The sequence below is a fragment of the Vombatus ursinus genome, unplaced genomic scaffold, assembly GCF_900497805.2.
Source record: "Vombatus ursinus unplaced genomic scaffold, bare-nosed wombat genome assembly UNPS02014598.1, whole genome shotgun sequence".
NCBI classification, from domain to species: Eukaryota; Metazoa; Chordata; class Mammalia; order Diprotodontia; family Vombatidae; genus Vombatus; species Vombatus ursinus.
The window spans coordinates 52,912-124,907 of record NW_020954376.1 but is presented as its reverse complement, the minus strand read 5'-3'; the positions used below and the strand labels follow the sequence as shown (position 1 = coordinate 124,907).

The window sequence follows — 71,996 nt, the reverse complement described above, 5'->3', positions numbered from 1 at the left end:
TGGCACAATGGCTAGAGCGCTAGGCCTGGAGTCAGGAAGACTCATCTTCCTGAGTTCAAATCTGGCCTCAGACACTTCCTAGCTGTGTGTTCCTGGGCAAGTAACTTGTCTTTGTTTACCTTAGTTTGCTATCTGTAAAATGAGCAAACCACTCCCATATGTTTGCCAAGAAAACTCCAAATGAGTTCATGAAGAGTTGGACATGACTGAAACAACTAAATAACAACATGTCACTTAACCTCTGTTTGTCTCAGTTTCATCACCTGTGAAGTGGTGATAATAATAGTACCCACCTCCCAGGGTTGTTGTGAGTTCAAATGAGAAAATATTTGTAATATACTTAGCACAGTGCCTAGCGCATAGTAGGTGCTACATAAATGCTAGTTGTAATGATGATGATCTGAATACAAGAACAGGGCTCTTTCATTTTTCTCTTCCCAGTTATGGTACTGAATACAGTGATTTATGCATAATAGACATTTTACAAATATTTATTACTAAATATAAATTGAAATTTGAATTAAATTTGAACTGGAAGTGTTGAAGCTTTCTGAGAATGCTATGGAAATTGAAAAGGATTTTGCTACTCTATTGGGAAGAGAAGGAAGATCAAAGAGTGTGCAAGCCTCATTCCTTGAATAACTGGGATGATAATAATGAAAGATGGGTTGAAGGGCTTCAACTCTCATTTTGTGTCTTTCTTCTCTGCCATAGAGAATCATCTTTAGACGTGAAAAGATAGAACAAATGGGGTAAGCATATCATTGAAACCCAAGGTAACTGAGGAGATTATAAGAGTGTTCCTAACTGTTCTCAATGGGTTAAAATCAGTGGATTTGGACAAACCAGGATTAACAGAGATCTTAGGGAGGAAGGAGGTTTCTCATACCTATATTCCAATGACCTTTAATCCATTTAATAGAAAATGTCTAGAATACATTATTCAAAGGATAGTTTGTTAACAGTTCAAAATGGAAGTAATGATCCCAAGAAGTCAATGTGGGTCTGTCAAAATAGTGATATAATCTGATAAGAATATTAGAAATGCCAAAATCCAGAAATGGCAGTATTCTGTACAACACTTTTATCAATGTTTTGTAAAAAGTTGTAGATGGCATTCTTATAAAATTTCAAGATAATATGATCCTGGATGAGATTTGGGATCCAATATAATATAAATAGGCTATGACAGGAGGTAAAATTAAATCAGATGAAATTTAATGGAGGACAATGCACACCTGTGAAATGGGGGTTTGTGGGTATCACATATTGGGATACTGAGGGTATGACACTGTCCCTCTTTCCTACAGTACTACTGCTGAGCTAAAATGGAATATTGCTATTTCCAGGCTCTCTATAGGTAGTTGGTCTCTATTCCCTAGGGGCCCAGACAGCTATAGAACTAGATAAGAAAATGGCAGCCTCCAGATTGGTTTTATGATGCCACAAGCTATGAAAGGCCTCAGTCACATTCCAGGGCTATTTAGTAGATTGGCCAGTTGCCTTCTATTTCTTTTTATTTGGCATCTGAATGTTTGAGGCTGGGCTGAGCCTTATAGCCAGAAAGGAGGAGCCCAGTCACAGTAATAATGGCAGACCTCAGAACTGAGCCTGGTAGACACAGAAAACCCAGGATTGTTTCTATTTCTTATGAACCCCTCTCTGTCTCCTACACATGGATCTAGTTCCTTGCCAGCCATCCCCATAATCCAAAAACCAATGTGAGTGTACTTCATCCCTCACTAACTCTAAAGACATATATAATCTTGACCTCAGAAGAGATTACCACATGCTTCTCCCTGGCCCAAGAGAAATACTTTCCTTCTGGTCTGCCTCAATTAATTATTTGAGCCACCTGAGGGTCAAAGGTGATATCAAATATAGTGATAATAAAATGGGGTTTCCCGTCAGCACTCCCTGGCATATCTGCCCTCTAGACTGTCCCTAACGGTTGTCAATCTGTATCACCTTAGTTTTTGTCCTTCATTGTCTTTAAAGCCTCTCCCAAATCTGGATCTGTTACCTCTTCCCTATAGATTTCAGGAAGCTCACTTTTTTTCTGAAAGATTTTTCTAATTAACTTCACTTGGTTTAAGTCACTTGAGAAACAACCAATGCTCTGTTTAGAAGGTTCAGATTTTATTTTTGTCTATTTGTGTGTCTGTGTCTTCTCTCTTTATCTGAGGTCCTCCCTCTGACCAACACTGGACGTAGGCTCTATCTCCCTTCTTAGAACCCATTCTTGGTTTCTCAGTCCCCCTTCCCTCCTTCCCTTGGACTTACCTGCCTGGAGCTCACTCAAAGCAAACACACCCAGCATGAGCAGCCATATGTGACTGGGTCTCTCCTCCTCCTTCTTTTATTTTCCATTTCTATTTTTTAAGACAGTGTCTTTGTCTCTGCAGGAGTTAAAAGAAGCAGTGCCTAGGCATGAAATGAGGCCCCTATATATACAATGTTTCCCTATTCCTCATCCACACTCTGATGGGTATTGGTGCTTCCAAGACATTGCCCTCCTGTCAATGAAAACCAGGACATTTGTCACCAGGCAGAACCTAACTCAGTCTGGTGGGTATAAGAGTTGAAGGGAAATAGAGCCTGTGGTTAGGGCAGGAAACCTTAGAGTCTGATCCCCAACACATGTTCCACAGAATGGGGACTGGCACTGTTGTAAACATCAATTGAATTCAAATGAAGATGACCAAATGTACTTTAGGGCATTCTGCAATCCAATGAGGCAAACACCTTCCCAATCCCTAGGGAATCCTTGGTTTAATGAATGAATGAAAATAATTTATTAAGGGCTTACTATGTGCAAAACACCATTCTATGCATTATAGAAACAAAGACAAAATAATAACATTCTCTTGGGGTAGAGAACACACAGGAGCTGTCATCTGGAAGTCACATAGAAAGATCCCATGGATGCAGTGGTAAGGCAGATGGTAATGCCTCTTCTTAGTATTATTTTCATCGATAAAATCATAACCAATAATGATGTCAAAATGTCAGAAAATGCCAAAGGCTTGGGTGGTTAGAGCTTACCTTTCTGGGTATTCTGTGTCTGTGACTGCTGAGGAGCAGGGGAAAGGGTAGAACCTACAGAGCTGGTTGACTGGTCACCTCTCCACAATAGGAGATGGTTGTGAGGACCATGCTATTATCAGAGTTGGTGGTCTGAGGAACATATTCTCAGGGTTCTTGGGCTTACCTAGCCATCAATGGAAGAGCTGCTATTCCTCCCTTCAAGAGGTCATGGAAACCCATGACCAACCACTAATGCCAACAAGGGGCTGTGGCTTATTGATGCCAGTCTTCTAAGTACTAATGCTATAAGCCAGGCCCTGAGTCATTAGGGAGGAAGTTGGCAAATTAGTTTTGTTTATGAAGCCAGATGTTGCCTGGCTACATTCAATTCAGTTCAGTCCAGTTCAATAAACTTTAAACATTTATTATGCACAGGGCACAATAGGCACATAATGTAGACCGAAAAATAACTGAAGGAAGCTTTCTTGTTAGTGGTCACTGTCTCTACAATATCAGTCCCTTAACTGGATTGTTTTCTAGGGCTGGGCATTTAATCTTAAAGGTAATGTCCACATGCTGATATTGAACTGTCTGATGGCCAGGCTTTCTTTAGAGCGGTATTATGTTTCATCCCAGTGTGTGAAACTATGTGAATGCTTGGGCCTTAGGTTGCTGATCCTAGAGAGATTCATCCCATATTCATCCATGAGTTTGGCTTCCACTTCCATGCCAGCGATCACCTTAACTATGTATTCACCTCAACATCTCCCTTCAGTGGAGCTCCTGTACTTCTAACTGTCTAATGAGTATTTCTACCTGTAAACCCCAAGTGACTGAAGCTGGATTTGAATTCAGGTCCTCCTGACTCCAGGGCCAGTGCTCTATCCATTTTGCCACCTAGCTGCCCCTTCTGAATGCATTCTTAATCAATCAATGGGTATTTATTAAATGCTTACTATATGTCATGAACTTTGCTAATGCTCTAAATACAAAAAAAAAGCAAAAATATTCTCTGTTCTCAAAGAGATTACATTGTAATGAGGGAGTCAACACTCACAGGTATATGGAAAATAATAATTAGGATTTATATAGTACTTTGTGGTTTACAAAGTGTTTTACAAATATCTCATTTGATCTTCACAATAAACCTGTGATGTAGGCTATTTTTATCCTCATTTTTCTGATGAGGAAACTGAGGAAAAAAGGTTAAGTGACTTGACCAGGGTCACGAAGCTGCTGAAGTGAGATTTTAACTCAGGCCTTCTTTATCCACTGTCACATCTACTTGCCATCAAAGTAGAAAAGTGATAATCTTAAAGGGGTATACACTCACATTTAGTGTTTTTTTTTTTTGATGCTGTTGCTTTTTAAAAAAAATATATGTATAGTCCCTGAGTATATTGTTTTCCTGGATTTGCATGCTTCATTTGACATCAGTTCATAGAGGCCTCTCAGACTTAAGAGGAACAAATATGTTGATTTTCATAGAAAGCAAAGATGAGCTCTTCAAACTATACACAAATGATGCTTCAATTCTCAGCAAAATTCTGCAGAGTGCAGAGATTCTCAAAAGTCTTAGTTCTATTAAGGCTTAAAACTAACCCAAGACTTTTGTGACACCTTGTATTATTAAAGTGTAACATCTCAAGGCACATCCACCTCACATGGTGGATTCCTCAGCAAAGCTACCTAAAGTTAAAGACATTCTGTGGAACCATTTCCACTAAAAGCCATAGTTTGTGAACCCCCACCAATGTGATTATATTTATTGATCAGCCAGAGGACACATGCAATTCAAAACAAAGGCATTTAAAGGAAGTACAGAAAAGTAGGGAGAAAATGTGTTCCCCATAAAGTTGGGGCACATTTTGACACACACATATGCATAAATAATCAACAATGGAGAGACCACACATGTATAAGGACACACAAAGAGAATATGCATATAAGTGCATACATAAGGAACATGAGTGGTCAAGCACAATCATGAAGAAATGACTCACCCCTCTAATGCTACAAAATCATTCATGTCTTCTAGGGATATCATTATGTTGCTTTCCTGAGGCTACAGTGTGTGCCAGGGACACTAAGTGCTGGGGATACCAATTTAATTTCTTCATCTGAAAAGTGCCTGTTCATATCCTTTGACCATTTATCAATTAGAGAATGACTTGTATTCTCATAAATTTGACTCAGTTCTCTATATATTTTAGACATGTGGCCTTTATCAGAGACATTAGTTGTAAAACTTCTTCCTCGATTTTCTGCTTCCTTCCTAATCTTGGTTGCATTGACTTTGTGCAAAAACTTTTCAATTTAATGAAGTCAAAATTATCTATTTTGCATTTCATAATGTAGTCTGTCTCTTGTTTGTTCATAAATCCTTGTTTTCCATAAATCTGACAGGTAAACTATTCCTTGCTCTCCCAATTTGCTTATAGTATCAGCCTTTATATCTAAATTGTGTACTCATTTTGACTTTATTTTGGTATATGGTGTAAGATGTTGGTCTATGCCCAGTTTCTGCCATACTATTTTCCAGTTTTCCCAGAAGTTTTTTGTCAAATAGTGAGTTCCTATCCCAGAAGCTGGGGTCTTTGGGTTTATCAAACAGTAGATTACTGCTTTTTATGATTAGCTGAACATACTCTATGAAGGGCATCCTGCAAGAAGGCTAGAGATCAGACAAGTGCTGCAAGTGACTGAAATGGAATGGTTTTAATTTTCTTCTCAATATAGCAACAGGAAATTGGAATAATTTTCTTCCAAGGGAAGCTGGAGATCAGGCAAGAGATGCTTGGGGCACAATGAAATGCTTGTTTTATTCCATAAATTAAAAGAAAATTAAAAAAGAAAATGCAATAGCAGAAGAATCTATACAAGGATAGAAGAACTAACATCACTTGATTGGAAGCAAGTATTTGAGGGGAGAGCCACCATTATTCTGATGAGGAGAAGGTCATTTGCAGGACCTTGGTATGAGTTAAAGGAACTGTTGCTGAGCATGAACTCAATAAAGGATTAGATCATTAAGTATTTACCATTCTAAACATTCAATATGACCTCTCTGCTAGCTCTACTCCCTTTTCACTAGTGCTGGAAATCAAAGTAACTGACCTGGCCCTCCATCATTACAGGAATCTAGAGTAAGAGAGAGAGAAGTTTATGTGACTTAACTAGAGTTGTTCAAGGGAATACACAAGGAAGGCCATGAGGAAAGGACTCCAGGGCCAGAATGTATATCACCAATGTGCAGCTTAAAAGACTGGGAAGGGATTCAGCCAGGGAACCTTGGGAAAAATGATGTTTAAGTCATGGAAGGAGAAGGAAGTCTATGATGGTCTTTCAAGAGGCGTCTTCCAGGACTTGGTGCAGATCATGGCTAAGGAAGATTCTGAAGATCACCTGGCAAGGTAAGATTCCAGCCACTGAGGTCTTTTCTTGAGCTGAATTGTCAAGCATTCAAACTCCACTGCAGAGAGCGCAATTCCTATACACTGGTCATGTTGTCCAAATGTATGCTTGCCTGAAATACTATTTTGTAGAGAACTCACACAAAGCAAGTGCTCATATGGTGGTCAGAAGAAGCAATACAAGGACACTGTCAAGCTCTCTCTGAAGAACTTTGGAATTGATTGTGAGATATGGAAGACATTGGCACAGGATTGCCTGGCAGTGACCAAAGCAGAATTTAGGTAACTCTAAAGAAATGTGAGATGTGCTAATTTAGAGACATCTCCCTCCCAAATGGGCATATGGACTATTTGTGCCCTACCTGTGATAGAGCCTTTTGAGTTTATATTGGCCTGATCAGCCATAGCTGGACACACTGTACTTTGACCCCAACATAGTAATGCCATTTTGGTCCTCTTCAAGAAAGGACAATGACCAACCAGTCTTCAAGCAAAGGCTGCATGACCACTTGTCAGGGTTATTGAAGAGCATCTGGAAAGATGTGATTGGGAATTCCCATCTGGATGGCAGCTCTAGTATACATCTGAATTTTTCTCTATAATATTTTTACATCAGCAACCTGGGAACACATCTTTCTTCATAGACTGTGTATTGTCATCAGCTCAACTGCTGTTATAGTTAAAACTTTGCCTGTTTCTCTCCTCTGTACAATCTGACATGATTTTGCAGTGGTATGAAATTAAATGCAGCAAATATCTGAATGTTCACTACTGAGGGATTAGAAAAGTGAACCAGGCATAATCTCAACTGTCAAGAGGCTCACAGTTTAATAGGGAATTAATACTAATAATAATGATAATGGTAATAAATACATTTTAGAAGAAGGAAAAAAAAACTCCTAGTAGATTACTATAGTCATTGGCTGCTGTGTCTTGTGCACCTAACCTATTCCACTGATCCACCACTCTATTTCTTAGCCAGTATCAAATAGTTTTGATGATTGCTGCTTTATAATAAAATTTAAAATCTGGCATGGCTAGGCCACCTTCCCTAGAATTTCTTTTCATTAATTCCCTTGATATTCAGCACCTTTTGTTCTTCCAGATAAATTTTGTTATTATTTTTTCTAGCTCTGTAAAATAATTTACAAATACTATTTACAAGAAAAAGAAAGAATCCCCAGCAAGAGATCACACACCCTTGGCTCAAAGACCTTTGGTAATGGGGAACTCACTACTTTATGAAGCAGGTCATTATACTTTAGGTCAGCTTTGATTATTATGACATCTTTCTTATATAGAGACAACTCTAACTCCAATATTAGCATTAATTCTACCTCCAACTGACCTATCCCTTTAAGAGATGGGAAATTCATAGCATCACCATTAACTGTGGGATATATAGAAGTCCAATGGGAGGACACCTGCCCAATGCCAGGATTATAAACAGCCAGTGTATTAAACTGGAAAATCAATATTGTCCTCACAAGTGAATGAGAAGGTGGACCCTTACAACTCTGCCAGCAGAATGAAAAATTTCCAAGAAAGTGTGGTAAAGTATAAGGGATGACTCTTGGTCTAATGAGGTCCTGGCTTATCATTGTACAGAGATTTCTGGGAGTTTCTCCAAAATTTATCACAGTACTTATTATATGGTAAATGCATATTAAAATGTCCACATTCATTTCTTTGTGCCTCTAGCATCTAGCATATTGTCTTATAATTATTATATGCTTAACATAGGCTTGTTGAATTCAATAGCATATTTTGTATTCCCAGATGATTCAGGGGACATCAACTCAGGAGTAAGAACATTTAAATTTGATATAAAATTGATGTAAATGACAAGGAAGGGAATTAACAAATAGAAACAACCTCTTCCCCAATCAAAAATGGGTTCCCTTTCCTATGCCTTCTTAAATGGCTGATAGAATGGGAAAAATTGGGAAAAACTTACAAAGTGTGGGTAATCATCCCTTTACAATGTGGACAGATTTGGGGAAGAAACTGTCCACCTATGTCCAGTCCCCTCTCAGCACATTGCCTGTGTGTTATGTCTGCATCTCTTCTCCCCATTAGATTAGTCATCACCTAGAATCATCATGGGCTAAGTTACCCACACAAGACTAGTTGTTCATTAAGAGCAATGACTAAATCTGCTCCATCACAACTAGAGTTCCATAACCTAAGTTCTTTCTCCCTTTTCTTCAGCTAGGCCCACCTGCCTCACTCTCTCTCAGAACAAATATCCTTAGAATGAGTTGCCACAATAAGAATGACCCTCTCTTTTGCTTTCTCCTCCAACTCACCATTCTCTTCTGCTGGACATTGTTTGGATTCCTCATCTCCCACTTTTGTAGCCACTAGTGCCTAAGTCTTGTTCCTCTAACAGTGCCTGACATGGAAATGAGGCTCCTTTGTGCTCTAAGAACCCAGTTCTTTATTCCCCTCCAAGTGGCATTGGGTCTAATGTCCCTCCTGTCATCACAAACTGGGACATCTGGTGTTAGGAAGAACCTACCACATGTTGACAGGCATAAGAGTAGAAGTGAAATACAGCTTGTGGTAAGGAGAGGAAACCATAGAAAATAATAACCACCACATGTTTGGAGTTGATGGAGAGCAAGGATTGGCATAATGCCATGAACATAGGCAATTTTTGCAAATGTTGGATGAACTGAGTTGGTTTATTTTTTGTTGTTGTTCAGTCATTATTTTTAGTCATATCCAACTGTACATGACCCCATTTGAGGTTTTCTTGGCAGAGATTCTGGAGTGATTTGCCATTTCTTTCTCCAGCTTATTTTACATGTGAGGAAACTGGGGCAAACATAGTTATGTGACTCACCAAGATTCACATGGCTAGCTAGTGTCTAATGCTAGATTTGAACTCATGAAGAAGTCTTCCTGACTCCAGGCCCAGCACTCTATCTACTGTGCCATTTAGCTGCCCCATAGTTGATTTAAGGAAGTATTAATTCTGACTGGGTAGGTCCATTCTCAGGTCACTCTCAGTTTGGTGGGAGAGTGAAAACCTGAGTTTTCAGTGAGTCTATATTCTGATGAGGGATCTTTTGGCACAATGTTGGAATCATCATTCTGTGACTTACTCTTCCTCAAAAATGACAATCTCCCTACTATTTTCATTTACTACTCCATGCCTGCCAATATTCTCCTTCACCTCTGACTTCAGATTTCTTTGAATTTCCTCAAGATTGAAAACTCAGATTTCCCCTTCTACAGAAAGCTTTTCTCAGCCTCCACACCACCTCAACCCCTATTTCTGGGTGATTACCTGACATTTATGTTTTATGTCTTTTGTACATGATAATTATTTGCAAGTTGTATCTCTCAGTGAAATGTGAGCTCCTTGAGGAAGAGACAGTTTCTGGCTTCTTCTGTGTCCCCAGGATTTAGCATAGCTCATGACACCCAGGAAGCTCTTAATAAATGGCAGTTATAATGAAATAAGGTGAAAGGTCTGTTGCTATGATAAGAGAGTGAAATGCTTAATGGGGGAGTATGATCCCTTCCCTAAGGGAGTCAATAGGGTAAGGCATCCAATACAGAAAAATGATAGAGGAAGTCTTAGACTTCCTCCAGAAAGGGAAACATTGAGTGAATGACATACTTAGACTCCACAAAAGTGCTTGGCAAATTGGGCCATTGTGGGTAATATAGAATAATGTCAACTAAATTATAGGACAGTTGGATGCAATTAGAATTAGTTGAATGACTAGACTCAAAGAATACTCATTAATCCCTTTTATCTCCTTTAGATGTAGACAGTGTAGCTAATGGAAAGAGATGAAAGAACAATTGTGAGAGAAACACTGAAAAAGCAGCTCCAAAGAGAAAAACAATTTGCTGTTGGTAAAAATAGTGAAGCATTCTATTTCCCAGTATCTAATTTGCACAAGATCAGGATTGATGTAGTAAATGTTTAACAACCAACTCTGAAAATTTCCAACTCAATTGTAAGTTCAATTTGCATTATCAATAATTTTTCCATCATTTAAAAAGTCTAGAGTAATAATCAAACAATAAATAAAGCCCTGATTTTTAGTGTTTGCAGATTTTCTAAGAATAATGCTCACACTGCAATTATACCAATTAGCTCTTGTAAGCTCATATGCACTGGCTCCCCTGCACCTTTGCATAAAACTGACATGAAGACTTTGAAAGGAATAGGCAGAAAACTCTGATTCCCAGAATTGTTTGTGACTATGGGACGAATGTATATTTCAAATGACAATGTAGCTGGCAGGATTGTGGCTTTTTGGTTTATTATCATGAGAAAATGGTGAGTCACCTCATTGAAGAGATCCTACTTTTGGCCTGATTTTTGCACACACATCTGTAGCTTGGAAAAGCAAACTGGGGCAAGATAGACTGCATGCCCACTTGGGAGAGAACTGCTTGCTAGAGTTGCCTGGAGGAAAACTGGTTTTTGCATATGCTGCCACCTACTGTCTGAGTGGTAGAAACTCTTCAGAGTCCTGCTAATTGAGCAGATCTAATGAGCTCCGGATTCCAGTTTAGACATTTTTGCTTTTCCTGAAATAAGGTAATAGAACCTCAGTGAGCCAGCAGGGCAGCAGCTGGAGTAGAGTAACTAGGAGAGAATTGGCCCTACCCAGAAAGAAAATGGAGAGGCTCAGAAAAGAAGCTCAATAAATGTAGCTAGCAGAGAACCCGCCCTGCTCATCAATGAATTGTTCAGACTCTTCCTGAAGCATACAAAGGACATCAAGGCCTATAGAACAGAGTTGTGAGTTGATCTAGGCATATATGTTTCCTATATACATGCCTTTCCACTGTATGTACCAGAATACCATGAAGGCAGCTGAAGCAAGCATTTAGACACTGAAGATGCCAAGGTCATCTAATGCATCCTGGGCTGTCTCCAGTCATCTTTACTTTTGCCTAGCCGTTGAATTAGATGACTCTGGAAGAGAAAGTGAGGCTGATGATTTTGAGCAACTCTGCCTCACTAAAATCCAATTCATGCTGAAGACAAGATATCACTTGTCATGATGTCACTGGTCTTTAAAAAAAAGAATGAATAACGACAATCTCCTTTTTACCAATGAGAAAACTGAATCTGAGAGAATTTATGTAACTTGCCCAGGGTCACACAACTAGTAAGTGTCTTCCGAAACTGGATTTAAACTCAGGTCTTCCTGCCTTTGTGTCTATCATTGCATGACCTAGCTTCCTTAGATGTATTTCCCAGGAGCCAGACAAGACTCCTTTCCCTACCTGGAAAGGAGATAGTAGTTGTAAACAGGGCATCTAGATGGCACAATTGATAGAGTGTTGAACCAGGAAGACATGGCTTATAATCCAGACTCTGAGAATTATTAGCTGTGTCACCCCAGGCAAGTCACTTAACATGTATTTCCCTCTATTTCCTCATCTGTAAAATGAGGATAATAATAGCACTTATCTCCTAATGTTGTTGTGAGAGCAACTGAGATAATAATTGTAAAGCCCTTAGTCTAGTGCCTGGCACATAGTAAGTGCTATATAAATATTAGCTATCAATATTACTTTTATTATCACTGCAAGACCCAGGCTTCTGGTCACTGTAGATCCACATTGCTATCAACAAAATTTCTCAGGTTTCCAGAAAACATTTATCAGAAGTTCTCATGTCATTCTTGTGCACAAAGGGGAGAAGTGTGGGTGAGATGATTATAAATGTAGGGGAATTTGGAACTGGTTAAATAACTAGATCCAAGATTTCAGTGTGAATTTGAAAGGACTTGTCCAGTGAAGTGGCCTGGGAAGCTGTGCTTGGGCCTGGGCTCTTTAACATTTTTAGTATCGATTTGGAAGAAGGCATGCTGGTAGAATTTGTAGATGATGCAAAGCTTGGAGGGATAACTAACTCTTTGAATGACTGAGTCAGCAAACACAAATCAATCAATGAATAAGCATTCTTTAAGTACCACCTGTGTGTCCCATAATGTGAGTTCCTCGAGAGCAGAGTCAGGGTTTTTGCCTTTCATAGTATCCCTTGTGTTTAGCACAATGCCTGACACATAGTAAGACCTTGAAAAATGCTTGTGGACTGTTTGCCTATTAAACTTTGGGAATACAGAGACAAATATAACGTAATCATGTCCTCAGATAGATTAAAGACATTTTAAGTATTCCATCTTCAGTTCATTCCATTCATCCAGTAGTATTCCATCACTATCATATACCACAACTTGTTCAGCCATTCCCTAATTGACAGGCATCCCTGTGATTTCTACTTCTTTGACACCACAGAGAGAGCTACCATAAATATTGTGGAACATAGATTCTTTTCCGTTTTTCCCTAATCATCTTCAGAAATAGATCAAGTAGTGTCATTGCTGGGTCAAAGGGTATAGACAGTTTAATATCTCTTTGGGCATAATTCTAGATTGCTCTCCAAAATGGTTGGATCATTTTACAATTCTACAAACAGCAAATTAATGCCCCAATTTTTCCACATCCCCTCCAACATTTCTCACTTTCCCCTTCTCTCATTTTAGCCAATTTGGTAGATGTAAAATGATATCTCACTGTTGTTTTAATCTGCTTTTCTGTAATCAATAGTGATGTAGAGCATTTTATTTATATATATTAATTTTTTAAAATTTCTTTTAATTTATGCAATGAAGTAAGCATTTCCATAACATATTACAATAAAAAAGATGATTGCACATGAAATTGCAAATCTACTATGCACAACTTATATACTTTTCAAATATCAACAAAATTATCATGTAAATTTCTTTTTTTCTTCTTTCTCCACACAAATATACACATATATATATACATACACATAGGTATATATGTCTGTATGCATATATGTATGATTATTCTATATATACTTCTATGCATCAGATCCCTCTCTGGATGCAGATAGCATCCTTTCCCACATGTCCCTTTATAGTTAATTTGGGTATTTATAATAGTTAAAAATAACTTATTTGTTCAAAGTTTTTAAAACAATATTCCTGTTATTGTATACAATGTTTTCTTGGTTCTGCTCATTTCACTCTTCACTACCTTGTGCAAGTCTTTCCATGTTTTTTCTAAAATCATCGAGCTCATCCTTTCTTATAAGAGGATAGTACTCCATCACAATCATATTTCATAACTTGTTCAGCCATTCCTCAAATGACAGGTATCCTTGCAATTTCCAGTTCTCTGCCACCACAAAAGAAAACTGCTATAAACATTTTCCCCTAATCATCTTCAGAAATAGACCAAGTAGTAGTATTGCTAGATCAAAAAGAATAATTCCCAGATTGCTTTCCAAGATGGTTAGATCAATTCACAATTCCACCAACAATAAATTAGTGCCCCAATTTTTTAACATACCCTCCAAAATTTGTCACTTTCCCCTTCTATCATTTTAGCCAATCTTGTAAGTGTAAAATGATATCACAAAGTTTCTAAATTTGCATTTCTCTAATCAATAATGATTTAGAGCATTGTCCATATAAGCATAAATTGTTTTGATTTCTTTGTTGGAAAATTGCCTGTTCATATCCTTTGACCATTTATCAACTGGGCAATGACTCATATTCTTATAGTTTTGACAAAGTTCTTTATATATTTGAGATATAAGATCTGCCCATTTATCAATTGGGCAATGACTCATATTCTTATAGTTCTGACAAAGTTCTTTATATATTTGAGATATAAGATCTTTGTTCAAGTATGGGAAGGTCTGTCAGGTCAAAGAGGAATTAAACTTGCTTCCCCTTCACTTCAGTGATCACAATTAAGAGAAGGTGACAGGGTGGTGGTTAAGAAGACCTTCCTAATTATTATCAGAGCTGCTCTAAATTTGAGTGGGCTCCCTGGGGAGGCAGTAGCTTTTTCTTCCAGAGGTCTTCACAAAGTGACTGAAAGAGCCATTGCCAAGGATGTTGATTATTTCTGCTCCCAGAATCACAGAATCTCAATTTTGAACCCCAGGGGCCATCAAGTTCAACTCTTACTTGAAAGGAAATCTTCACTACAACATGGCCAACAAGTGTCTGGTATCATCCAGGGGAAACCTTTCAGTTCTTTTTCAAGGACTCTTTAGATATTTAGATCTTTTCAGTGGGTCCCTGGGGAGAAGTTTTCAGGTTCAATTCTGAGATTCCAAAAAGTCTAGGAAGGCACTCAGTGGAATGAGAGAGAAAGAATATGAAAACTGAAGATTACGCTTCTAAAAATAGTATTTTATTCCCCCCCACCCCCGCCAATTACATGTCAGGACAATTTTTAGCATTCTTTTTTTTTTCAACCAAAGACAAGGTTTACTAGAACATCCATCATATTGGGCAGACTCTTAAGGAGTCTGAATGTTAGTGAGCTATTGGCTAGATTTTAAGAATCATATATATCTACATACATATCTATATATCTATATCTATATCTAGAGAGAGAGAGAGAGAGAGAGAGAGAGAGAGAGAGAGAGAGAGGGATCTAGGAGTGGCCAAGTAGTCTCTGAGGTAATAGAACTCCAGGGAATTGGACCACAAGGCCAAGGGAGGATGGAGCCTAGTTAGGATTAAGGGTGGGAAGTGGCCTGGGGCCATAGGGAGGTAAGACAATGGAGGCTAGGTTAAGGGTAACAGAGAATTGGGAGGTTGGGTGCAGGCAACAACAAAAGGTCAATTAATGGGATTATAGCTTCAGGCAAACACCAGAGATTTGGCCATGTGGGAAAGTCCAAGGTTTTTCTTTTTGGGGTCTAGATCCCATCCCCACCATTCCGCCTTCAAACAAATGGGAACTGAATTCTTTCAGGGTAAGGGGCAAAGGTCTTGGCTTCTGAAACTGCTTCCTGCTGGCAAGGGGTATAGAGCTGTTCCTGCCTCAAGGGGGTCCCAAAGAGGAGGTTGACTGGAACTGAGCACAGGCTGCATTCAGGGAATGATGGAGGAACATTGGCTGGTACTCGCTGTTCCCTATCAACTGTAGGTGAATGGCCTGTAGTCTGGAAGACACAAATCTGACAGAAAAGACTACAGGGCCCAAATGACAGGATAAAGTATCCTTAGATCTGTTTGGATTCAGATAACTCAGTTTTCCAACCATGCAGTATTAAATCCACTTCCTAACCAAACTCAGGAATAGCCAGGTGGGTAACATTCCTTTTCAAAGGAACATAATGAGGAAACTGAGCCAGGAGGATCCCATCTTAAACTGAGGCTAAAATTGTCCTCTCAGCTTTTCCTGATGCTGACTTCCCACCAGTATCACATTCTCTGATTAGCTTATGACATTTTTCTCAGATGGCGGATTATTGATTATCAATGGATTATGATCCATCAGACAATTCAAAATAAAATCCTATGAGCTTTTACCTCAAACAGCAAGTTTCACTAATCACAGATTAGGAAAAATCTTTTCCAGGATTTATATCTCAAACTTAAATTTGTCCTGGTGTAAAAAGCCAATCATTAGAGATTTCTATACACTTGCAAATTCTCAGCAAGCCATACATAATCCAAATAAGCTTTTTTGGCTAGTTTACACATTAAAACAATAAACCAACAATAGCCAAATTATTTTAGCGGTAACCAAATTATGAAAAGTTACTTGATATAACTGATACAAAAAGTTCATCAATTTGAAACTTGAAACAAACTCATTATCAATCAGGTGACTTCAGTTTTGTTAAATGCATTTCCAAATTACTTTACACAGAGAATCAATGTCTCATCATTAACAGTTAAAACTACAAATTTAAAAGAGCATGCTTACCCACGTTTGGAGGCCAGCTTCATTACCTGAGCAGGATGTACTGAACCTGGATGATGCTTCCAGGCAAAGGTTGCCCTAGGGCCCAAGGCCATTGCCAGGGAGCCCCATGCTGTAGCTGCTGACCCTCCCACCTCCTTCCTTTCCCAGGTGTGGGGGGGGGGTGTAAAATCAAAAGTGAGGGGTAAAGGGTGAAACTCTCTTCTACTATGAGAGGGGTTAACAGATACCCTCTCGACTCAAGGGAAAGGAGTGGGAGAAAGAGTGACCAGGGTTGTAAGGAGGAGTTTCAAAACTCCTTAGTGATCAATCACAAAACCTCCAGAATCTGCCAAGATACTTTTAGCTGTTCTAACTTTTCCCTGTAACCTCCATGAAGGAAGATTCAGAGGTCTAGAGGGAAGGGAGTAGGTAAACCTCAGGGAACCAAAAAAGCAACTGCAGTTTTCCCTAATTCCCTAGCCCCAAGAGAATTGACAGAATTGGGCATACACTTCTGGTTAGGGCATCCGTCCTTGTCATCTACGCTATGGAAAGTGTACCCAGGTCCATGGTCTTGAACTGACCCAGTGAAACAAAAGCCTGAGAGCATCAGGCTGAGTGTGAGACAGCCTCATAACTGTCTGCCTGAAAAGCACCTCCAAGCCTTGGTGCTTGGAGAGTGACCCCAACTGCAGAGTAAGAAAGGAGTGGGGGTTGGGGGAGGCTTACATACCTTTCAGTCTTGGCTGGAGAAGAACTTGGGGTTAGGCAGTTTCCCCTATGGGCCACCAAAATGTTGAGTTTCAGGGGTGCTGGGACCCCAAAATCACAACATGTGGATCCTGCCCGAAAGAATTTGACCCAAGCCTTCTTTCAGCCAAAGACAAGGTTTATTAGAACATCCATCATATTGGGCAGACTTTTAAGGAGTCTGAATGTTAGTGAGCTATTGGCTAGATTTTATGAATCTGAGCCCATGACTAGATTATAAGTATCTGAGCCTTAGCATTCATTTTCACAAGATTTTGAGTTCCAAATTTTTCTCCCCTCACCCTTCTCTCTTCCTGAAATGGTAGGCAATTTGATAAAGGTTATAAATGTGTTACCACATAGAACATACTTCTATATTAGTCACAGTTGTGAAAGAAGAAACAAATCAAAAGGAAAATAACCTTGAAAGAAAATAAAGTAAGTGAAAAAAGTATGCTTTGATCTGCATTCAGAGTCTTTCAGTTGCTTATCTGGACATAAATAAGCATTTTCCTTTGTGAGTCCTTCATACTTGTCTTGGATTATTGTGTTGCTAAGAAAAGCTAAGATCTTAATAGATGATCATCTCACAATGTTGTTGATAGTGTGTACAATATCTTCTTGGATCTGTTTCTTTCGCTTTGCATAGGTTCATACAAATCTTTCCACGTTTTTCTGAAATCTGTCTGTTCATCATTTCTTATTGCACAATTGTATTTCACTGCATTCATATACCACAGCTTGTTCAACCATTTCCCAACTGATAAGAATCCCCTCAATTTCCAATATTTTGCCACTGTGCAAAGGTCTTCTATAAATATTTTTTCACATGTAGGTCATTTCCCCTTTTATATGATCTCTTTGGGATACAGACCTAGCAGTGGTATTGATGGATCAAAGGATATACACAGTTTGCTTGCCCTATGGGCATAGTTCCAAATTGCCCTCCAGAATGGTTGGATCAGTTCACATCTCCACCAACAATGCATTAGTGCCCAATTTTCCCTCATCCTCTCTAGCATTTATTATGTTCCTTTTATTGTCATAGACATGAATTGTTTTAATTTGTTTCTCTATCAAAAGTGATTTAGAGCACTTCTTCATGTGCCTATAGATAACTTTGATTTCTTCATCTGAAAACAGTTTGTTCATGTCCTCTGATCATTTCAATATTACATTTTGCAGCAAGTGGGGTGCCTAAATGTTCGAACATTCAAATGTGAACATTCACTTCCAATAGAAGCATATTTTATTGTCTTAGTTTTAAATTGAAGAAAAAGAAAAGGAAAGCACTCAGTGTGCTAGGATGAAGGAATAACAAACTTTAATCCAAATGGCCCCCATTCATGACAAGACAACACTTTCTTGCTGCTGACAAGAGTTGACAACAGGTCCCCAGTTCTGAAGGTATTCTTCATGGATCAGTTTCCAGACATCCAGGTCTCCCTGCCCTACCTACACAAACCATCCCTAACCAAAATTCCTGAATTTCCAAATTCCCAGGGACAGGATGAGAGAGTGGAAGAAATAAGAGCTTCCCTTTTCTCATTGGCTTCCTCTGCCTTTAAGAATATATGATTTTTTGGAGAGGATTCCGGGAAGATAACAGAGTAGGTCAGAAAATTCCAAGCTCTCAAGATTTTTCCCCACAAAAGAGATGAAAGAGTGCCACTGGCCAAATATTGAGGAGTAAAAATAAATAAGAGTAGGGGCAAAACAGGGGTCCCCCTTGGACAATAGGAGAAGATCTGAAGAAAAGTCCCAAAATAATATTTGGTCCCTGTGAAGAGTAAACACCTCCAAGCTAGGTTCTAGGTCTGCTTAAACAACAAGTGGCAAGCCCTGGGGTTAGCTGGGTTAGGAGGCTGCCTTGATCCCAGCTGCAGGAACTTTTACCCCTGGGACAGTGAGGGGAGTTGGGCATCTGAGCCAGGGAAGATTGAGGGAGCCTCTACTGACAAGGCACTCCAGACCCAGCTGTGCTGTAGAGACATGGCCAGGGGCAAGAAGGAACCAGCACACTCCACCAGTGAGTACTGAAGCAGTGGGGCAGAGATGCTACTGGCTTTGGGTACTTACAGGAGGCTGAAGGTCTTGGTTCCAGTTCCAGGCCAAAGTGGAGAACTGAAGGAGAATCTGAGGCTAGAGGCACCATCCCTCATATCCCAGGACTAGAGGTGGCTATAAAAACTAAGTTATTACAAACAAAAAAAAATGCACGGGCAAAGGAGAAAGAATCCAACCATAGAGAGTTACTATGGGAATAAAGAAGACCAGGGTTCATCTTCAGAGGAAGACACTGAAGCAAAGAAACCCTCTTCTACCCCAAAGAGTAATGTCAAATGATCACCTGATTAAAAAGAGTTCATGGAAGAACTTTAAAAAGACTTTTAAAATCAAATGAGAGAGATTGAGGAAAAACTTAAAAAAAAATAAGAACAATCTAAGAAAAACACAAAGATCATGAAAAGAAAGTCAACCAGTTAGAAAAGGAGATCTAGAATCTTAAGAAAGAAAATAATTCCTTAGAAGTCAGAACTGGGCAAAGAGAAGACACTGAAGTTATAAGAAATCAAGGAATAATAAAAAAAAATTATAATAGAAGAGAATGTGAAACATCTCATAAGAAAAACAACTGATCTGGAGAACAGATCAAGGAAAGAAAACATAAGAATAATTTGACTACCTGAAAGCTATGATCAAAAAAAGAATCTTGGTACAATAATACAAAAAATAATTAAAGAAAATTATCCTGAAGCATTAGAATAAGAGGGAAAAGTAGAAATAGAAAAAAATCCACTGATCACCACCTGAAAAAGATGCTATGAGGAAAACTCATAGGAATATCATATTCAAATTCCAAAACCCTCAGCTCAAGGATAAAATATTATGAGCAACAAGAAAAAAATTAAATATGACAGTGCCACAATTAGAATCACACAAGACTTAGCAGTGGTGACACTAAACGACCATAAGTCTTGGAACATTATATATTGAAGAGCAAAAAACTGAGGTTACAGCCAAAAATATCATACCCTGCAAACCTAAGCATAATTTTGAATGAAAAAAAAGTGGATATTTAATGAACTGTCAGACTTTCAGAACTTTGTTTAAAAAAACCTGAACTTAATAGAAGTTATGACATATAAGAGCTAAGAGAAATATAAGGTATTTACCAAAGACTAATTACAAGGAACTCAATAAGGACAAACTGTTTACCTTTTATGTATGTAAAATGTAAAACATGTCTAAGATTGTTATTAGTAATTGGGTAATTCATAAGAAAGATTGGGGTAGACCCAAGTCTGATATGAATTTAAAAAGTAAAATTGTTTAGGAACAGCTAAAAAGAGTAATTGTTTCATGCCAATGAGGTGCGAGAGGAAGGACCAATACAAAGGAATTAGATGGGGGAGGAGGGCTGTTAGTTCTGGAAACATACTTTCATCAGGAATGGGTTCAAGAGGGAACAATACATATATATCTGGAAGAGTATAAAAGTCTTCTATATTCAGAAAGAAATGAAATGCTAAGGGGATAGAAAGAGGGGAGAGGAAAAAGGAGGGATCTCTAGAGGAAAGGGTGAGGGAATAGGTTAAGGGGAGGATATAGAAGGATGTTTAGATTAATGGGAATGGAAGGACAAAGGAGTAATATTTAGAGGGAAGGGTGAGAGAACAGGTTAAGGGGTATAGAAGGGAGTTTAGATTTATAGGAATGGGAGGCTAAGGGTGGGATCCTTGGAGCAGTGTTAGGTTAAGTAATAGGAGGGCAAGGTAGAGAATAGAAGTAAAGTAGAAGAGTTAGGAGGGGTAGGAAATGAGACATATGCACATACATAAAAACAATTATCAGAAGTAGAATTTGTTAGGGAAAGTATGTGTCTATATGTGCATATATGTATGTATGTGTACAGATGTGTATGTGTATCTATATATCTATATCTATATATAAATATATCCATGCTTAATTGAAGCCTTCTGGGGGGAGAAAGAAGGGGGGGAAGAACAATGTAAGAAAGTGCACAGCAGAGAACAAAAGAAAACTAAAAAAGAAGCAAAGATGGGCAGCTCTCAACATAACAAATAGTATTTATTATATATGTTTTTGAAATGGAAATTTATTGCATATATTTTGAATCTTCTTTTAAGTTCTGCGTACATAGTATGCTTTTTTTCTTGTTTTGTATTTAAGTTTATAATATGTTCCTTTTTCTTTTCTTATTGTGCATTTAAGTTTCAGTAATAAAAAAAAGAATATAAGACTTTCTCAGATTTGTTTTGGATGTTCTATCTGTGTGTGAGGTCATACCTTCCCCTTCCATTTGTCTTTCTTTTACATTGTAATTTCCAATACATTCCCTTACACGTCTCACCAGCAGAAATCTTATCACTTCAAAACTCCTACCAACATCTGAAGAAGGAAAGTGCTCAGATCTCTAAAAAAAAAAAAAAAAGTAAATGATAAGAGACCACCAATTCTTCCTCCCTCCAGCATTATGGATACCCTAACTCAATTCAGTTCTTTTCAGTGAAATTCAATTCAACAACAATTTATTGACTACTAGTTTCCAGATGTTGTTGTTGTTCAGTCATTTTTCAGTCATATTTGACCCTTTGTAACCCCATTTGGGTTTTTCTTGGCAGAGATAGTAGAATGGTTGGTCATTTCTTTCTCCACATCATTTTACGGATGAGGAACTGAGGCAAACAGGGTTAAGTGACTTTACCAGGGTCACACAGCTAGTAAGTAGCTGAGCAGATTTGAACTCAGAAAGCTGAGTATTCCTGACTCCAGGCCCGGAACTCTATCCACTGTGCCACCTAGCTGCCCTGACAGATATAAGACATATAAAAATGAAAAATAAACACATACACACACACACACACACACACACACACACTCACACTCTATTCCTCAAGGAGATTACATTCTATTGAGAACTTGAGATATGAAAATGGAAGGGAAAGAGCACTAAGCTGGCCTTGGGAGACCCTATCCCTACCACTGCCATTTATCACCTCTATGACCTCCAGTGGGCCTGTCAATAGAAGCAATTGGTTGGGCTTCTTTATTGAATAGGGCTGCTGGAGTCAGGAAGAATCATCTTCCTGAGTTCAGATCTGGCTTCAGATGATCGCTAGCTGTGTGACCCTGTTTGTTTCAGTTACCTCATCTGTAAAAGGATCTGGAGAAAGAAATGGCAAGCCACTCCAGTATTTCTGTCAAGAAAATCTCCAATGAGGTCAGGAAGCATCAGACATGACTGAAAGATGACTGACCAATAACATCGATCAAGAGGCCATGCAGTGCTGGACTCAGGAGACCTGGGTTTCACTCTCAAATCTCTTCTTTTGAACTTCAGCAAGCCTTTATTTTGTGCTCAACCATATGTTTGGATGCTGGGGATACCAGAGAATGCATAGTCTTTAGCCTTACACAGCTTAGAATATTTGGAGGAGAGGGGTCCCAAGACATATCAAACAATGAAAGAACAGTCAAAGGAATTTAGTTATAAAGCTAAGCTGAATATAGCAGGTACAATGATTTATGGAAGACAACCATTCTTACAGCTTGGGATAGAGAAAAGAAAAGCAACATCAAGAAATGTTAGGAATATTGAATTTGGATCAATAGAGATCTTAACCTCCTAAGGATGCTAGATAATCCTGGGCAAGTAGAGTAATCCATCTCCCTTGGGTCTCAGATTCTTTTTCTGTAGAATGAAGCTAATGAGCCAAATAGCACACACACCCACAGTCTGGTAGGAATATCAAGTGAGCTAAAAATAGGGTTAGAGTCTGGTCCTAGAATTTCATTGTTCTAGGGAACTTCCCTCATTTGACAGATAAGGAAATTGAGTACCAAAGGAAAGAGGTGGTCACTTTAATTTCACACAGCTAACAACCAGCAACATAGGAAAGGGCATCACTGTTTGAATTAGAGAACCTGGGTTCAAATTCTGTTTTTTCGTATGACCTTGGACAAGTCATCTCAACTCCCTGTGCATCAATCTCTTCATCTGTAAACTGAGGAGGTTGATGTAGATGCTTCTGAATTCCCTTCCATCCCTAGATTGACAGTGTTATGGTCCTATAATTGTTAGTACATCTCCCAGTAAAGGGCTCTTTTGACTAAACCATACTGGGCATCTTATTAATAGAAAGTGCTGAGGGATTGTTAGGGGAGGTAGAGATCTGCCTGGAGTTGTGGGAAGGGCAGGCTAAAGAGACCAGAAGAACTGCTCTGGAGTCCTGTCTATGCCCTGTTACTAGTGATGCAACCTTAAGAATGTCTCATCACTACACTGAGCCTCAGTTTCCTCATTTGCCAATAAAGCTTGCATTATCAACATTAAAGAGGGCACCTCATAAACTGCAAGGCTTCCTATAAATATGGAGTGTTATTATCATAATGAGAATGTTCATATGGAACATCTTTGTGAGTTTAAGGAAAACTATGGGCGGGAACAACCTAGTCTAGGAGGATGTGGCTGGTTTGTGACTTGCACCATTGGCAGGAACATCACACCCTTGACATCATGAATGCATTCGATTGACAAACCACAGAAAAAGTGGCTTTGAGCAGAGACTTGATAGGAATAGGAACAGGGACTGGGATTGCTACTGTGATTACATTATAGGAATCTCTGGGAATGAACATTCTCTCTATCAATAAATCTCAGCATCTTCTCTGCAGTTTATGAAATTAGAGGGTTGCTTGGGGTACTGGGGGGAAGTGACTTGCCCGAAGTCACACAGCCAGATGTGTCAGAGGTGGGCTTTGATCTAAGGTCATCTTAGCCTTGAACCCAGCTTTCTTCCCACATCACTATGCTGTCTCTCTAAATATAATCATAAATCAGGGGCAGCTAGGTGGCACAGTGGATAGAGCACTGGCCCTGAAGTCAGGAGGACCTGAGTTCAAATCCGGCCTCAGACTAAACACTTGACACTTACTAGCTGTATGACCCTGGGCAAGTCACTTAACCCCAATTGCCTAAAAATTAATAAATATAATCAAAAATCACATTTAAGAAATGTGGTAAGGTTTACAGAGCATCTTCCTCATTAGGACCATGTGAGATAGGTAGAGCCATATTGTTTCCAAAATTTTATAGATGAGGAAACTGAGGCTTAGAGAGTTTAAATGAGTTGTTCAGAGTCATCAGAATAATAAGTATCAGATCTAGGATTAAAACTCATGGACCCTGACTTTAAGCTGAGCTCTTTTTTCCACTGCATCAACAACCAACTTGTATATAATGTTTTAAGGTTTGCAAAGAGCTTCATAAATATTATTGTATTTGATCCTCACATCAGGCCTAGGAGGTAGGTGCTATGATTATTCCCATTTCACAGATAAAGAAGTTAAAGTAGACAGAGATGAAGTGACTTGCCCAGGGTCACACACTTAGGAAGTTTCTGAGGCAAGACTTCCTGAATCCAGGCCCTGTGATCTATCCACTACACAAATTTCATACATTAAAATAATAGGCATTGAGGCAGGAAATGCCACCCAAGCAGGGCAAACAGCAGGAGTTGGTTCTGAGTTGAAAACACAGATAGCCTGAGTATCCAGATGAATACCTAAAAACGTATTTATTTTAACTTGTTCTGTAGACATGTAATAATCTGTACCCTGAGAAAAGCTGATAGCAGATTTCATGCCCATGTTCCACTTTCTATTGGAAGACCTGTCTTAATCCTGATTACAGATTAAGAGAGAGATCAGGGTACTAGAATTTACATATATGCCCAAAGACCCTCTTCAGTGCTCTCCTCCACTGATGGCTTCCTCATTGTGCAAATACCAACTCCCTTTACAGGGAGTTCACCATCCATTGTGGCTTGCTTATGAGTGACCTGAAAGAGAAATAGAGGTAAATGTAGAAGGCCCACAAGCCGGGAAGTACTTGAATCTCTAACTCATTCAGCATCCTATCTCCAGGCAGCAGCAGATCTTATAACAGACTGGGTGCTTCCCAAAGACAGTTGTGTACCTTCCTGATTAGAAAAGAAGGATTGTGTCTCCTATCAGACCTGAGGATGTGCCAGGATGGAAACTTATCCTTTGGTATACACTAGAGTTATCTGTCACTTCTGGACAATGAGTTAGGAAGATCTAGGGTAGGAAGGTTTGAAACTCATGTCTCCCCTGAATCCATGTCTAGCATTTTTTCCACTATACCCTGCTGATTGTAATAAAATCAAACCTAGCAGGAATAAGTATAAAGTCCTGTTCTTGAATTAAACCAGATATTCACTGCACAAATACAAGACTGAAGGAGTATTTGTTCTGGAAAAGAACTGAGGCTTTTAGCAGAACACACAATCAGTGTGAATAAGATTGCAGTCTCAAATGTCTCTCTCACATAGATTATAGGCAGATTTGACAGTTTGAAGTGCCAGTTGAAAAATGCCTTACTATGAAGCAATTCCTCCTGTAAAATCTGGAAGAGGTTGCATGTTTTTTATCTAGTATCTGAGGATCTATGAGAACTCCATGGAGAAGATACAGAGGAAGAAGGTGAAGTAAAACTTTCTCCTCATTAGTACTGTCCTAAGTATTATATTGCAAAGAGTTACTCTGTTATGTTACTACGTTACTATGAAGAGTCTGTAAGGAGTTGGCAAGAAGAGTATATTTTGTAACAATTGTTTCCAGTGATCATTGAAGAGGCAAATAAAAAAGAGTAATCTAACTCATTTCCTGGGTGACTGAATTTGACTCTTACCTTAAAAAGGCATAAAAACACTTTTTTTGGTTGGGGGCGGGGGGAACTGAAGTAAACTGAATTATATGGGGTCATATTCTTCAAAGAAGTGAAGAAAGTTATCTAGCATTATAATGAGATTTGGTGACTCTGGCCAAGAACATTCCTTTAACCAAAATATAGTAAATTATTTTCTTTGCTTACAATGCTAATAAATTATATATGAGTAGCTATTATACTGAAAAGTAATTTTTTAGTTACTCAACTATTAATATTTAAAGAACTAGAGTACAGACTTAAGTTAATAAATTTTAATGAGAATTGGTTGCAAGTTTACTAACTAATAAGAAATGATTTTTTGTTAGCCCTGAGTTATTACGTAGCTCAGGATAAAAAAAATTAAATATATAGTAAAAAAAGGCAGGTGACAGGTTGATGATGCATGACGTTCAAGCAAGTGTGATGAGTCCCTATGAAAGAGCTTATGTTGTTTTTAGGCTTCATTAAGAGAATAGCACAGTGTCCAGGAATGGGGAAATGATAGACCCTCTGTATTCTTCCTGGTCAACCCACATAAGGAGTGTCATGTTCTGTTCTCAATGCTACATTTCATGAATGACTACTCTAATGGTAAAAAAAAAAAAAAATAGAAACCAGGATATTATAAGGGATGGTTAAGATATTGGGAATTTTTATCTTGGAGAAGAAAAGACACAGGAGGTGTGTAATAGTAATTTTGTTTTTCAGTTGTTTAGTCATGTCTGACTCTTCATGACCCCATGGACCACAACATGCCAAGCCTTTCTATCCTCTACTATCTCCCAAAGTCTGTCCAAGCTCATGTTGTTGCTTCCATGACATGATCTATCCATCTCATCCTCTGTTGTTCCCTTCTTTTTTTGCCCTCATTCTTTCCCAACGTCAGGGTGTTTTCCAATAAGTCCTGTCTTCTCAGTATCTGACCTTCCAATGAACAGTCTGAATTTTAGGTGTTGACTGCTTTGACATGCTTGTTGTCCAAGGGACTCTCAACAGTTTTCTCCAGTACCACAATTTGAAAGGATCGATTCTGTGGCATTCAGTTTCACTTATAGCCCAACTCTCACAGACATAAATTGCTATTGGAAAAACCATAGCTTTGCTATATGGGCCCTTGTTGGCAAGGTGATGCCTCTGCTCGGTAAAGGTAATACAAGTATTTAAATAACTACCATGTGAAAGAGGTATTCACCTTGACATTCTTATACCTAGTAAAGAGAACTAGGAGAAATTTGCTGAGGTTGCTCTGAGATAGATTTAGGCTTGATGTCAGGAGAGCTTTCACAAAAATCTAAAAGTCAAACAGACTGTCCTAGAAAGAGGCAAATGTGCTGTCGTTGGAGGTCGGTAAGCTGAATCTAGATGACCATTTTTCAAGAAAGTTGGACCAGTTGTACTAGAGGTTCATTCTGAGGTCTCTTCCATCTCCAATCCTCTGACACTATCATTCTGTTTACAAAGAGCTTTTCTCCTCAGAACTCTGTGAGGTACAGGGATAGTGTAACATCCTCACTCCTTGTGACATCTGCTCCCTATCCCTTTCTCCCCTCATCTTGTACTTAGGCAATTAGTTTCCCCCCACCCCCCTTTTCTTACATATTTTCCGTGTTTTCTTCTTCTTCCATGTGATGAAGGCTCCAGCACAGCTCAGCACCAGAATGATAACTGTTAGGAGAACCAGGGCCATGACCCATGGCCTCCTCACAGTGGGCTTCTCAGGGACTGTAGGGTATGAAAGGCAACAAGTAAACAAGAAGCATTTTTTGAGACGACAGGCAACTGGAGAGCATGTCCAATGAAAATACTGCTCTGTGGAACATTACTCAGAGAGGAAAGGGGGGGGGGTGATAAGCATGATGACATCCCATTTCATGACCTAGCTTCTGAGGAATGAGCCCACATAGTTGGGGAAGAACACTCACCAGGATATACAGTTGGAGCCTGCAGCTTACTGTGCTCTACCACACAGGTGCAACCTGTCTCTGAATCACCAGGAGGAAGTTCCAGTGTGATTTGGAGGTGGAAGGTGGAATCAGCATTGGGCAAAGTGCCACTGGAGCTCTCTTGCCCCCACACACCCAGCTGCCCACCCTTGTCCCAATGCAGCTGGATAGAGTGAGGATAGAAGCCTGTGGCTGTGCAGTTCAAGGTGACTCTACCATCTGGAGCATCATGGCGGGACACAGTCACCTCAGGGGCCACTGAAGAGAAAGATTAAGAGAAAAGGTATTATCTCCAAAGCTCAATGACCTTCTATTCTTCCAATTTCACTTCTGTATCCTTTCTCTCTTTTCCTTTCCTTCTACATTACTCTGTCCTCAATCTTTCTCTAGCAATTATTGACTTTGTCAAATAATAGTTATTACTGTTTTGGTTGCTGCAAAAGCCATCTTATCCCTAGGACCAGTTTCTCACATTTCTGTCTCCCTCACTCCAATGCCTCTTCTCTGACACATTAATAACACTTGCTTGCTACTATTTGCATCACTGTGAATGGAAATGTTCTTGCGCTCATGTATCACATGTGTTCGTTCCTTCTGAGACTAGGACTTTCTAAGAACATTAAAATTTATGAACCCACCGTCTCTATCAGTGTGACAAGATTTAAATCAATGTTCCTAAGGCATCCATTTGGGTTGGACAAATTCAAGTCTGCTACTATGAAACCTGCCTTTAGAGCATGTGAAGGACAATGTTGATTTGTTAGCATTGGCACCAGGTGGCTCACAGTAGGCCCACTTCCCTTACCTTCCTGCCAATGTCTCCTTCCTTTTTTTATTTCCTGAATGTTTGCTGACCTTCATTCATTGTTTCCCACAAGCAGGGGGAGGAGAACCCAGAGCCTTAATATAATTTGATACATAGGCCTACTCTCTTCTCCCCATATGTTACGGGATGATTTCTTGTAGTTCCCACCTAAAATATAACTATTCACAGTATTTACTTAGATGACCAGGGAGTAACAAATTGCAATTCTTCTGGTAAAATGGGGAATCACTGGGCTTTACCAATTTTCCTTCTACTAAGCACTATAGCCTATGGAGCCCGTCAAAGCACACTATGAACTCTTGGGCCTTGTTGTCTGCCCTAATGCAGAACATTCTTATATATTGTATAATCCCCAGCATGGGTTCCTTTATAGCAAGGACTGTTTTGTTCTTTTATTTGTAACCCCACTGCTTAGCACAGTCTTTGGTATATAATAACCACTTGATAAACAATTTTTCTTTCCTTCCTTAATTAATGCACTTATTCATTCATTTTCCCCTTAAACTCAAGGAACTCCTAAGCCTCTTGGAGACTAGGATAGTATTTTGTACTTCTTTATACAGGTGCACCTCATTTTAGTGCACTTCACTTTATGGAGCTTTGTGGTTATTGAGGTTTGGTTTGGTTTTGTTTTGTTTTTTTTACAAATTGAAGGTTTGTGGCAACCCTGCATGAAGCAAATTGATCGATACCATTTTTCTAACAGCATGCACTCACATCATGTCACATCTTGGTAATTCTCACAATTTCAGACTTTTTCATTATGATTAAATATTATTTAATATTAAACATTATTTAATATTAAATAATTTTAATAAAAAGATGTAATTATCTTTTATGGTGACCTGTGCTCAGTGATCTTTGATGTTACTATTGTAATTACTTTGGGACCCCACAAACTGTGCTGGTATAAGATGGTTCACTTAATCAATAAATATTGAATGTGTTCTGACTGCTCTACCAACTGGCTGTTCCCTGGTCTCTCTCCTTGTCCTCAAGCCTCACTATTCCCTTAGTTACAATATTGTAATTAGGCCAGCTACTAACTCTACAATGGCCTCTAAGTGTTCAATTAAAAAGAAGAGTCAGGGGCCAGCTAGGTGGCACAGTGGATAGAGCACCGGCCCTGAAGTCAGGAGGACCTGAGTTCAAATCTGACCTCAGACCAAACACTTGACACTTACTAGCTGTGTGACCTTGGGCAAGTCACTTAACCCCGATTGCCTAAAAATTAAAAAAAAAAAAGAAGAGTCAATGTGGCAAAACTCATTGATGTCTTCTTTAAGAAATTGCTACAGCCACCCAAACTTTCAGTAGCTACCACCCTGATCAGTCAACAGTCATTAACACTGAGGCAGGACCCTCCACTAGCAAAAAGAGTAGGATAAATGAAGGCTCAGATGATGGTTAGCATTTTTCAGCAATAAAGCATTTTAATTAAGTCATGTACATTTTTAGACATAATACTTTTGCACACTTAGTAGATTACAGTATGGTGTAAATACAACTTTCACATGCACTGGGAAACAAAAAAAATGTTTGATTCATTTTATTGCAATATTCACTTTATTGTAGTGTTCTGGAACCTAACCTACAATATCTCTGAGGCATGCCTGCACACTACTCAGAACCTAGGACAGTGCTTTGCACACACTAGACTCCCAATAATTATTAGTTAATGGTGCTGATGACTATATCACCAGATCCCCAAAGAAACTGTTCTAGGTGTTGAATATTTTAATACTTGAAAGGATTCATGATATAATCAGTGTGTATACTGTCTCACTTGTTGCTTATAACACTCTTTCCATATCAGAGGAAACACATTCTTATGAGTTACTGTGGATTAGAAGAGTTATCACCTGGTAATCTTTCCTCTGTTGAGGAAAATCTCCACGTTTAACTAAACTTGCCCTCTGACAAGAGTCAGTCTGTCCCAAGCTCAAGCTCAGAGTTTCCTCAGCTTGATAAGACTGACCAGAGCCTATGCTTTGTTGTCATGGCCTTAGAGAATCCTGGGAGGAAACAGGAAGGACTGGGAACTTGCCATTTTCCTGCATGCTTGAGTATAGCAGGATTATCCTCATCATGTTAACACAATATTGCTTTATAGACTTCTCTCTCATTTTGATCCCAAAGCTACTTTCTGCTGTGGTTCTGAAGCACTTTGCTCCGGGCTTCATGACTGCCCAACAATCCCTCTGATCATCAAACTTGATAAAATCTTCACCATCTATGGCAAAACCAATATGGCTGTCCATCTGAATGTCATTATCCACTTCACAGTTTGTAAAGAGCTGAATTGTGTGATTCTCTGTAGAGAGATTTATGAGTCAGTATGATGTAATGGAATTAGGATTGGAATTAAAGTTAAAAGGGCCACTGTGAATCCAGTCTCTGTTTTTGCTAACTATATAACCTTGAGTAATTCACTTAAGCCCTCAAAGTTTATAATGATGATAATAGCCAAGATTATACAGTATCTTTAAGATCTTCAAAGCACTTCACATACAGAATATTATTGCTGATGATCCCCACAAGTACCTTGAGAGAGAGGTTTTATTATTATATTCATTTTACCAATAAGGGACACATGGCTTCATGGCATTAAGTGACTTGCCCAATGACTTGTCATGTAGCTAATAAGTATATAATGTGAGATTCAAACACAAATCTTCCTCATTCCAACTCTAGAGCTCTCTCCAGGACTCCATACTCCATACTGCCTCCTAGTAGATGTAAAAATGTATGAAAAGTGCTTTGCATGGCTTAAAGAATTTTTTACTGTTAAACAGTGTCTTTCCTGTTGTACAAAAATAAGGGTAATAGTACTTGTACTCTATACCTCCTAGGTTTACTCAGAGGAAAGGACTTTCTCTATGTAAACATATATTTTTCTAGAAGAATGGAATATTGTGGAGCAGGTAAATTGAGTCAAGGACTAATATGGAAAAATGTTGCTTTTTGGTCACTTTTAGAGGTGACCTGTATTTTGGTTTGAATTAGTCTCTAGACCAAGAGTGGACCAACTATTCTCTCCTTAGGGAAAAACACTGCTTAGTGACACTGGAGAACTCTAATAAGGTAGAATCATGTAGACTTGTCATTAGAATGAGTCTGATTATGTGAATGTCTAGTTACCATATCTTAATGTATAATTTCTGAATTTATACATAGAGATAAACTCTAAAAGTACTCTCATCTGGGTTCTTACCATCAAGGAACAGAAATGAGAAAAGGGAATGGAAATGGGTCCTAGAACTCAGAAGCAGGATGTGGTAGTTGTGGCAGAAAGAAGGCAACAATGAAAAGGGACTAGATAGTTTTGGGGGTTGCAGTCAACTCTGAGAGTTTTTGACTCTGAAAAGTGTCTGCGCTGGGAAGTTTCCCTGATATGCACCATCAGGTAAAAGCCCAGATCTGCATTCTTCACAGATTCACAGAATCTCTGAATTAGAAGTCAGCCCTCAAGTGATGAGGAATACCCTTTATCACAGTCCAACAGGGTCATCTTCCCTCTGCTGGACAGTTCTAGCTGTTAGAAAGCTTTACAAACCCTTCCTTCTGTAACTTCCACCAATTAATTGTTCCTAGTTCCGCCCTCCTTAGCCAATGAGAACATATCTAATTCACCTAGTTTTCTTGCTCTCTTATATGTGGTATTTTCTCTGGCCACAGGCTTGTTATCAGCTCAATTCAATTTAATTACCACTTATTAAATGCTAACTATGTGCAAGGCAGTGTACTTGGCACCAAGGATTTAAAGTAAAAAGAAAATAGGTCCTGAGCTCCATAAGCTTACATTTTAGGAGGTGGTGGTGGTAAACAATTTGTAAACATAATAGTCAGAGCAAGGTAATTTGAAGTGGGAAAGAGCATTAAGAACTAGGAGGGTCTGGAGAGATATGATATAGTCGGTGGCATTTCATGTAACCTTGAAGGGAACAAAGGATTCTGAGATAGAGTTGAAAGAGAACATTCCAGGCATGAGGAGCACAACACAAGGGCACTCAAAGAGGAGCTAGAAGACTGAGGTGAAAGAACAGCTTGTTGTCCAGGTTCTCTGGAACATGGTATATGGCAGGGAGTAATATGAAATAAATCTGGAAAGGTAGGCTGAAGCAGGATTGTGAAGCCAAACATGTTTAAAAGGTCAAGGGCAGAGTTTGTGTTTCATCCTAGAAACAATGGAGAGCTATGGAAAATTTTTGAGCTGGGGAAAAACTGCATCAGATTTGTGCTTTATGAAAATTATTTTGACTGTGGAGTGGAGTATTGTTTGAATAGAGGAGATATTAGAAAGAGGGAAGCAACTTAAAAGCTTATTATAATAATAGAGGTGAGACATGATGGTAGCCTGGCCTGCTTCAAAAGTCATTCGAGTAGAGAGTGTGGGATGGATGAGAGTGATATTGCTAAGGTAGAGTCAGCTAGGTGGCACAATGGAGAGGGTGCTGGCCTGGAGTCAGGAAGACCTAAATTCAATTCAACCTCAAACATTAACTAGATGTATGACCCTGGGCAAGCTATTTAATTTTTGTCTGCCTCAGTTCTCTCATTTGTAAAATGGGAATAATAGTAACTCCTACCTCCAAAGGTTGCCTTGAAGACAAAATGACATATTTGTAAAATGATTTTCTAAACCTACAAAGTAAGTGTGATTACAGTGATTACAAGCTGGCTACTGGGTGAGCATGAGAAAAAGAATGACCACAAGAAGATAAATGACTCCATGATTGGAAACCTTTTAGATTGAAGTTATGGTGATTCTCTATACCAGTAGTGGGTTTGGGGGAGGGATAGGTTTAGAACAGATAATGATAAGTTCAGTTTTGTTCACAAACCATGGGATCATGTATTAAGAGCTGGAAGGGACCTTGTAAGTCATTTAATCCTATCCCTGATTACGGCAGCCAGGATGGTGAAGGAACTGGTCATGTTAAGCTTGGAGAAAAGAAGACTTGGGAGCAGGGACATGATAGCTGTCTAAGAATTTGAAGGGCTATTGCTTGGAGGAGTGATTGGGTTTCTTACATCTGGCTCCACAAATCATAATGAAGATTAATTGGTAGAAGTTGCAAAGAGGGAAATTTAAGCTTTTCCTAACAATGTTGTCCAAAAACTGAATGTGTTGCTTCAAGAGATGGAGCATTCTGACTAGTTGTTCAACCCCCTTAGTTTCTATAGGTTGAGAGCTCAGGAAGGAGCCATGGTCACTGCCAATTCAATCATTCCCAAGGTCTGCTCCTGGTTTGCTTGGGCCAGGGCTGTGCTGGCACAGCCTTTACTGGTCTGTGTTCCTCTCTCACCCAGGTCTTACAGACCTTTCCTGCTAAACTTCTAAGTTGTCTTTCATGTCTGTAGGCTGAGAAGTCTGTAAACTGCCACTGCTACCAGTGATTCAGTCACCCTAAAGCCTGCTCTGAGTTTGCTGGGGCCTGGTCTTCACTGCTAGCCTGCACTTGAATGCATGCCTCTCTCATCCTGATGCAAAGGACCTTTCTTGTCAACCTTCCAGGCTGTCATGTGCTGGAAATTTGCTTCACTCTCTCTTTTCGTGGGTTCTGATGCTCTAGAATCTGTTTAGAGTCATTTTAAAAAGCATTTGGAGGAGTTTGGGGAGAGTTCAGCTGAGTCCCTGCCTTTATTCCACTATCTGAGGCAAAACTCTGTTGCTTTGTCCATACTTGAGTCCCAGTTGCAGTCCTGGGTGGCAGTCCCAGGTTAAGGAGCACTAGCATAGCAGAGCTTGTTGCAGCAGTGGAGGGGGGACCCTCCCCACAGTTCCAGGACAGAAGAGTGTTTGTGATTGCTCACAGACCAGAGCACAGACCAGGAGAGTAATAAATACCTCTCTTTAGTTCATACCACCTTGGAAGAACTGAAAACTTGCAGGTCCCTAGAAGTATCTCTGAAAACAGCTGCACAAACCCCCTTAAGCTTGGGACAGTTCACACTCCACCCTGGAAGCAGAGCCCTACCTTAACAAAGAGTTAAAAAGTCAAGTAATAGGCTGGGACAATTAGCAAACAATAGAAAAAAATTCTGATTATAGAAACTTTGGTGACAAGGAAGATCAAAACACACACTCAGAAGAAGACAACAAAGTCAAATCCCCTACATGCAAAGCCTCCAAGAAAAATATAAATCAGTCCCAGACCATGGAAGAGCCCAAAAAGGATTTTGAAAATCAAGTAAGAAAGATAGAGGAAAAATTTGGAAGAGAAATAAGAGTAATGCAAGAAAATCATGGAAAACAAGTCAACAACTTGCTAAAGAAGACATAAAAAATACTGAAGAAAATAACACCTTAAAAATCAGACTAGGCCAAATGGTAAAAGAGGTCCAAAAAGCCAATGAGAAGAAGAATGCCTTAAAAAGCAGAACTGGGTTCTGATTCTTATAATCTAGCCACTGCTCAGATTCTCATGATCTAGACAACAGCTCACAGGTGCTCAGATTCCTCAAGAGTCTGGCCAATATGGTGTATCTTCAATAAACCTTGTCTTTGGCTGAAAAAAAAAAGCAGAACTGGCCAAATGGAAAAGAAGGTCCAAATGCTCACTGAAGAAAATAATTCCTTAAAAGTTACAATGGAGCAAATGGAAGCTAATGACTTTATGAGAAACAAGAAATCATGAAACAAAACCAAAAGAATGAAAAAAATAGAAGACAATGTAAAATATCTCGTTGGAAAAACAACTGACCTGGAAAATAGATCCAGGAAAGATCATTTAAAAATTATTTGCCTACCTGAAAGCCATGATAAAAAAAGATCCTAGACATTACCTGTCAAGAAATTATCAAGGAAAATTGTCCTGATATTCTAGAACCAGAGGGTAAAATAGAAATTGAAAGAATCCAACAATCACCTCCTGAACAAGATTCCAAAATAAAAACCACCCAGAATACTATAGCCAAATTCGAGAGTTCCAAGGTCTGGAGAAAATATTGCAAGCAGCCAGAAAGAAATAATTCAAGTATCACGGAACCACAATCAGGATAACACAAGATTTAGCAGCTTCTATATTAAAGGATTGGAGGACTTGGAATATGATATTCTAGAGGGCAAAGGAGCTAGAATTACAACCAAGAATCACCTATCCAGCAAAACTGAGTATAATCCATGAAGGGGGAAATGGACATTCAGTATAATAGAGGAATTTCAAGTATTCTCGAGAAAAGACCAGAGGTAAATAGAATATTTTATTTTAAAATATGAGACTCAAGAGAACCATCAAAATGTAAACAGGAAAGAGAAATCATAAGAGATTTATTAAAGTTAAACTATTTACATTCCTACATAGAAAGATGACATTTGTAACTCATGAGACCTTTCTCATTATTAGGGTAGTTAGAAGGAGTGAATACAGACAGACGGCACAGGTGTGAGTTGAATATGAAGGGATGATATCTAAAAAATAAAATTAAGGGGTGAGAGAGGAATGTACTGGGAGAAAGAGAAAGGATACGTAGAATTGGGTAAATTATCTCACATAAAAGAGACAAGAAAAAGCTTTTACAGTAGAGAAGAGGTGGGGGGAGGTGAGAAGGAGTGAGTGAACCTTACTCTCAACAGAATTGGCTCAAAGAGGGACTAGCATACACACACAATTGGGTATAGAAATCTATCTTACCCTACAGGAAATTAGGGTGGAAGAGGATAAGAGAAGGGGGTTGATAGAAGCGAGGGAAGAGTGCGGAAATGGTAGTCAGAAGCAAAACACTTTTGAGGAGGGACAAAGTGAAAGGAGAGAGAGCATAGAATAAACATGAAGGGGAATAGGATGGAGGGAAATACATTTAGTTTTTCACAACTGAATTTCACAATGACTATTATGGAAGTGTTTTGCATGACTACACATGTATAACCTGTATAGAATTGCTTGCCTTCTCAATAAGGTGGGGTGGGGAGGGAGGAAGGGAGAGAATTTGGAACTCAATGTTTCAAAAATGAATGTTAAAATTGTTTTTCCATGCAACTGGGGAAAATAAAACACTAAAATAAAAAAGTGATAAAAGAGAGGTTGCATTCATCTTTCTGGCATGTCTTCAGAGGTTGGACAAGCACTTGTTGGGTAGGGTACAGCTGGGATGTCTTTCATGAATGATCTACATGGTCACTGAGATCCCTCCTAACTCTGGCTGTATGGATTCATTTTGTCTTACTTACTGTCACTCTTGGTGTCATTCTGTATCAGGAATCTGAGGAGCCAATTGAAATGCTTCTGAGTGCTTAAAATAACTTCCTTCTTATGCTCAAAGAAGTCTTTCCCTAGTGCCTTGGTGATGCATTCTTCACTGAATACAGTTTGCTTACTCTGTTTATTATATACACACACATGCACATCATCAATAATATGAATTATGCTGAAGCTGAAGAGGGAATGTCTTGTACCCACTGCAGTGAATTGTCTCTTGTGATAGTGGTAGCCTCCATGGCAGGAAGGGAGAAAAAAAAGGTAGATTTCAGTATGTGAGCCTCAATATGTCCTGCCACCCATCTCCCTTTCACTCTCTGTATTAGTAGGATACCCATGACAATTGTCCCTGGGAACAGTCAAGAAGGGTGAATTTTATCTGGTATGACTTAGTGCATAGCACTGGACTGAGCACAGAGCAAGTCTAGGTAATAAATCTGTTAACAGATCGGTTCAGAAGTTGTTTCTTGATGTTATAAACACTTTTCTCACCTAGTCTTCTGTTTTATCAAGTAGTAGGTTGGGCTATGTAAATATCAGAGGAGTTAGTACAGACAGAATGGTAACCAGGTTTGTATATGGGGGTGTTGAAGGAGCATGCATAGCTAATGAACAGGAAGAGTACAGTAGTATTTTCATCCATTCTGGCATCATAGGCAGCCATTTAATTTAAGGATGAATAGAAATGCTGGTGTACAAGAGACTGGCCCATTATCATTCTGCAGCGATGGACTGATGCAGTATGGAGAGACAAAGGGAAATATTCAGGTAGGACTCTCAGATCATTCAGTTAACATACCTTGCAGTGTTTTGGGTTCTTCATGGGGTTCTCCCACAAGGCTAGGGTCTTCTGCTTGGCTAGTTTTGTTTTCCTCTGAAAAGGGAAACAAGGGAATGTCTTATCAGTGATTCCTCAATACATCTCATGTTATTAACTATTTCTCTAACATACCTAGAGGTCTAGGCATTTATAGCTTTAAGGTCTGGAATTCCCTTGGCTGGGAAACTCTGTACTTTCCCATGAGCCAATATCCTCATGCACTGGGGTATTCTAGGCTTCCCCAAACAGAGGAACTACTTTGGTACCAAAGAAAAAGGCTGGGAGATCCAGTTTGATTATAGATAGTAGTTTAATCAATAGGATTACTTACCTTAGGGGCCAGTCTGGGGTGACTGTCAGGCAAATAGTCTCAATAATGGATTGATCCCCTGCAAAGACTCCAGGAAATCTCAGCGGCAATTATAAAAATCAAAGGGAGGAGGAACTATAAAGCAAATTGCTTATATGTGGTGGATATTTGGGGTTTCTGCATAGTGATGAGCTCATTTCCAAGCTTGGGCATTAAGCCAGGGCTGTTGGGTAAATGGCCAAATACAGGGTTGTGTACTGATCATGTGCTGGTCTCTGTGTCTGTGTTATGACTTTCACTGATCACATTATCTAAGTTGTGGTCACAGTATCTATGTTATGGTTTTTGCCAGTCACCATGCCTGGGTTTCCACCATCACAGTGTTTAAGTTATGACTTTCACTTCTTACTGTGACTTATGGCTTTTCCCTAAAAAAAGTAACACTCAAAGAAACAGTTTGCGATGATTCTATTTTCATAGCCACCAAAAGTTGTACCTAGCATATAGTAAACACTTAATAAATGCTTTTTGACTTATTAACTTATAGGTCCAATCATGAGGACAATAAATTCCAAGGGTTTTGGAGTTGGAGAATTCAGCCTAGAGTTTTGGCTCTGTTATTTACTATCTATATGACCCTAGGCAAGTTACTCACTTCTCTGGACTTCAGGTTCTTCTGTCTCTAAGTCAGTTGGTCACAGAGGTATTAAATTAGCTGCAGCAGGCCATAAGTAGCCTGTGAAACTCCAGACTTTGGCCCAGATCAGATTAAAATATAATGGAGAAATGGTTAATGCAATAAATAAAAATGAAATACAACATACATAATATTAACTTGTGGTTTTCTAAGTCAATATATGGCCCTCCGGGATCCATTGCTATTTAAGTTTGGTACCCTTGGGTCACTAAGATACTTCCTATTCTAAGTCCTATGCCCCATGACTCAATAATTGCTAGGACCCCTTCTAGCTCAAAGCCCCAAAGGGTATGTGCAAAACTGCTTTTACTGATTCTTTGGGATCTCAGAGGATGAGGAACTCCTAGTTGCTTTCAGCCATATCTTACTGAGCACTGAAGAGCTTGTTTAGCAATGCTGCTAAGAAATCATCAAATAATCATACCAATGATTTTATACCTCTTAGGTTGGGATGCTATTACAGATCTTATTTTGATCACTAAAGAGGCTCAAGTAGAGCTCAAGTAGAGATGCTAGAACCTTGGAAGAAAGACTCTATAATGAGTAAGACACAAGCCATTATCTGACAAGTATCTAGATTTTGGGAGGGTTTATTTGAATGAGCTATAAGAGAAGATGGGTAGGATTCCATGGACTATGACTCTGCAGGGGAAATTGATTTAAGAGTGATGGGGTGCCATGATGGGGAAATGGTCAAACATCTAATGATACAAGAATGAAATGGAACGTTACTGTGCTATTAGGAAGTGATGAATATGATGAATTTGGAGAAGCTTTGGAAGAAATATGAATTGATGCAAAGTGAAGTAAAGAGGACCAGAGCAGTAGTGTAGATGATAACTACAACAATGTAAAGAGAAAAAAATTGAAAAATGAAATTGAACATTATGCAATGAATAGACAAGTTTGAATCTTGGAAGAGAATTGGAAGAATAATATTTCCCTAACCTCTTTGAAGAGGGGGAAACTAATAATTTTGGATATTATATATACCATCAGACTTGGCAGATGTGTTGTTTGATTTTGCCAAACTTCTTTTCTTCTCTTTATTTTTAAAAATCATCATTGCAATTGATGGTTCACCAGGAGCATATATTCAGGAAATGAAAAAATAGCATAGGTTCATGGATGGAGTGCTGAAAGGTACTTCAGAGAGCATTTAATCTGATCCTCTTATTTTAGAAATGATGAAACAGAGCCTGAGGAAGGTTGAGTGACATGGTCAAGATCACATGATCACTTGAGTGTAAGAGGGGAGATTTGAACCCAGGTCTTCAGACTTCAGAACCAGTGCTATTTCAATTGTAAGATCCTTTCAAGACTAAAATTCTCTCAAAATAAAAACAAATGATTTCAATAAAGAAGCAAAGAGAGAAGTGGGAGAAATATCTCAAGAGCCATAAGAAACATCTTCCAATCTAGATTAAAAATACCAAATTCAGAATTGAGGGCAGGTAATGGGATGAGGACAAAACAGTGACATAATCTAGTAGGAATACTAAAAATGCCACAATCCAGAAATAATTTAACTCAATGAAGATAAAATCCTCTGTATTAAACATGTGCTACTTAACCTCTGGTTGCCTCAGTTTCCTCACCTATAAAATGGTGGTAATAATAGTACCCACTTCCCAGAGTTGTCATGACATGAAATAAGATAATATTGGTGAAAACAAAACAAAACACTTAACATGCTGCTTGGTACATAATAGGTGCTATATAAGCACTAGATGTGATGATGATGATGACAATGATGATGATGATGATGTGAATACAAGAGTAGGGCTCTTTCATTTTTATCTTCACAGTTACGGCACTGGGTGCAGTGATTTGTACATGATAGGTATATACAAATGTTTATTATTAAATTTGAACTGGAAGGACTGTGGTTTCCTGGAAATGCTATGGAAATTTGAAAAGATTTTGCCATTATATTGGCAATAGAAGAAAGATCAAACAGAATACAAGACTCATTTTTTTAGGAGAGCTCTAATGATAATAATGAAAGATGGATCATTTTGTGTTTGTCTTCTTTACCATAGAGGACCATCTTTGGAATAGAAGGGATAAAACAATGGGGAAAATGTATCATTGAAATCCACAGTAAGTGAGGAGATGATAAGAGTGTGCCTAGCTGTTTTCAAAGTGTTAAAGTCATCAGATCTGGACAAACCACATTCCAAGATTAACAAAGAAATTGCAGGTGGCCTTGTTGTTGAGCTGCTATCTGCAGTCCCTGAGGGCACATAGAAAATGGGAAAGGCAAGGCAGAGTTCGAGATGTATAAATGTCCTGATTTTCAAGAGAGAGGAAGGTGGTTTCTTAAACATATATGCCAATGACCTTGAATCCCTAGACAGGTATCTCTTCAGTATCATGACTTTCTCCACTGTGGTTTTGATATATCGCAGGTCAGCATAAGAAATTACTTTAGCATTTCATATTTTTAAATTTTCTTTTTCATACAGTATTTTTACTTAACATTGACCTACATACTGCCTATGGCCAAATACTTAGCCTAAAATTTACAATAAGGTACTGTAAATACCCCATCAAAGGAAAGGAATAAAATCAGACATTCTCTGGGACAAAGGGAAGGCCAAAAATTTTTACACAGATTTTCCAAATTGTGGGGGCACCTTGTCCCTAACCCTTGTGATGTGGAAGGGAGAACTCTAATAGGAAATGTCTGGAATTCATTATTCAAGGGATACTTTGTTAACATTTCAAAAGGGAAGTAATGACCTTGATAAGTCAATGTGGGTATATCAAATACTGGTCATGGCAGACTAAATCCATGTCATTTTTCCCAGTGGTTATGTGTGTGTGTGTGTGTGTGTGTGTGTGTATTTGTGTGTGTTTCTATGAAATAGTGACCTTCTCTAGTGTGGAGTGGAGAGGGAAGGAGACAGTTGGAAACTTAAAGTGTAACAAAAAAAAACAAATAATTTTTTTAAAAAGAAAGAAAACATCTAATGCTGTATCTGAACTAAGAGAAAAGAGACCAATTCTTCTCTCTCCACTTAGGTCAGGGTAAATAAAGGGATACTCCTAGAGGGAGGGCCTGGTGTCTAAAGCAGGAAGGATGTGCTCAGATGTCTCAGTGAACCAGTCAAGCTGGGTCTTATTAAGTGATGAAGACACAGGCAGGTGATCACACAGCTGTGCCACTTACCTCTTCTTGCTTATTTTTATCCCCTACAGAGACAGTAGAGACCTGACCCATAGGTCTCTACTGCATTTGATTATGATTATATCAAGGTTTCTCTTTATCTGGCACCTGAGTGTTTGAGGCTAGGCTGAACACTGGACAGCAATGAGGAGCTAATGCACGGTAATATTGATGGACCTCAGAGGCAACCCTGGCAAACACAGCCAACCTAGAACTGTTCCTATTTCCTATGAATCCCTCCCTGTCTGCCACACACTTCCCCTTATCATGGATTTACTTCCCTGACAGCCATCTCCACGGTGCAAATGTACTTCATTCGTCACTAGCTCTAAAGAAGTACACCAGTCTTGTCCTTAGAAGAGATTACCACTTGCTTCTCCGCGGCCCAGGAGAAACGTGTTCCTTCTGACCTGCCTTGATTAATCATTTGAGATACCTTAAGGTCAAAAGTGATATAAGAAAGTGCCCACTAGGTGTCAGGCACTGTGCTAAGCACTTTTTTATTTTTTTCTTTGTTACTTAGTTTTTATATTTTCCAGTTACATGTAAAAACAACTTTAACACACATTGAAAAAAGTTTGAATTCCAAATTCTCTCTCTCTCCCTTCCTCCCTCTGCACCAACCCCCAAATGAGAAGGCAAGCAATTCAATATAGGTTATACATGTGTAGTCATGCAAAATATATCCATAATAGTTATGTTGTGAAAGAAACTAATCACTTTTTACAAATATCTCATTTGATCCTCACAAGAACTCTGTTAGGGAGAGGCTATTATTATCTCTGTTTTACAGTTAAGGAAATTAAGGCAAACCTAGAATCATGCAACAAATAATTGTCTGAGGACAGATCTGAATTCAGTTCTTCTTGACTCTAGGCCCAGCACTCCATAAACTGCCCCACTACTTGCTTCTGCACAAAGGGTACAAAACTTAAAAATAATAATAATAATAATAATAATAACAATAATAGGTAGAGAGCTAAGGTTCCAGTCAGAATCCCCTGGCATTTCTGCCCTCTAGACTGTCCCTAATGTTTGTCAGTCTGTATCACCTTAGTTTTTTGTCCTCCATTGTCTTCAAAGCCTCTCCTAAATCTAGATTTGTTACTTCTTCCCTGTACATTCCAGGAAACTCACTTTTTTTCTGAAAGATTTTTTTAATTGATTCCACTTGGTTTAGGTCACATCAAAAGCTTTGCTTAGAAGGTTCTAATTTTATTTTTATTTGTCTACTTGTGTATCTGTGTCTTCTCTCTTTATCTTATGTCCACCCTCTGACCAGCACTGGACACAGGCTCTCTCTCCCTTCTTAGAACGTGTTCTTGGTTTCTCAGTCCTCCTCTCGTTAAGTTGGGCTTACCTGCCTGGAGCTCACTCAGAGCAAACACACCCAGCATGAGAAGCCAATAAGTGAATGATTCTCTCTTCCTCCTTTTATTCTCCCTTTCTATTTTTTGGATGGCTTCTTTGTCCTTGCAGGAGTTAAAGGAAGCAGTGCCCAGGTATGAGACGAGGCCCATACATATGCAATGTTTCCTTATTCCTCATCCACACTCAAATGAGTACTGGTGCTTCCAAGACACTGTCCTCCTGTCAATGCAAACCAGGACATTTGTCACCAAGCAAAACTTATCTCAGTCTGGTGGGTAGAAGAGTGAGCCTGTGGTTAGGGCAGGAAACCTTAGGGCATCATCTCCTTCAGGTGTTGTTCCTGGCACAGTGCCATCCACATATGTAAGTGTCAATTGAATTCATGTGAAGAAGACAAAAATGTACCTTAAGGGATTCTACAGTCCAATGAGGAAAATTCATTCCCAATGCTTAGGGAGACTTTGGTTTAATGAATGAAAGGAAATAATTTATTAAGGGCTTATTATGTACAAAGCACCATTCTGTGCACTGTAAATATAACAAGATAACATTCTAATGAGAGAGACAACACACAGGAGCTGTCATCTGGAAGTCAGATGGAAAGACCACGTGGGTGCAGTGGTAAAGCAGATGGTAATGCCGCTTCGTTAGTGCCATTTCCATTGATAAAATCATAACCAATTCTGAGGTCAAAACACCAGACAGTGCTGAGGCCTTTGGTGATGAGAGCTTTCTTTTCTGGGTCTTCTCTCTCAGTGATTGCTAAGGAGCAGGGGAGAGGGTAGAACCTACAAAGGTCCTTCTCCACAATAGGAGACCTATCTCCACACAGGTTGCTTCTCCACAATAGGAGAGGTTTGCAGGGTTTGGGCTATTAGCAGAGTTGGTGGTCTGAGAAACATAGTTATTCTCATCAGTAGAGGAGATGCCATCCCTCCCCTCCCCTCAAGAGGACCCTTAGTTTAAAACCACAGATACCTTTAGATGTATACCCACGTCCAACCACTTATGCCAACAAGGGACTGTGGCTCATTGATGCCAGCCTTCCAAACACTGATGCAATAGAAGCTGGGTCATCAGGGAAGAAGGTGGCAAATTAGTTTTGTTTAGGAAGCCAGAGGTCCTCTGGCTACATACAATTCAATTCAGTCCAATTTAATGACCTTCAAGCATTCCTATATATAGGGAACAGTAGGCACATAGATGTAGGAACAATAATAACTGAAAGGAGCTTTCTTGTCAGTGGTCATTGTCTCTACAATATCAGTCCCTTTATTAATTAGGTTATTTTCCACAGCTTGGCCCTGAATCTCAAGGGTAATATTTGTATGCTGATGTCTAACTAGGCAAGAATGGACCAGGCTTTCTGTTAGAGCTATATTATGTTGTGTGAATCTATGCAAATCCTTGGGCCTTAGATTGCTGGTCCTAGAGAGGCTCATCCCATATTTGCCCATGAGATTTGGCTGCTAATTCCATGTCAGTGATCACCTTAAGTATATGTGATCTCTCTCCCATCAAATTTCTCACAGCACTTTCCCTAGACCTTTAGGCTTTTCTCACTTTCCTTCATTGCATAGTTATTTTTATGCACTCCTTCCCCCTCCCACCAGGAGGAATCAAGTGATTTTGAGACAACCTTAGGATGTTCTATAAATTCCCTTAATCAATTCCTCTTCCTCCTTGGAGTTCCTCTTTGTATCCCCTACTCACAGCCTGAGGTCTAGTTCTCCTCCCACAGCCACCTACTTGACATATGTTCTTTTCACTTGTCCAATAGCGGCCAACAATTGGTTCCCCACCAAAAGTCTTCTCTGTGATAGAATTCCCAATTCCTGGGCTGCCTTTATAGTGTGAGAGGTGGGACAGAGCTCCAGACACCATAGAAACCAAGAGGTTAGGACTGGAAGGGAAGGCTGCACGCATAAATAGTAGATTATGAGGTAAAGAATGGCAGGGATAGCATTAAGGAATGAAATCATTCCTTCATGGATCAAGGGATGACCAGGGGTATGAAAGCTTTTCCTGTGAACTCTCTCTCTCTCAACCACCTTCTCTCCCACTCCTCCAGGACTCATCATGCATGAACACATCACCCTCCACAACATCATCATAGGTTTGTGATTCAATGTAATGGAATTTCTTTCTGGAGAAATCTGGGCACATTTAGCTCTGCTTACACAAGGTTTCTAATCCTCCACCCCCAGTATGTGAACAATCATTCCTGAAGCCTATGACCATGTGGTTAATCAATTATTTCCTGAACACATACTGTGTTGCTAGATCTGCACTAATGGCTTTTGGGGATATGAGAAAAAAGCATAATTTGGGGGCAGCTAGGTGGCGCAGTGGATAGAGCACCAGCCCTGGATTCAGAGGACCTGAGTTCAAATCCAGTCTCAGACACATAACACTTACTAGCTGTGTGACCTTGGGCAAGTCACTTAATCCCATTGCCTAGCCAAAAAAAAAAAAGCATAATTTGCCAGTTTTTGCCTTTGAATGTATTCTTTTTTGGGGGGGGGCAGGGAATTGGGATTAAGTGACTTGCCCAGGTCACACAGCTAGTGTCAGGTGACTGAGACTTGATCTCAGGTACTCCTGACTTCAGGGCCAGTATTCTATCCACTGTGCCACCTAGCTGCCCTTTTGAATGCATTCTTAATAAGTCAACAAGCATTTATTAAATGCTTACTATGTGTCAGGTACTTTGTGAATGCTGAAGGTACAAAAAAAAAGGAAAAAAATAGTCCATGCTCTCAAAGAGCCTTCATTGTAATGAGGGAAGCTACATGCATAGGTATATGAAAAATAATAACTAGCATTTATGTGGAGCTTTATGATTTACAAAGTTCATCACAAATATTTCATTTGATCTTTACAATAAACCTGTGATGTAAGTACTATTATTATCCTCATTTTGCAAATGAGGAAACTGAGATTAAAAGGGTAAGTGACTTGGCCAAGGTCACAAAGCTGCTGAGGTAGGATATTAACTCAGGTCTTCCATATCCACTGTCCCACCTACTTGCCAGCAAAATAGAAATGTGACAACCTTAAAGTGGAAAACCCTCACATTTACTGTTGTTACTTTTTTTTAAATCTAGACAATACTGTCTTCCTGGATTTGTATAACTCATTTGACATCAGTTCATATAGGTCTATCAGACTTGAGAAGAACAAATAGGCTGATTTTCAAAGGAGGAAAAGATGAGTTCTTCAAACCATACACAAATGATAACTTCAATTCTTAGCAAAATTCACAAAGTACAAGATTCTCAAAAGTCTTAGTTCTACTAAGGATTAAAATCGCATCAAAACTTTTATGACACCTTGTATTATTAAAGCAGAACATGTGGAAGCACGTCCACCTCACATGGTGGCTCCCTCAGCAAAGCTACCTAAAGTTGAAGGCATTCTGTGGATCCATTTCTATTCAAAGTCATAGTTTGTGAAGCCCCACCAATGTGTTTACATTTCCTAATCAGCCAGAGGACACATGCAATTCAAAGAAAAGGCATTTAAGGGAAGTACATAGTAAGAAGTGAGAAAATGTATTCCCCATAAAGTTGGGGCACATTTTGACACATATACATAAAACAATCATATATAAAAACAATCAACAATGGAGAGAATACACATAGAGAGCATGTATAGGGACCCACAAAGAGAATATGTATTTAAGAGCACAGACAGAAGGATCATTGGTGGTCAAGGATGTTCATGAAGAAATGATTCATGCCTCCAAGGCTACAAAATCATTCATATCTCCTAGTGATATCATTATGTGGCTTCCCCTAGGCCTAGACTCTTAAATTCCAGAGTGGCACGCTCTGTCTATAGTTGTTGTCACCCCTGCCAATGAATAATCTCTGATAAGTACTAGTTCTTGCTAGTCTCTATTTTTATTTTTTATTTTATTTTTTAGGCAATTGGGGTTAAGTGACTTGCCCAGGGTCACACAGCTAGTAAGTGTCAAGTGTTTGGTCTGAGGCTGGATTTGAACTCAGGTCCTCCTGACTTCAAGGCTGGTGCTCTATCCACTGCGCCACCTCGCTGCCCCCTTGCTAGTCTTGTGTGACTGCTGTTCCTTCCCCATTGGTCTCTTGGTCATTGCCAGTTGCTGCCCCCTGAAGCTCTACCAGACATCAGATGGTGATTTCCCTCTCTGCCTCCAGCTTCTGGCTTTAGTTGGAGGCCTCAGGTGGGCTGCTACCTCTTCTTCATAAGAGGATAAATAATTCTGCCATTTCACCTTCAAACACTTCAAGTATTTCTTAAACTACCAGAAGCTTTTCCATGCAAGTTATATTAAAGAGGCAAAAATCAATCTATCAATCAATAGGCATTTGTTAAGCACTTACTAGAGTGTGTGCCAGGAATACCAAGTACTGGGGATACCAATAAAAAATGAAGAAAGTCTATGCCCTCAAGAAATAAGTTATTTAGATCACTACTAAAGGTGAGCCTTATTGGTGGACAAGTTTTTACCCTGGAGAGATGTCTAGAAACAACCACAATTTTAAATCAAGTGCTCCTGGAGGGTGAGCACTGCATCTCCCCCATCAGACCAAGGGTTTTCTAAGTTTAGGGGGAAGGGGACTGGCCAATAAGGGTCCAGTCTTTAGAGGAAGCACACTGTGCTCTGCCTGGAGGATTGGTGAGGATTGGTGAGCTGCCTTTATGCTTTTATGACATGTATAGTGGAGGGAATCTTTCCTGGATTCAGAGCTGGCCTATACATTTTATGACTTTCCTGTAGGCTTACTGTATGGGGATGAAGTTTTTAAAGTGGCTTCTGAACTGGTTAGAATAGATTATAAGAGGATAGACTAGATGAACTCTACTTTCCTGCTGATGAGTGAGGTAAGAACTGCTATGAGCAGTTAGATGTGGAACAAAATGGATGGGAGCTTGTTCATAATGGTATTTGAGAACTGCACCCACCAACTCATCAGAGTTACCCCCCAACCCTGATGGGAACAGTCTCCATCCACTCCATGAGGTCCTAACCTGCCAGTGCAGTGGGGGCCCAAGAGCTGAACAACACATTAGGACTTCATCTTCCTTATTAGATTGAGACTTCCTGAAAGCCATGTTTTCTCTTCCTCATCAACCCTGGGAATTTCTTAGGTAAATTTGTTTCTTCTAACATTTTGAAATACCATTAACATTCCTAGAACTATATTGGTTTCTGCTCTGGGCCTCTCTGAGGCTTTTCTGCTCTTCCTACAGGCTCCATTTCCATTCTCACACCTGCCATGAGGAGGCTAATTCTCTCTGAAAAATTTGAGGATGATACATCTCCTAGAAGAAAACAAAAAAATCAAGAAACTACAATTATAATACAGAAAACATAACAAAATTATCTAGGACTTTTCAATACAGACAACAAAGCAGAGATCAAGAGAATTCAAAACACTCTTCTAACTCCAAGATACGTGATGGTTAAATTTAAATATTTTGAGGACACATTTCCCAAATGGCAGGGAGAAAGATGTTCAGATAGAAAGGAAAGGCAATTTGAAAAACATGGGATTATTTTATACTCCAAAGGAAATGGAATTATTACATAAACCAACAAAAAACCAGGAGTTGATTATTTGACTTAAAAACACCTAAATAAAGGCAACTCAAGACACATAATATGAACAATTATGAAGACAGAATTACACATATTTGAAAAATAATATGTTATGACACAGTTTTATGGTCTATCAAAAGTATTTACAGTGGAAAGAACACAAATTTTAGCTGAGATCTACTATATGAATCAGGACAACTCACTTAATTTCTCTTGGCCTTAATTTTTCCAACTGTAAAATGAAGGGATTGGACTGGATGGCCTCTAAGTTTCCTTCCAATTCTACCTTACTTATGGATTTAGAGCTTGGAAAGACCTCAGAGGCCATCTAGCACAGCCCTCTCATATTACTGTAGAGGAACCCAAGGCCCACAGAAGTGAAACTACTTGTTCAAGGCCCCACAGAGTCACAGTCAGGATTTCAATCAGTCAGATGCTTTTTTTTTCAGCCAAAGACAAGGTTTATTAGAACATCCATCATATTGGGTAGACTCTTAAGGGGTCTGAACCTGGGTAAATGGTAGCTAGATTTTAAGATTCTGAGCCATGGGTAGATTATAAGAATCTGAGCAGTGGCTAGATTATAAGAATCTGAGCATCTTAATGGAGACAAAATTGACCTTATATGCAGAAAGACTGTGGGAGGGATCCAGGAGTGGCCAAGTAGTCTATGAGGTCATAGAATTCCAGGAACCTGGACCACATGGCTGAGGGAGAATGGAGAAGTGGCCTGGGGCCATAAGGAGGTCCACAATGACAGGCCAGTTGATGGGATTATAGCCTCAGGGGAATGCCAGATTTGGCCATGTGGGAAAGTCCAGGGTTTTTGCTTTCTGGGGCCCCGATCCCAACCCCATCATTACCCCCTCAAACAAATGGGACCCACATTCTTTTGGAGTAAGGGGAGAAGGTCTCAGCTTCTGACACTGCTTCCTGCTGGCAAGGGGCATAGAGCTGTCCCTGCCTCAAGGGGGTCCCAAAGAGGAGGTTGACTGGAACTGAGCACAGGCTGCATCCAGGGAACAATGTGGGGACATTGGCTGGTACCCGCTGTTTGCTACCAACTGTAGGTGAAGGGCCCATAGTGTGGACACAAATCTGACAGAAAAAACTGCAGGGTCCAGATATTAGATTTAGGGTCCAACTTTGAGAGGATAAAACATCCTTAACTCTGTTTGGATTCAGATAATTCAGTTTTCCAACCATGCAGTATCAAATCCACCCCATAGCCAGACTCAGGAATAGCCAGCTGGGTAACATTCCTTTTCAAAGGAACATAATAGGGAAACTGAACCAGGAGGATCCCATCTTAGACTGAGGTTAAAATTGTCCTCTCAGCTTTTCCCAATGCTGACTTCCCACCAGTATCACCTTCTCTGAGTAGCTTGTGGCATTTCTCTCAGATGGTGGGTTATTGATTATCAATGGATTATGACCCATCAGACAACTCAAAATAAAATCCTATGAGCTTTTACCTCAAACAGCAAGTTTTACTAATCACAGTTTAGGAAAAACTTTTCCAGAATTTATATCTCAAACTTAAATTTGTCCTGGTGTAAAAAAGTCAATCATTAGAGATTTCTATACACTTGCAAATTCTCAGCAAGTCATACATAACCAAAACAAACTTTTTGGCTAGTTTACACATTAAAACAATACCCAACAATAGCTAAATTATTTTAGTGGTAACCAACTTATGAAAAGTTGCTTGACATAACTGATACAGAAAGTTCACCAATTTGAAACTTGAAACAAACCCATTACAAATCAGGTGACTTCAGTTTTGTTAAATGCACTTCCAAATTACTTTACACAGAGAATCAACATCTCATCTTAACAGTTAAAACTACAAATTTAAAAGAGCATGCTTACCCAGGTTTGGAGGCTAGCTTCATTAAATTGAGCAGCATGTACTGAACCTGGGTGAAGCTTCCAGGCAAAGGTTGCCCTAGGGCCCAAGGCCAATGCCAAGGGGGCTCATGGTGTAACTGCTGCCCCCTTCTTCCTTTCCCAGGTGGGGGAGGGCAAAATCAAAGGTGAGGGGTAAAGGGTGAAACTCTCTTCTCCTATGAGAGGGGTTAACAGATATCTTCTTGACTCAAGGGAAGGAAGTGGGAGAAAAGAATGACCAGGGTTGTAAAGAGGAATTCTAAACTCCTTAATGATCAATCACAAAACCTCCAGAATCTGCCAAGGTGTATTTACTTGTTCTAACTTTTCCCTGTAACCTCCTTGAAGGAGGATTCAGAGGTGTAGAGGGAACCAAAAAGCAACTGCAGTTTTCACCAAATCCCTAGTGCTGAGGAAATTCATACACTTCCAGATAGGGCATCCGTCCTTGTCCTCTATGCTGCAGAAGGTGTACCCAGGTCCATGACCTTGAACCAACCCAGTGGACTGAGAGCCTGAGAGCGTCAGGCCGAATGTGAGACAACCTCATAACTGTCTGCCTGAAAAGCACCTCCAAGCCTTGATGCTTGGAGAGCAACCCTAACTGCAGAGCAAGAAAGGAGGGAGGGGAGGCTTACATACCTTTCAGTTTTGGCTGGAGAAAAACTTGGGGTTACGCAGTTTCCCCATATGGGCCACCAAAATGATGTAGTTTAGGGGTTCAGGGGTCCTGGGACCCCAAAATCACAACCCATGGGTCCTGCCCGAAAGAATTCGACCTAAGCCTTCTTTCAGTCAAAGACAAAGTTTATTAGAACATTGTCATATTGAGCAGACTCTTAAGGAGTCTGAACATGGGTAAGCAGTGGCTAGATTATAAGAATCTGATTCAGTCAGGTGCTTTTACTCCAGGCTCAGTATTCTTTCCACTCCACCATATGGATTTATGGTCCTGTGATCATATTTGTTATATGGAATCATTGAGTAAAATGTAGTAAGTCTCTAGGCATTCACGGTTCACAGATAAGGCACTATGATCTAAGGCAACAGCAGCTAAGCACTAGTTCTGTCTGGTTTGTCCTACCAAGCAGATGACCCTCTACGTACAGGCTTGGGAACAGATCCTGTATTATTTGGGCAAGGACTAACATAGCTAATTTCAGAAAGGCTCAGAATTGTGTCCCCTACCCCATTCCTTGTAATGAATTCTTTAGGCCACAGAAAATCATGAATCCCTGTCTAAAACATTCTGGAGGAATAAGATGTCCACTGGTGGATTGAAGATTGCTGATATAACTGTAGATCTTTACAAATATTGAACTTTTAGGAACATTATGGTCCTAACCTTGTATAGCAAGTCAGATGCATATCACCACTTGTAGCTGGCTTGGACATCTCCTGGTCTGACAGATTTTCACAGTTTCAGAGTGGATAACACCTCAGAGGCCATCTCATACTTGCAGAATAATTCCCTCTAAAACATTCCCAATCATTGTCATCTAGCCTTTGTCCAAATATAGTACAATGAGAGCGAAACCAGTTCTTCTTTTGGCAGTCCATTCCATATGTTAATAGCTCATCATGGCTAACAATAATAACTTAACTAATAAGTATTTATTTAGCATTTACTATGCTCCAGGCACTGGGCTAAGTACTGGAAAATGGTTTTAAGAGGTGAAAATAGTCATTTCCCTCATGGGGTTCCTATCCTAATAAAGAGGAGTCCATGCAAATAATTCAGGACAAGACATATATAGAGTGCATGGAAAAGAACAAGGTAATACAGGGTGCAAGGAAAATAACAGATCCTAGTGAACTTTAGGTATGTTGCTTTCTCTCTTGCTTTTTTTTCTTAGTGCCACCCGAGGTGTTTGTATCCTGCCATGATTCCCCCAATGGCACCATCACCTTCTCCTGTTTGGCCAAAGGCTTCTACCCCAAATCCATCTTGTTAATCTGGGAAAAGGCTGCTGAACAGGCTACATGGGGGAAAGAGAGCTCCAGCAGCACTCTGCCCAATGCTGATGATACCTTCTACCTCTGAGTCAGCCTGTGGATCCCCCAAGGGCTTTGGGGGAAGGTTACACTTATGTGATGGAGCACAGAGAGCTGGAGAAAGAAGTTGTGTACCCTGGTGAGTGTTTCAACCAAGCTGGTGGGGTCAAATCCTAGGGTATTAAGCTGTGGAATTTTGCAATCCCTTGTCCATGTCCATCTCTAAAGGTAAAGGGCCTAAGGGTAGACAAATATATCCCATCTCCACTGCAAAAACTGCCTTCACTTGCCCCTATTCATTTGTTGACTCTTCTACAGTTCCTGGAAAGTCCCCTAAGAAGAAGACTTGGGCTGTGACCCTGAGCATCCTAGCTGGCTTTATCTTGGTGCTGAGTGGTGCTAAAATCTTCATCACATGAAAGAGGAAGACAAATTTGTATGTGGACAGAAGAAAAGGGGTGAAAAGGGGGAGATCACCAAGGGACAGAACCAGTTTCCATTTTGGGGTGCTATTTGAAATACTTTACTTTGTAAAAAGAATCCCAAAAGCACAGATTTTTAGGAATAGAAGAGGCCTTGATGGCACTTTAGTAGAAACTATATAAAAACAGAATTCAGCTATGCCACAGTCCCAGCAAGAGATCGTACACCCTTGACTCAAAGACTTTGCGTAATGGGGAGCTCACTACTTTATGAAGCAGCCCATTACACTTTAGGCCAACTTTGATTGTTATGACATTTTCCTTATATAGAGGCAACTCTAACTCCAATCTTTGTCTTAATCCTACTTCCAACAGGCCTATCCCTCTAAGATATGGGGGATGGGGGCGGGAATTCATAGCATCACCATTAAATGTGAGATATACAGAAGCCCAATGGGAGGGACCCTGCCTAATTCCAGGATCATAAGCAGCCAGTGTATTAAGCTGAAAAGTCAATATTGTACTCACAAGTGAATGAGAGGAAGGACCTTTATAGTTCTGCAAGCAGAGTGAAACAATGCCAAGAAAGAATGGTAAGGAATAAAGGAGGAGTCCTGGTCTAATAAGGTCCTGGCTTACAGTTGTACAGGGTTTCCTGGGAGTTTCCCCAATATTCAACATGGTGCTTATTGTAAGATAAATGCATATCAAAATCTCCTTGTTCATTTCTTTATCACTCCAGCATCTAGCATAGTGCCTCACAATTATTATAAGCTTATCAAAGGCTTGTTGAATTCATGAGCATATTCTGCATTCCCAGACAATGAAGGAGACATCAACCCAAGAGTAAGAACATTAAACTTGGACATAAAATTAACGTAAATGATGAGGAAAGGAATTAACAAAGAGAGACAATCTCTTCCCCAATCAAAAATGAGTTCACTCTTCTATGCCTTCCTAAACGAATGATAGAATGGGAAAAATTGGGGAAAACTTACAAAGTATGGGTAATCATCCTTTAAGAATATAAACAAATTTGGGAAAGAAACTATCTATGACCAGTCCCCTCTTACCACATTGCTTGTGTATTATATCTGCATCTCTTCTTCCCATCAGATTAATAGTTACCTAGAGTCATGGGCTATGTCACCCATGCAAGACTAGTTCATTAAGAGCAATGACCAAATCTCTTCCATCATATCTAGAGTTCCATAACCTAAATTCTTTCTCCCTTTTCTTCAGCCAGGCTCGCCTGCCTCATTCTCTCTCAGAACAAATATCCTTAGAATGAGTTGCCACAATAAGAATGACCCTCTCTTTTGCTTTCTCCCCCAGCTCACCATTCTCTTCTGCTGGAGATTGTTTGGTTTCCTCAACTTCAGTCCAGTTTTTGTAGCCACCAATGTCCAAGTCTTGTTCCTCTGACAGTGCCTGAGTTGGAAATGAGGTTCCTTTGTGCCCCAGGGACCCCAACTCCTTATTCCCCTCCAATAGGCATTGGGTCTAAGTTCTGCCCTCCTATCATCATTAGCTAGGACATCTGGTGTTAGAAAGAACCTGCCATGTGCTGACAGGCATAAGAGTAGAAGTGAAATCGAGTCTGTGGTAAGGAGAGGAAACCACAGAACATAATAACCACCAGGTGTTTGGGGGGAGATGCAGAACAAGGACTGGCACAATGCCATTAATATAGGTAGTTTTTGCAAATGTTGGATGAATTGAGTTGATTTACTTTTTGTTGTTATCCAGTCATTTTTTTCAGTCATGTTCAACTCTACATGACCCCATTTGAGGTTTTGTTGACAGAAATACTGGAATGATTTGCCATTTCTTTATCCAGCTCATTTTACATATGAGGAAACTGTGGCAAACAGGGTTAAGTGACTTGCCCAGGTTCACACAACTGGTTAGTGCCTAAGGCTGGATTTGAACTCAGAAAGAGGTCTTCCTGCCTCCAGGTCCAGCATTCTATCCACTGTGCCACTGAGCTGTCCCCAGAAATACTAATTATTACTGGGTTCACTCTCAGGGACCTCTCAGTTTGGTGAGAGAGTAAAAGCCTAAGTCTTTAATGAGTCCATACTCCGATGAGAGAGACAGTCTTCTGTGCTAAGGAATCTTATGACCCAATGGTGGGATCACAGTTCTGTGACTTACTCTTCCTCAAAAATGGCAATCAATCTCAGTACTCTTTTCATTTACTCTGGTTTTCATCCATGCCTGCACATGCTCTCCTTTACCTCTGACTTCAGATTTCTCTGAATTTCTTCAAGATTTAAAACTGATTTCACCTTCTACAGAAAGCTTTCTCAGCCCCTACACCACCTCTACATCAATTCCTATGTGATTACTTGACATTTACATTGTAAATATTTTATATATAATAGTTATTTGCAAGATGTATCTCTCACTATAATGTGAATTCCTTGAGAAAGGGACAGTTTCTGGCTTCTTCTGGGTCCCCAGGATTTAGCATAGATCATGACACCTAGGAAGTTCTTAATAATTGACTGTTATGTTGAGATCAGATTAAAGGTCTCTTGCTATGATTAGGAGAGTGAAGTGCTTGATGGGGGTACTTAATTATTGCCCTAAGGGTGTGACTAAGCTAAGGCATCCAACACAGAAAAAAGACAGAGTAAATCTTAGACTTCCTCCAGAAAGGGAAACACTAAATTAATGATATACTTAAATTTCACAAAATTACTTGGCAAAGTGGGTCCATTTACTCTTGTGGCTAATATAGAATGGTGTCAACTAAATTAGAGGACAGTTGGGTGCAATTACAACTAGTTGAATGACTGCACTCAAAGAATAGTCATTAATTCCTTTCATCTCTTTCAGTTGCAGGCAGTGTAACTAATGGAAAGGGTAGAAAGAAGAACATTTATGAGAGAAACACTAAAAAATTCAGCTCCAAAGAGAAAAGCAATTTATTCTCAGTAAAAATGATGAAGTGTTATATTTCCCAGTATCTAATTTGCATATAATTGATGTGGTAAATTTTTAACAACCAGTTCATTCTTCAAACAATATTGCTATTAGTATATACAATGTTTTCCTGGTTCTGCTCATTTCACTCTTTGTTACTTCATGCAAGTCTTTCTGTGTTTTTCTAAAATCATTGAGCTCATCATTTCTTATAGAACAGTAGTATTCCGTCACATTCATATTCCATAACTTGTTCAGCCATTCTCTAGTTGATGGGCCTCTCTGTAATTTCCAAATCTTTGCATCACAAAGAGAGCTGCTATAAACATTTTAAAACATGTATGCTCTTTTCCTTTTTCTCTAATCATCTTTGGAAATAGACCAAGTAGTGGTATTGCTGGGTCAAAGGGTATAGGTAGTTTAATAACTCTTTGGGCATAATTCCAGATTGCTCTCCAAGATGGCTGGATAAATTCATGATTTCACCAACAATGAATTGATGTCCCAATTTTTCCACATCCCCACCAACATTTGTCACTTTCCCCTCCTTTCATTTTAGCCAATCTGGTAGGTGTGAAATGATATCTCAAGGTTGTTTTAATTTGCATTTCTTTAATCAATAATGATTTAGAGCATTTTTCATATGACTTTAAATTATTTTGATTTCTTCATTGGAAAACTGACTGTACATATCCTTTGACCATTTATCAATTGGGTAATGATTCCTATTCTTATGGATTTGACAAATTCTTTATATATTTAAATATGAGATCTTTATCTGATAAACTGTCCATAGAAATATTTTTTCTAAATGTACTGCTTTCTTTATGATCTCAGCTACATTTGTTTTATTTGCACAGACATTTTTTAATTTAATGTGATTAAAATTATCTATTTTACATCTAACTTTGCCCTCCATCTCTTGTTTATTCATAAATTATTCACCTCTTCATAAATCTGATCAGTAATATGTTCCATGTTCTTCTAATTGTCTTGTAATAGCTCTCTTTATATCGAAGTTATGTATCCATTTGGACCTTATCTTTACAAATGGTATAAGATATTGATCTACGCCCAGTTTCTGCCATACTGCTTTCCAGTTTTCCCAACAATTTTTACCAAAAAATGAATTCTTATCTCAAGATATTATATCTTTGCACTTGTCGAGTACAAGACTATTATGTTTATTTGCTGATGTGAATTGTGTATTCTCTATTCCACTGATCTACCTTTCTATTTCTTAGCCAGTACCACATAGTTTTGATAATTACTGCTTTATAATACAGTTTAAGATCTGGTATTGCTAAACCTCCTTCCTTTACACTTTTTTCCCCCATTATTTCCTTTGATATTCTTGACTTTTTGTTCTTCCAAATGAATTTTGTTATTACTTTTTTCTAATTCACATTCAAAGTTATAATTGCTATTTGTGAATTTCCCTCCATCTTATTTTTATTCACTATTTTCCTTCTCAGGCTCTCTTTTCACCCAATCCCTTAACATGCCTTATCTTATTTTATCCCTTATCTTCTCCCCTTACCTCTCCTACCTTATTTTAGCCACCCCTCTAAAAGTCCCTCCCTTATCTATTCACCTCACCCTCCTAATCTTAATTTATATACCTTTCTTAAAGTCCCTCTTCTACCTTATCCCCCAGTTTTCTCACAGCTCTCTAGAAGTTCAGAAGAATTCTAAACCTCTTCAGATATATATGTTGTTTCTTCTTCAATCCAGATGAGTTAGGTTCCAATATGACCATCCCTCAACTCCCTCCTGCTTCCTCAATATAAGTTCTTCCTTTCACTTATTGTTTTTGTAAGATAATTTCTCCCTTTAATCTTTTCCTACCCAATTTTTTTCCTACACAAATACAACTCAGCCTCAGCCTTTCTTTTGAACTATCTTAGTAATGCTAACAGTTTTAAGAATACTATTACTAATAATAATAATATTAATAACATTTTCATGTATCATAAGTAAACAGTTTGACCTTAATCAGTGCCTTATAATTAATCTTGAATTATTGAATTATATTTCTTCTAGACATTTTATATTGAATTTTCTGTTGAGTTCTGGTCTTTGTGTTACAAATTCCTGAAAGTCATCAAATGTCCATTTTTTTTCCATTCAGGATTATACTCAATTTTGCTGGGTGAGTTATTCTTGAATGCAATCCTAACTCTTTTGCTCTTTGAAATATAATGTTCTAAGGTCTATGGTCTTTTAGTGTAGAAACTGCTAGGTCTTGTGAAATCCTGATTGTTTCCCCTCAGTATTTAAATTGTTTTTTTTTCCTTATAGCTTGCAAAAATTTTTTCTTTAACTTGGGAATTTTGAAACTTCACTATGGCATTCCTGTAAGTTTTCTTCCTGGGATCTCTTTCAGGTAGTTATCAGTGGATTCTTTCAATTTCTGCTTTACCTTCTTGTTCTAGAACTTCATGGCAATTTTCCTTAATAATTTCTTATAGTGTTGTATGCAGATTCCTTTTTTTATCATAATTTTCAGGTTGACTGAAAATTCTTATATTTTCTCTCCTTAATTGGTTCTCCAAATGAGTTGTTTTCCTAATGATATGTTTCAGATTCTCTTCTATTTTTTTTCTAGTTTTATTATATCCTGGTGTCTTATAATGTCATTCAATTCCATTTGCTGAATTCTAGTTTTCAATGAGTTATTTCCTTCTTTAAGATTTTGTATCTCTTTTTCTAATTGATTAACTTTCCTTTTAAAATTTTCTTGGATTGCTCTTATTTTTTTCTGAGATTTCTTTTTTGGCTTGTGACTATTTGACATTATTCTTAGGGAAGGAGTAACTTTTTATTTTTTTACCTCATTATCTTCCTCTGAATATGAACCAAGATCTTCTTTTACACCAAAGTAGCTATTGATGACCAGGTTCTTTTCCTTTTGCTTACTCATTTTTATTTTTAATTTGTCTTATTTTATTTTTAGCAGCATAATATTATTATAATCAAGTTTTAATCCCAAGTTGTGGGTAATGTGTCCCTAGGTCTCAGGTTCTCTTTACTATTACTATCTGAATTCTGTCTGGAGGCTTGACCTCAGCAACTCCTCTCCTCTCCTAAACCACAGTTGGGTTCTCCAACCACACTGTCCCCAAAATGTTGTGGCCCCCTCTGGTACCATGCTCACCTTGCACCTCCTTGCTCCTCCTCCCCTAATAAGTAGCTTATATTCTATAAGGGAAGGCAATTTGTCCACATGTACAGATGCCATCTCTGCTGCATACTAATTATGTATTCCTGAGCAAGTTCTTTAACATCTTGGGGCATCTGGGTGGCCCAATGGATAGACTGCTGGACCTGGAGTCAAGACAATCTGTTCTGCATATTTTTTACAGAAAGGTGACTATTAAACATTGACCAGAAAACCCCTGTTTAGATTGTTGCAGAAGGACAGTAGCAAAAATTGTCTGTCTGGATGGACTGAAGAATATATGAAGGAGAAAAACATATTGACAGGCCGGAAAACCTTCATTCATTCAGCCCTTCAATAAACATTTACTAATCTCCTAGTATGTACCTGGTAATTTACAAAGTACTAGGTACAGAAAGAAACAAAGGAGACCTGCCCTCAAGGAGCCCATAGTCATGTATAAGTTTGGAGCAGGATCTCCATAGGCTTGAATAATAGGAGAATCAAATATGATTTAATTTAATAATGATAAATTTAAACAGTGGTATGCTAGTAAAATGTTTAACAAGCAGCTCTCTGAAATCAAAGGACCTGCTTTCAGGATTAATCTGCTTTATTAGCATTTTTGTTATCACTTTTTGACATTTAGACAATCAATCAACCTATAAATCAAGTTGTTATTTCTAGCTTTTGTTTATTTCTAAGGTTTAAATGCTCACACTGAAAACTGAACATTTTATTGAGCACATACAAGCTGGATTTAGCATTCTCCTGAATGTGAGGATTTGTGTTTGGGTTCAAAAAAATCAACCAAAGAACTATACAGGGAGCCTCAATTAGACAAAATACCTTAAGAAGGAGATCTGACATTTGGTGGACTACAGACTCTACATGATTTGACAGTGAGACTTTTTGGTCAGCAAATCCGAGGTCATTCTAGACTGAATTATTATTACATATACATATATTTATTATGCATACACACACACACAAATACAGTCAGACCACATGTAGAATACCATATTCAGTTCTGATTACCCCACTAATAAAACACGCACAAAAAAGGACAACCAGGATGGTTTGAGGAATGAACACTATGCCATATGTGTATCTATTGTAGAAAATGGGAGCATTGGTCTTCGGGTTTGAGAGATGCCGGTAAACTGTGTTCATGTATGGGAGGGTCTGTTATGTCAAAGAGGAATTAAGCTTGCTTCCCCTTCACTCCAGTGGGCAGAATTAAGAGCAATAAGTGAAACTTCCTAATTATTATTAGAGCTGCTCTCAATTTGAGTGGGCTGCCTGGGGAGGCAGTAGCTTATTCTTCCAGAGGTCTTCAAAAAGTGACTGAAAGAGCCATTGTCAAGGATGTTGGTTATTTCTGTTCCCAGAATCACAGAATCTCCATCTTGGAAGAAACCTCATTGACCAGCAAGTCCAACTGATACTTGAAAGGGAATCTTTACTACAGCATGGCCAACAAGTGGTCTGGTATAGAAGACTTTTTGGGTCTTTTACAAGAACTTTTTAGATTCTTAGATCCCCTTATTGGGTCTCTGGGAAGAAGTTTTCAGGTTTGGTCCCTAGATTCCAGAGAGTCCAGGGAGGTACTCAGTGGAATGAGAGAGGAAGAATATGAAGACTGAAGATTACATTTTTTAAATAGTATTTTATTTTTCCCCAATTACACATCAATACAATTTTTAGAATTCATTTTTACAAGATTTGGAGTCCCAAATTTTTTCCCTCCCTTCCTCCCCTTCCCTCTTCCTAAAAAGGTAGGCAATTGGATATAGATTATACATGTGCTATCATGTAAAGCATATTTCCATATTCATCACAGTTGTGAAAGAAGAAAGATCAAAAGGAAAATAACCATGAAAAAGAATAAAGTAAGTGAAACAAGTATGCTTCAATCTACATTCAGAGTACATCAGTTCTTTATCTGTATGTGGATAGCATTTTCTTTCATGAGTCCTTTGTACTAGAGTTAGATCATTGTGTTGCTGAGAAGAGATGAATCATTCAAAGTTGATCATCACATAATGTTGCTGGAACTACGTATGATGTTTCCTGGTTCTGCTCCTTTCACTTTGCATCATTTGCACAAGTCTTTCCAGGTTTTTCTGAAATCTGCCTCTTCATCATTTCTTTTTGTGCAAGAGTATTCCATTACATTCATATCCCACAGCTTGTTCATCCATTCCCCAAGGGATGGGCATTCCCTCAATTTCCAATATTTTGCCCCTATACAAAGGGTTGCTATGAATATTGTGGTATTGTTGTATCAAAGGGTATGCACAGTTTGGTTACCATATAGGCATAGTTCCACATTGCTCTCCAAATTGGTTGGATGAGTTCACAACTCCACCAATTATATGTGTATTGGTGTCCCAATTTTCCCATATCCTTTCCAACATTTATCATGTTCTTTTTTGTCATATTAGCCAATCTAATAAGTGTGAGGTGGTACCTCAGAATTGTTTTAATTTGCATTTCTCTAATCAAAGGTGATTTAGAGCACTTCTTCGTATGCCTGTAGATACTTTGATTTCTTCATCTGAAAACTGCCTGTTCATGTTCCTTTGACCATTTGAAGATGACATTTTGCAGCTAGTGGAATGCCTGCTTATTCTAGCATTCAAATGGGAACATTCACTTCCAATAGAAGCATATTCATTGTCTCAGTTTTAGAAAAGAAAGAGAGAAAGAAAATACTCAGTGTGCTGAGAAGGAATAACAAACTTTAATCCAAATGCCCCACCCATCATTGGAATCCTACAAGGCAACACTTCTCTACTGCTGCTAAGAGTTAACAACAGGTCCCCCATTCTGAAGGTCTTCTTCATAGATCTGTTTTCAGACATCTAGGTCTCCCTGCCCTTTCTAAATACTAAGTCATCCCTGATCAAAATTCCTGAATTTCCAAATTCCTAGGGACAGAGTGAGAGAGTGGAAGAACTCAGGGCTTCCTTTTTCTCACTGGCTTCATCCTTCATCAAGGAGGAAGAGAGTGAGTCTTCCTCTACCCTTAAGAATATAAGATTCTCTCAGATTCATTTTGCATTTCCTGTCTTTGTGTGACTTCCTACCTCTCCCCTTACATTGATCACCCTCACTTCTCAGCAGCAGAAGTCTTATCACTTCAAAATTCCTACCAGCATCTAAGGAAGGAAAACATTCAGTTCTCTAAAAAAAAAGAAGAAAAAGAAAAAGATAGAGACCACCAATTTTTCCTCCCTTCAGCACTAAGGACATCCAAACTCAATTTAGTTCTTTTCAGTAAAATTCAATTCAAGAATAATTTAGTGACTGTTTGTTTCCAGATGTTGTCATTGTTCAGTCATTTTTCAGTCATGTCTGACTCTTTGCATCCCCATTTGGAGTTTTATTGGCAAAAATATGGGAGCAGTTTCCCATTTCCTTCTCCAGCTTGTTTTACAGGTGAGGAACTGAGGCAAACAGAGTGAAGTGACTTTACCAGGGTCACACAACTAGCAAGTAGTTGCACCAGATTTGAACTCAGGAGGATGAGTCTTCCAGGGAAAGACCCAGAGAAAGAGCTCTGAGGTGGTCTTGGGATACCCTATACTTAGCACAGCCATTGAAAATCTCTGTGACCTCCAGGGGTCCTGTCAATAGAAGGAACTGGTTGGGCTCCTTTATAGAATAGGGCAGCTGGAGTCAAGAAGACTCACCTTCCTGAGTTCAAGTCTGGCTTCAGACACTTACTAGTTGTGCAAACCTGGGAAAGTCACTTCATCCTGTTTGCCTCAGTTTCCTCATCTATAAAAGGACTTGAAGAAGGAAATGGCAAACCACTCCAGTATCTTTGTCAAGAAAACCTCCTATGGGGTCATGAAAAGTCAGGTACAACTGAAAAATGACTGAACAACCACATTGATTGGGAGATTGTACAGTGCTAGAGACAGGAGACATGGGTCTCATTCTCAAATCTGTTCTTTTGAAGTTCAGCAAGCCTTCACTTAGTGCCCAACCATGAATTTGGACTCTGGGGAACCAGAGAATGTGTAATATTTGCTCTTTCAGAGCTTATAATCCTTGGGGGAGGAGGATAATCAAGACAGACATATGGAACGAGAGAACAGTCCAAAGAATTCAGTTACAAAGCTAAGCTGAATATAGCAGGTATGATGCTCTATGGAAGACAAACATTCTTACAGCTTAGATAGAGAAAAGTGAAGCAACATTGAGCAATGCTAGGAATATTGAACTTGGATCAGTGGAGATCTCCACCTCCAAATAATGCTATATGATCCTGGGCAGGTACAGTAATCTCTCTTGAGTCTCAGGTTCATTTCCTTTAGTGTGAAGCTAATAAGCCCAATAGCACACACACCAGGTCTGGCAGGAATATGGAGGTAAAAATAGGGTTAGAGCCTGGTCGTGTGATTTCATTGGTCACAGGAACTCCCCTCATTTGACTGATAAGGAAATTGAGTACCAAAGGATAGCCACTTTAAGTTCACACTGCTAACTAATGACCAGCAATGTAGTCCAAGGGAAAAGGCCACTGTTGTTTGAATTAAAGAACTGGGTTCAAATTGTGTTTACTGGTGTGACCTTGGACAAGTCATTTCAATTCGCTGTGCATCAATTTCTTCATCTGTAAAATGAGGGGATGGATGTAAATGCCTCTGAATTCCTTTCCATCCCTAAGTTGACAATGTAATGGTCCTATAACTGTTAGCTGCATCTCCCAGTACAAGGCTCTTTTAACTAAACCACACTGGGCATCCTGTGAATAGAAAGTGTGAGATTCACCTAGAGTACTGGGAAAGGCAGCAGAAAGAAACCAGAAGACCTGGCCTGGAGTCTTCCTATCTGTGCCCTCTTACTAGTGATTCAGTCTTAAAAAAGACAAATCATTATACCAAACCTCAGTTTAGTCATTGGCCAAATGAGTTTAAAACTTCATTATCAACATAAAAGGATTCTATAAAGAAAGCACTTTATAAACTGCAAGGCTATATATGAATATGAATTATTATTATCATAATGAGAGTGTTAATATGGAACCTCTATAGAAGACTTATGGACAAACATTTGCAGGAAGGATCAAGAATAGGACGTTGTGCCTGTCTTGTGACTTGGAGAGACCACCTACACTCATAGCATCATGGATCCATTGGATCAAAAACCACGAAGAAGGTGACTTTGAGTAGAGATTTGATGGGAATAGGAATAGGGACTAGGATTGCTACTATGATTACATTGGTATAGGAATCTTTGGGAATGTACATTCTCTCTATTAATAAATCTTTGCATCTTCTCTGAAGCTTTTCAAATTAGAGGGTTGCATAGGTCACTGAGTGGAAGTAACTTGTCCAAGGTCACACAGCCAGGATGTGTTAGAGGTGGGATTTGAACCCAAGTCTTCTTAGCTTTGAGCCCAGCTTTCTATCCACATCACCATGCTGCTACTCTAAATATAATAACAAGTCACATTTATGTAATACTCTAAGGTTTGCAGAGCATTTTCCTCACTAGAGCCATGTGAGATAGGTAGTGCTATATTATTTTCAACATTTTATAAATTAGGAAACTGAGGTTGAAAGAGGTTAAATGGGTCATTTGTGGTCATCAGAATGAAAAGCATCAGATCTAGAATTGAAACCCATTGACACTGGCAAATCCCAACTCTCCTTACAGGCTGCCTTCACCATCCACTGTGACTTCCTCAGGGGTCCTGTGACCTGAAAGAGAAATAGAGGTCAATGTAGAAGGCCCACAGGCTGTGAAGCACCAAAATCTATAGCTCATTCAGCCTCCACAGGCAGCAGCATATCTTATATCAGACTGGGTGCTTCCCAAAGAAAGCAGTGCATCTTCTCAATTAGAATGGAAGTATTGTGTCTCCTATAAGACCTGAGGATTTACAAAGATAGACTCATCCTCCAAAATACATTGGAACTATCTGTCATTTCTGGACTTTGAGTCAGGAAGATTTGGGGTTCAAACACCACCTCAGACACTATCTTTGTGGCCTTGATCAATTTACCTAACATCCCAAGTCAAATGACATCAAATGAAGCAATATTTGTAAAGCATTTAGCAAGTGCTTAGCATACAGAAGGTGCTTAATAAATGCTTATTCCTTTTCCTTCTTTCCCTTCAATTTCCTCATCTGTGAAATAGTGAAATTGGTCTCAACCGCATTTAAGGTCCCTTAAAACTCTAAATGTATGATCCTATGAACCCTGTACTATAAAATCTACTTTTCCAATGATATAGATGGCATGTCTACTGAATTGGCAAGGTACACAAAGCTCAGAACAATAATTAACATGTAGGAAGGAAGGTTGGGGACCTAAAAGGACTCAACAGAACACAGTGATGTGCTCCACTCTGCCCCTCACTTCATAATACCTGACAGGTATCATCTTAAACTTCACAAAGTACTTTACATATATAATCTTTTTGACCTTCACACCAACAGAAGTTCATACTTGTTTCTATGCTGTTTAGCATTCAGTGACCTGAACAAAGGCATACTTATCAATTTTTTGGGTCACAATGTTAGAAGGGATAGCTAATACATTGCATGACGGAATCAGGATACAATAGACTAAAACATTGGATGAATATAAGATGAAATTCAATAGAAATAAATATAAAGTCTTATACTTGGGTCTAAAACATGAACTTTGCAAGTACAAGATGTTAGACAGCAGCTGTTCTGGGGGAAAAAAAGGTCCCGGGGCCTTAGTAGACCACAACCTTCATCTGACTTGGAAAAGTTGTGTAGCAGTCAATCATGGACTACATTATAAAGGCCACAGCTTCCAGCAATAGGGAAGTGAGAGACCCACTGCCTCCTGAGATCTCTCCTGAAAATTGTGTTCAGTTCTGATTATCACAATTCTAAGAAGGACATTAATCATGGAGAGAGTATTGAGAAAAGAAAGACCAGAATGATGAAGAGGATTGACTAAATGTCATGTGAGCATCCAGTGAAAGAAGGAAGGATGTTAAGCTTAGAAAACAGAAGACTCTATGGGGGAGGGATGGCATGATAACCATCCTCAAGTGTTTGAAGGGCTGTTATCTGGGGGAGCAATTAGATTTGATGTGTGATCCCAAAAAGACCAGAAGCAAGGACAGTGGACGGAAATGACAAAAAAGTAGATTTATGCTTGACATCCAGAAACAACCTTGGGTGGTAACTCTGGCTGGGCCCATTCATTTAATCAAAATATGGTTAACAATTTGCTTTGCTTTGTTACTGCTTTCAATTGTTAGTAAATTATTTATGAGTAAGTTATGGTGAAAGGTTATTTCTTAATTATTAAATTATTAATATTTAATTAGAGAATAGCCTCATGAATTAAATGAGGCTAATTAATGAGAAATTGGTTGCAGCTGTATAGTTATTAAGAAATGTTTCATTCTTAACCTTGAGTTATTTAGCTCAGGATAATAAAAAATATATACATAGTGAAAAAGGCAGGTGGCAAGTTGATATATGACATACAAGCAAGTGTGATGAGTCCATATGAAAAAGCTAATTTTTTTTTAGGCTTCATTAAGAGAATAGAAATGAGGAGGTGATAGACCCTCTGTATTCTTCCTGGTCAGACCACATCTGGAGTATCATGTTCAGTTCTCAGTGCTACATTTCATCAATGGGATATCCAGAGATGGACTATTCTGAGGGTAAACTACAAACCACAGCAATGGCTGAAGATAGTGGACATTTTCATCCTGGAGAAGGGAGGACAGAGGAGGCAGGTGATTGTGATACAAGAATTTAAATAACTGCCATATGACAGAGATATTCAACTTGAACTTCTCATACCCAGTAAAAGTAACTAGGGGAAATTTGGTGAGCTTGCTCAGAGATAGATTTAAATTTGATGTCAAGAGAATTTTCCTAAAAATCTAAAAGTTGAATGGACTATCCTAGGAAGAAGTAAATTTGCTGTCATTGGAGGTCAGTAAACTGAATCCAGATGACCATTTTTCAAGGAAGTCATACCAATTGTGCTAGAGGTACAATCTGAGGTCTCTTCCATCTTAAGTCTTCAAGAACAATCATTTTGTTTAAAAAAAGCTTTCCTCCTCAGAACTCTGGGAGGCACAGGGACATTGCACCACCCTTATCTTTATGACATCTGTCCCTACCCCTTTTTCTTTTCATCTTGCCCTTGCACTATTAGTTTTCCCCCCTCTCATCACACGTATACCTGTTTTCTTTTTCTTCTTCCATGTGATGAAGGCCTCAGCACAGCTCAGCACCCGAACAATAACTGTTAGGACACTTAGGGTCATGACCCATGGCCTTTGCACAGTGGTCTTCTCAGGGACTGCAGAGTGTGAAAGGCAATGAGTAAGCAAGAAGTGTTTTTGAGAGAAAAGGCAAATGGAGAGCATGTCTGGCAAAAAAAAAAAAAAAAACAAACTCTGCTCTGTGGAACATTACTCAGAGAGGAAATGGTAGTGAAAAGGTTGACACATTCCATTCCATGGCCCATAGCTGGGGAAAATACTCACCAGGATATACAGCTGGAGTTTGCAGTGTCCTGTGCTCTACCACACAGGTGTAATCTGTCTCTGAATCACCAGGAGGAAGTTCCAGTGAGATCTGGAGATACAAAGTGGAATCTGCATTGGGCAAGGTGCCACTGGAGCTCTCTTGCCCCCACACACCCAGCTGCCCATCCTTTTCCCAATGCAGCTGGATGGAGCGAGGATAGAAGCCTGTGGCTGTGCAGTTGAACATGACTCTACCATCTGGAGCATCATGGCGGGGCACAGTCACCCCAGGGCCACTGAAGAGAGAAATCAAGAGAGAAAATATTACTTCCATAGCTCAGTGACCTTCTGTTGTTCCATTACCACTTCTAGACCATCTCTCTTCCTTTCTTTCCACATTATTCCCTCCTCTATCTTTCTCTGCCAGTTATTAACTGTCAAACAATAGCTATTGTTATTGTGACTGCTGCAGAAGTCACCTTATTGCTAGGATTGAGTTCTCACATTTCTGTCTCCTTCACTCCAATGCCTCTTCTCAGACATCAATACCAGTTGCTTGCTGCTACTTGTAGCACTGTAAGTGGAAATGATCCTGTGCTCATGAATCATAGGTGTCCATTTCTTCTGAGACTAGGACCTTCTGATATCATTAAAGTTTATAAACCCACCCTCTCTAACAGGGTAATAAGATTTAAAGGGATGATTCTAAGGCATCCAGTTGGACAAACTCAAGCCTGCTACCATGAAACCTGCCTTTAGAGTATGTGGGGCTCCATGCTGATTTCTTAGCATTGTCACCAGATGGTCCACTGGAGGCCCGCCTCCCTTACCTTCCTGCCAATATTTCCTTCCCTTTTTTTGCCTCCTGACTGCACATTGACCTTCAGCCATTATTTTCCTTCAAAGCAGGATGGAGAGCCAGGAGCCCCACTATAATTTGATCCTTTAGCATACTTTCTTCTTCCCATATGTTGTAGGCTGGTTCCTTGTAGTCTTACATATCTACTCTGATATACACCCTCAGAGTGAATATGACTGTTTACAATGCTTACTTAAATGACCAGGGAGTTACAAACTGCAATCCTTCTGCTGAGATGAAGAACCATTGGGCTTTACCAATTTCCTTCCTCCAAGCCCTACAGCCCATGGAGTTTGGCAAAGCACACTATGAATCCTTGTGACTTGCTGTCTGTGCTAATGCAGAATATTCTTGTATGTGCCATGTTCCAAAATCAGACTGATTTCCTTGACAATGAGGACTGTTTTGCTCTTCTATTTTTAACCCCCAGAGCTTGGCACATCATAAACACTTGATAAATACTTTTTCTTTCCTTCTTTCATTAGTTCACTTATTTATTCACTCTGCCCTCAGACTCAAGAGACTCATAAGCTCTTTGAAGACTAGGGAAGAAACTTACACTTTTTTGTACACTACACAATGCCTAGGACAGTGCTTTGCACACAGTAGACTCCCAATAAATATTTGTCAATAGTGATAATGAATATATTACTGGATCTCTAAATCAACTATTCTAATGGGTTAAGAAGAGAATCTTGAATATTTTAGTACTTGAAAGGATTCACATTACCATGAGTGTGGGTACTCTCTGACTTGTGGCTGATTATATTCTTTCCATACCATAGCAAACACATCCTCATGAGTTACTGTGGACTAGTACAGTCATTACCTGGTGACCACTAGATTGTTGATGAAAATCTCCACATTCATCTAGACTGGTCTTCTGACAGAGGCAGTCTGTCCCAAGCCCATGCTCAGAGTTTTCTCAGTTTGATAAGACTGACCAGAGTCTGTGCTTTGCTCTCATGGTGTTAGAGAACCCTGGGAGGAAACAGAAGGACTGGAAATTTACCGTTCTCCTTCATGCTTGAGTACTGCAGGATTTTCCTCATCATGTGAAAACAAAATTTCTTCATAGCCTTGTCTCTTATTTTGCTCCCAAAGTTACTTTCTGCTAAGGATTTGAAGGGCTCTGCTTCAGGCTTCATGACAGTCCAGTCATCATTCTGATCATCTATCTTCATAAAATCTTCACCATCCATAGCAAACTGGATAGAGTGGCCAATATCAATGTCATTATCCACTTCACAGCCCATAAAGAACTGCAAAGTGTGATTCTCTGCAAAGAGACTTGTGAGTCAATATGATGTAATGGAATCAGGATTGGAATCAAAGTTATAAGGGCAAATATGAATTCAGTCTCCCACATTTGCTTACTATACTGCCTTGAGTAATTCACTTAAACCCTCAAAGTTTATCATCATGATAATAGCTAACAGTATAGTACCTTAAATCTTTTCAAAGCACTTTATTATTACTCCTGATCCTCACAAGCCTCTTGAGAAGTAGGTGCTATTATTGTCCTCATTTTATGAGTGAAGACTCAAGGCTGAATGATCTTAAGTGATTTGCCCAATGATTTGTCATGTAGCTAATAAGTATCTATTGTGGGATTCAAGCACAAATCTTCCTCATTCCAACTCTAGAGCTTTCTCCAGGACTCCATACTGCATACTGCCTCCCAAAAGATGTAAAAATGTTTGGAAAATGTTTTGTGTACCTTAAGGAAGTTATTACTGTTAAACATAATTTTTCCTGTTGCATAATAGGAGTAAATATACTTGCACTCTATACCTCCTAGGTTTACTCAGAGGAAAGGACTATTCTGCATGAACTATTATAGTTTTTTTAGAAGAATAGGTATGTAACAGTTAAATTGAGTCAAAGAGTCATATGGAAAACTATTGCCTTTTGGTCAATTTCAGAGGTGACCTGTATATTGGGTTGAATTATTCTCCAGACCAAAGGAGTGCCAACTGTTCTCTCCTTAGGGAGAAACACTCCCTACTGACACTGGAGAACTCCAATGATGTAGAATCATGTGGGACTTGGCATTTGATTGACTCTGGGAATTTTCTATCATATGGAAGTCTAGTTGCCATAGATTAATGTATAATTTCTGAATTTATACATACTTGGAGATAAACTTTAAACATATTTTTGACATATAAGTTTTTTAGCATCACAGAATAGAAAAGAGAAAAGGGAAGGGAAATGGGGCCTAGAACTCAAGATCAGGACATGGTGGTTGTGGCAGAAAGAAGGTAACAATGAAAAGGGGAGAAGATGGTTTTGGGGGCTGTGACCAATTCAGAGACTTTGTGAGTCTGAAAAGTGTCTGCCCTGAGGGTTTCCTTGATGGAAAAGCCGAGATCTGATTTCTTCACAGATTCACAGAATCTCCAAATTGGAAGAGATCTCAGAGGCCATCTAGTATACTCTCAAGTCATGAGGAATCATCTCTAGCACAGTCAAACAAGATCATCTAGCTTCTGCTGGACAGCTCTCACTGTTAGGAAATTTTCCCAATTTCATTTTGTTACTTTGACCAGCTGTTCCTAGCCTAGTTCTGCCCTCTATGGCCAACGAGAAGATATCTAATTCACCCAGTTTTCTTACTCTGTGGTATCTGGTATTCTCTTTGGTCACAAGCTTATTGTCAATTCAATATTTCTGTTATCCTTGAGTTGTTTCAGGCATGTCTGACTCTCCATGACACCATTTGTGCTTTTCTTGACAAAGATACTGTGGTGGTTTGCCATTTCCTTCTCCAGCTCATTTTGCAGATCAGGAACCGAGGCAACAGGGTTAAGTGACTTGCCCAGTTTCACACAGCTAGTAAGTGTCTGATGTCAGATCTGAACTCATATCCCTCTGACTCCAGGGCCAGCATTCTATTCATTGCACCACCTAGCTGCACCACTCCAATAATTTTTTCAGTCATTTTTCAGTCATGTCCCACTCTTCATGACACTTCTTGGCATTTGCTTGGCAAATATACTCGAGTGGCTTCTCATTTCCTCCTCCACCTCACTTTACAGATGAAGAAACTGAGGCAAACATGGTTCAATGATTTGCCCAGAGTCACACAGTAAGTGTCTGAGGCTGGATTTGAACTTGAGAAGATGAGTCTTTTTCACTCCAGCCCTGGAACTCAATCCGTTGTGCCACCAAGCTGCCCTCCATTTGATTTACTCATGCCATATTAAATGCTAACCATGTTCAAAGCAGTGTACTTGGCATCAGGATGTAAAGTACAAATAGGCTTCCCTAGCTCAATGAACTGACATTTTAGGGGGAGGGGTGGTAAACAATTTGTAAGTATTGAAGTGAGAGTAAGATAACCTCAGATGGGAAAGAGCATAAGAGCTAGGAGGGTCTGGAGAGAGGTGATGTAGTAGGTGGTATTGCATGTGAACCCTGAAGAGAACAAAGGATTCTCAAAGATAGAAGAGAGGAAGGAGAACATTCCAGGCCTGAGAAGCACTATGCAAAGGTGCTCAGAGAGGAGCTAGAGAACCAAGTGGGAAGAACAGCTTGTGGTCCAGATTCTCTGTGACATAGTGCATGGAAGGGAGTAATATGAAATGTCTGGAAAGGGAGGATGAAGCCAGATTGTGAAGGACTTTAAAAGATCAAGTGAGCAGT

The 71,996-nt window shown here is 39.2% G+C and overlaps 1 protein-coding gene and 2 pseudogenes across 1 annotated transcript; all 3 read right to left on the bottom strand.

Annotated features, from left to right (window-relative positions):
* Positions 1–2,370, bottom strand: part of LOC114042546 — a 13,990-nt pseudogene extending 11,620 nt beyond the window's left edge.
* A 22,327-nt stretch (positions 2,371–24,697) lies between these two features.
* LOC114042545 (zinc-alpha-2-glycoprotein-like) lies at positions 24,698–43,160 on the bottom strand. The gene is made up of 6 exons (XM_027861232.1): positions 43,001–43,160; positions 37,441–37,515; positions 30,488–30,754; positions 27,594–27,872; positions 27,268–27,393; positions 24,698–24,781 (listed from the first exon to the last, which is right to left on the bottom strand). The coding sequence occupies exons 1-6, from the start codon at positions 43,158–43,160 to the stop codon at positions 24,771–24,773; spliced, it is 918 nt and encodes a 305-aa protein (XP_027717033.1). The 3' UTR covers positions 24,698–24,770.
* Positions 43,161–64,660: 21,500 nt separating this feature from the next.
* Positions 64,661–71,996, bottom strand: part of LOC114042544 — a 25,851-nt pseudogene continuing 18,515 nt past the window's right edge.

Coding starts and splice junctions, on each gene's coding strand:
- LOC114042545 (XM_027861232.1), bottom strand. CDS start 43,160: ATGGGCCTCGTCTCATACCTGGGCACTGCTTCCTTTAACTCCTGCAAG. Junction 30,755..37,440: donor AGAACCCAAAACACTGCAAG/GTATGTTAACTG, acceptor ATCTCTCTACAG/AGAATCACACAATTCAGCTC. Junction 27,873..30,487: donor CTCAAGCATGCAGGAAAATG/GCAAGTTCCCAG, acceptor CTTTCTCTTCAG/TGGCCCCTGAGGTGACTGTG.